Genomic DNA, 72,089 nt, shown 5'->3' with positions numbered 1-72,089 from the left:
TTAGGTATGAATCAACGATTGTGATTTACCCATATTTTTGCTTAATCCTTCCCTTTTTTTGATTGATTGCATGTACTACATATGGATTCTCAATAAAAATTCATCCTTATCATCTAGGATTGCAAAACAATCCTCAAGTCGGCTTCAAAATGGTTTACATAGTAGTTTGTGCCATTACAAAAAACTATGTCAAAACTATATTACTTGACACTTGAAGTCATAATTGACAAAATGGACTAAGGCAAGCTAGGGACCAGCTCTACCATTGTTCTTGAGATTAACAATTCTATATGTTGGCCTCTCTTCAATTTTAACTCACCTATGTACTTAGTTGGGATGGATGCAAAACCATTTCTTGACAATGTCATTTTGTAATATGAGACTTGGACTCCCTCTTTCTATGATATTTGTGATGAACACATTGAATTTTTATATAGAATAGTGGTATTTCAATAGATCATTGTGCATTCTCATCTACAATTTTGAGAAATGAACTACTCTTAGTTGGACTACTCTTAGTAAGCTAGTGATCCTTAGATATCTACTTACATAAATCAAGTCTCATATACTCTTTGATGTTGTTGATGCTAGACAATTTTCTTACAAAAAAAGGTGAGCATTAGTTAACCAATAGTATATATTCTTGCCTAAAAGAAACACATCATTTACCATTTTTCTACATAGATGGCAATTTTCTAGATGCTTTCCCACTAAAATAACAACTCATGAAATTAGGTGAGTGGAAATGGTAGCCAACAAATACATTTGAAGATCTCACCTATATTTAATTATCATGATTTATATTTTAATCTATAGTTTTAAAAGATATGAATAGATTTTAAGAAGATTATATTATATAAAAATTTATATTTATCTTAAATTTTTTTAAAGTTATTTCTGTTTGTCTAGTATTGTAGTGCCTATCCCTAGTTTTTACTTTTCAGATGTTATTGCCAAACTCTTTTAGGGTAGTTTTATGATTATGTTTGATGAATAGCAACATTTGTTTTCCAACTTGTTGGATATGGTTTTCTGTTGATTATATGATGAGTTACTTTGGTACTAATTATTTCATGTATGCATGATTATTCTTTGATGTTGATGATTGCATATACAATGATTCAAATTATTTCATGATGATAGTTAGATGGATTATTTATATGCATTTTCTATGGATACTTACCCCATACTTGCATGTATATGGTGTACCTATATGTTTTACTTTATGTATGATGTTTTTGATATCGTTGAGGAAGGGAGTCGTAGTCACTTGCTAGTCAAGATCTACACAATGTACCACTTCCTTGCCATTTAAATTAGAATATATGTGTATCCACATGTATGGATTTTATGCAGATTGTAGGTATCATGTATTGACTTCCCTGAATTTCTAGGATGAGTGTACCCTATCACAATATCTCAATGGTAAAAGAGGGGAGATAAACCTTGAGTTTGAATGCTATCCTTAAGCCAATGTCCTAAAAAGCAGGACAAGTATCTGGGTTGTTTACCCTTCCAAATTTGTTAAGTGACATGAATTTGTGATGTGACCCTTGAGTTTGATCCAGTATATTGTACTTTATTATAAGTTTTCATGTTTAATGTTGTGGGTCTGTGATGATTTTCTTTTATAATTAAATCAAATTGAAAGAGTATTTAATGAAAAACTTATAAAGAAATTTTGATATTTTATTATATTTAATTAATTTTTTTAAAAATGAATAAAATAATTAAAATTAAAGATATTGTTTAAGTTCTAGTTATGGCATAATGATATTTGTTTAATTTAATAATACATATTTAGGAGTCCATTTTTATAATAAACTCTAATTATTATTATTATTTAAATTAATAAATATTTTATTAAAAAAATCTCAAGAATTAATTAAAAAAAGAAAAAAATTGATTTAATAAAGATATTTTAATTAAATTGGAAAAAGGTTGCTCATGAAAATTAAAATATAATATAGTAATTAAGAAAAGGGGTTTTCGTGTGATTGCACAATCAAAGCCCTGAATTGGGGCTCAAAAACTCATTATTAGGAAATCCGATTTTATTTCTCCCTACTGGGATTTGAAGTAGCAATTTCCAAGAAGGGTTTTAAAAGAAGGGGGATTACTTGCATGCTCTATGCATTTGTCATTTTTAGGATCAAATCCAAGTAGTATCTTGTGGGTTTATTTGTACATTAGTTTTTTGTTCTTCAAAATTTTGTATTCTTCGCATTTCGATGATTTTGTTTTAGAATTTGAATTGGGTTGAAACCCTTGTTGTAAATTTATTGTTCTTCATTTTTTAGATTAGTTGTGTATGAATTGATAATTAGAAAACCCTTGTTGTAAAACTTTAGAGAACCATATTTTGATACGAATAAGGTTCCAAAAAGATATTAGGATTGTTTATTCAGATTTAGGGTATGTGCAGGATCATGGTGTACCAAACTATGGCCTTAAGTGGCAGTGAAAAATCAGCAAATCAGGTTTATGTAAACTTGACACATAATTTTGAAGTGGTTATGGACTTTATATCAAAAAGTTGTAAGAAAATAATCTATAAGAAATTGAATGTAGTTTCTAAACTACCAAGCCTTATCAAGAGAAAAAAATAATTAATTGGTCAAAAGTTTGAATTTAATGTAGTACTAAGAAAATTTTAGGGCGAAAATAAAAAGTAGGTGTATATCTGACCACCTTAATCAAAATCAAATCATAATATTTTTTTAATATAATTATAGATATGAAAAGTAGACTCATGCTCGGATGTGACGCATATATTTTGGTATTTTTATTCCAAATAAATAATTAACTATGAATTTTCTACCAAAAATTTTTCGAAAAAAAAGGTCCCGTGTTTGACCACCCTAACTAATAGAAAATTTTACCAAGTTAAATTTTTTTTTCTTATACTAGGCGAAGTATAGAATGTGATGCAACTTTTAGATTTAAAAAATGTTATACCATTTGAAAGTTATAGCTATTTTACAATCAGTATGTCAATCAATACTTTACAATTATCTTCATTGATAATTAACTAATAAATACTTATCGAACTCAGAATTTGACAAAAATTATATTTATGGAATCTAGAGATCGATATTAAAAAACCCTTTTCATTTTATTCAATTTCGATCAAAATAACATTGTCAGATGGCTACCCGAAGTTTGAGTATCACTAAAACCCTCTTCAAACACGTCTTTTGGGTTGACTGAGTAGGCTTGGTATTTACAAAGCCTAATCAAATATCCAATTTGAAATCAGATATCCGATATGTTGAGGTGGGCAAATTTAAAATCTTAACCCATTTTGGGGGGAAAATTGGGTTTAAACGTCACAACTTATTATTTCTAAATTATTTCACTTATATTACTATGTAAAGATGTATTTTAATATATATTATATATATATATATAATAACGTAATGTAAAGATATAAGATATAATCTAACAATATATACTAATATATTATGTTAATCTTATTACAATCTATAAATATAATTTATATTATTATTATTTTTACTAAATTTATATGTATGTTATTAATATATATAATAACATAATATTTTCATTAAATATAATAAAGTAATACATATATATATGTTATTAATCTATATATAATAACGTAATATTTTTATTAAATATAATAATGTAATATATATATATATTAATATGTATGTTATTAATAGATATGTATATTATTAATATATATGAGTCAAAAGGGGTCATAGGTCAACTATTGACCCCTTTTGATGCATTAAACGACAACATATGTCCTTAGGGGTCCTAAGAGCCCTAGGGACATATTACAATGGTTAATATGGGTCAAAGGGGGTCATAAGGTGACCTATGACCCCTTTTGATCGATTAAATGACGATATATGTCCCTACAGGTCCTAGGACCCCAAGGGACATATTTGAATCGTTCATATGGGTCAAAGGGCGTCATAGGGTGACCTATGACCCCCTTTGATCCAATAAATGATGACATATGTCTCTAGGGGTCCTAGGACCCCTAGAGACATATTCGAATGGGTAATATAGGTCAAAGGGGGTCATAGGTCCCTTTGACCCATTAAATGATGACATATGTCCCTAGGGGTTCTAGGACCCCTAGGGACATATTCGAATGGGTAATATGGGTCAAAGGGGGTCATAGGGTGACCTATGACTCGCTTTGACCAATTAAAAGACAACATATGTCTCTTAGGATCCTAGAACCCCTAGGGACATATTCGAATGGGTAATATGGGTCAAAGGGGGTCATAGGGTGACCTATGACCCTCTTTGACCCATTAAACGACAACATATGTCGGTAGGGGTACTCGAACCCCTAGAAAAATATTTGAATGGGTGATATGGGTCAAAGGGGGTTTTGACCCATATGAACGATTCAAATATGTCGCTAGGGGTCCTAGGACCCCTAGGGACATTTCTAATCGTTCATATGGGTCGGGGGGTCATAGGTGACCTATGACCCCCTTTGACCCATTAAATGATGACATATCTCTTTAGGGGTCCTAGTATCCCTAGGGACATATTCGAATTGTTCATATGGGTCAAGGGGGTCATAGGGTGACCTATGACTCCCTTTGACCCATTAAATGATGACATATGTCTCCAGGGGTCCTATAACCCCTAGGGACATATTCGAATCATTCATATGGGTCAAAGGGGGTCATAGGGTGACCTATGACACCCTTTGACCCATTAAATGATGACATGTCCCTAGGGGTCCTAAGACCCCTAGGGACATATTCAAATCGTTCATATGGGTCAAAGGGGGTCATAGGTCCCTTTGACCCATTAAATGATGACATACCCCCTTGACCCATATGAATGATTGGAATATGTCCCTAGGAGTCCTAAGAACTCTAGGTAAATATTCGAATCGTTCATATGGGTCAAAGGGGGTCATAGGGTGATGTATGACGCCCTTTGACCCATTAAATGATGAAATATGTCCTTAGGTGTCCTTGGACCCCTAAGGACATATTCAAATCGTTCATATGGGTCAAAGGGGGTCATAGGGTTCCCTATGACCCCCTTTGACTAATTAAACAATGACATATTTCCCTGAGGGTCCTAGGAACATATTCGAATGGGCCATATGGGTCATAAGGGGTCATAGGTCACCCTATGACCCCTTTTGACACATTAAATAATGACATATGTCCCTAGGGGTCCTAAGACACCTAGGGACATATTCGAATCCTTCATATGGATCAAAGGGGGTCACAGGGTGCCTTATGACACCCTTTGACCCATTAAATGATGACATATGTCCCTAGGTGTCCTAGGACCCATAAGGACATATTCGAGTCATTCATATGGGTCAAAGGGGGTCATAGGGTGACCTATGACCCCCTTTGACTCATTAGATGATGACATATGTCCCTAGTGGTTCTAGGACCCTTAGGGACATATTTGAACGGGTAATATGGGTCAAAGGGGGTCATAGGGTGACCTATGACTCTTTGTGACCCATTAAATGACAACATATGTCTCTAGGGGTCCTAGAACCTCTAGGAACATATTTGAATGGGTAATACGGGTCAAAGAGGGTCATAGGGTGACCTATGACTCTCTTTGATCCATTAAATGATAACATATGTTGCTAGGGGTGCTCGGACCCCTAGGAACATATTCAAATGAGTAATATGGGTCAAAGAGGGTCCCATTAAATGATGGCATATGTCTCTAGGGGTCCTAGAACCCCTAGGGACATATTCGAATTGTTCATATGGGTCAAAGGGGGTCATAGGGTGACCTATGACCCCCTTTGACCCATTAAACGATGACAAATGTTGCTAAAGGTCCTCAGAACCCTAGGAACATATTCGAATGGGTCATATGGGTCAAAGGGGGTCATAGGTCACCTTATAACCCTCTTTGACCCATTAAATGATGATATATGTCGCTAGGGGTCCTTAGACCCCTAGGAACATATTTGAATGGGTCATATGGGTCAAAGGGGGTCATAGGGTGACCTATGACCCCCTTTAACCCATTAAATGACAACATATGTCTCTACGAGTCCTAGAACCCCTAAGGACATATTCAAATTGTTCATATGAGTCAAAGGGGGTCATAGGGTGACCTATGACCCCTTTTGACCCATTAAATGATGACATTTGTCCCTAGGAGTTCTAAGACCCCTAGGGACATATTCGAATCATTCATATGGGTCAAAGGGGTTCATAGGGTGACCTATGACTCCCTTTGATCGATTAAATGATGACATATGTCCCTAGGGGTTCTAGTACCCCTAGGGACATATTCGAATGGGTAATATGGGTCAAAGGGGGTCATAGGGTGACCTATGACTCTCTTTGACCCATTAAATGATAACATATGTCTCTAAGGGTCCTAGAACCCCTAGGGACATATTCAATGGGTAATATGGGTCAAAGGGGGTCATAGGGTGACCTATGACCCTCTTTGACCCATTAAACGATGACATATGTTGCTAGGGGTCCTTGGACCCCTAAGAACATATTCGAATAGGTCATATGGGTCAAAGGGGGTCATACGGTGAGCTATGACCCCCTTTGACCCATTAAATGATGACATATGTCTCTAGGGGTCCTAGAACCCCTAGGGACATATTCGAATCATTCATATGGGTCAAAGGGGGTCATAGGGTGACATATGTCTCTAGGGGTCCTAGAATCCTTAGGGACATATTCGAATCATTCATATGGGTCAAAGGGCTTAATAGGGTGACTTATGACCCCCTTTGACTCATTAAATGACAACATACGTCTCTAGGGGTCCTATAACCGCTAGGGACATATTTAAATTGTTCATATGGGTCAAAAGGGGTCATAGGGTGACCTATGACACCCTTTGACCCATTAAATGATGACATATGTCCCTAAGGGTCCTATGACCCCTAAGGATATATTCAAATCATTCATATGGGTCAAAGGGGGTCATAGGGTGACGTATGACCCATTCGAATATGTTCCTAGGGGTCCGAGGACCTCTATCGACATATGTCATATTCAAATGGGTCATATGGGTCAAAGGGAGTCATAGGGTGACTTATGACCCCCTTTAACTCATTAAACGACGACATATGTCTCTAGGGGTCCTAGATCCCCTAGGGACATATTCGAATTGTTCATATGGGTCAAAGGGGTCATAGGGTGATGTATGACCCCCTTTGACCCATTAAACGATGACATATGTCTCTAGGGGTCCTATAACTCCTAGGGACATATTTGAATTGTTCATATGGGTCAAAGGGGGTCATAGGATGACCTATGACACCATTTGACCCATTAAACGATGACATATGTCCCTAGGGGTCTTAGGACCCCTACAAACATATTCGAATTGTTCATATGGGTAAAGGGGGTCATAGGGTGACCTATGACTCCCTTTGACTCATTAAACGATGACATATGTCTCTAGGGGTCCTATAACCCCTAGGGACATATTTGAATCATTCATATGGGTCAAAGGGGGTCATACGGTGACATATGACACCCTTTAACTCATTAAATGACAACATATGTCCTTAGGGGTCCTAGGACCCCTAAGGACATATTCGAATCATTCATATGAATCAAAGGGGGTCATAGGGTGCCTTATGACCCCCTTTGACACATTAAACGATGACATATGTCCCTAAGGGTCTTAGGGACATATTCGAATGGGCCATATGGGTCAAAGGGGGTCATAAAGTGGCCTACGACCCTTTTTGACCCATTAAACGACAACATATGTCCCTAGGGGTCCTAGGACCCCTACAGACATATTTAAATCGTTCGTATGTATATGGGTTAAAAAATGAAAGGATATATATATATATATATAGTATTTATACTATTTTATGATAATAATAATAATAATATAAATAAACATAAATATTAATATTATAATATCTATAGTAATAATATTAATACTATTATAGCTATAATAATAATATATATATTAATACTATATTGTAGCATAATAATAATAATAATATAAATAAACACTAAATATTTACACTATTATATCTATAGTAATAATATTAATACTATTATGGGTATAATAAGATTGATAATATAGCTATATTAATACTATATATTAATATTACTATATATTAATACTATTATATATTAATACTATTGATACTTTATATTAATACTATTATACTGTTAATACTATTATATATTAATACTACTATACTATTAGCTTAGTAATAAACCAATGTCAAAAAATTATAGCAAGTTTTCCCTCCAAAAATTCACTTTGCAATATCAGATATTCGATTTCAAATCGGATATCTGATTTAGGATTGGATATCCGATTTTACTAGCACCAATTTTTAATAATTCTCTGTCCCTGCAGACCCGACAACATCACTTTTCCACTTTTTTTTTCACGGGTTTTGAAAAAAGTTGCATTTTAGGGCCCAACTAACCAATTTTTTTTTGAAAATATAACCTTAGGTGTTTGAATTTGTCATCTGAATGGGGAGCAATAGTCATCAAAAAGATAAACAAAAAAGGAAGATATCCAATGAAGAGATTGCGACATATAGAGAAAGAGACAAAATGGAACACCAAAGAAAAAGACAAGGTATGCTAAATATCTGTCAAGTTGACGATGAATTAATCGAAGGTGAAATCATAGAATCAGATAATGAATATGTACAGTTGGGGAATGAAAATGTACCTATTGAAAATTATAATGCTGAAATTGAAAATTTGGAGAATAAAAATTTTGAAGAAGAAATGCCACCAAGTCATAATCCAAATTGCATAATTGACCATGTGCAAAGATGACAATGCACAGGAATCTAATGCACAAGAACCTTACATATCTCCTAATTATAATCAGTATGAAGGTTCTAAAATACCAAAATGGATAATTGAAATTGATAAAATGATTATTGCTAGTTTGGAAAGAAAAAAATCAGAAAGAACCATTCGGTTATGAGCTTCAAGACTATATCAGATGTTTTTTCGGCAACAAGACAGTGGTAGAGCAATGTCAGCTTTTCATGCACTTATTAAAGATGCAAAAGATGAGACCTATGCTTTCCAAATTGAAGATTCATGTCAATAAAAAGTTGGAAAGAAATGCCATTATCGTGAAGAATCTTTTTAGTGCTCTCAATAGCATTGGAAAAAATAGTAGAGAGAAGGATAATAGAGCTGCTTGAAGGGTCATTACAACCTCTTTGGCAATTCATCATTTGAGAAAGGGTAGATATATGAAACAAAATTGTATTGATTTGAATCTAAATCATACTACTTTGAGAAGAGCACTTAGTCGATGAGAGAAAATTGATGATCCTCTTCAAAATGAAACATGGGCATTTGGTGGGAGACTTCCACATTTTGATAAGAAGCTATTCGATGATGTGAAAGAAGAAATTACACAATTTTGGCACTCTAACTCATGAGTATCACCCAATGCTAAAGACATCTTAAAGTTGAGAATTGGCATCAGAGATCGCACGCCACATCCTAAACACCATTTAGAAGTAAGTCAAACTATGTTGTTCAAACAATTTAGAGAGAGTCATCCAAGTCTTCATATATCACAAAGAGCTTTTGAATCTTTGAAGCCATTTTATTGTGTGCCACTCAAAATTTGAAATACATGTTGTTGCAAATATGATGTTGAGTTTTCTATGCACCATGAACTATTACGCTCCATCCGTTCTACTTTGCATAGTAAAGAAATGTTGGAGGATTGTGGGGCTAATGGGCTTCCAAAATCATCAAGAGACTTGCTAGATCAACTCTTATTTCGTAGAGTTGATGGTTGTTCCTTTTATAGAAATGCTTGCTTAAATGAGAAGTGTTCAGAATGTGGTGGCTTATCCAAGTTTGACACATGTTTCATGAGGAGTGCGAACAAGATCTTGGAAAGACAATACTAAAAAAAAAGGTATATGAAATAGTGAAATACACATTGAAGAGTGGGAGTGAGAGCTCTAGATGTGAATTGGTTGGAAAAGGTATCAGTGTAGCTAATTTTATTTTAGATTTTAAGGCAAATTTTTTTTACAAGTATGCAAGACAAAGTCACAGGTCTCAGTGGTTGGATCAACAATTTAGAACATGTAAGGAGACTTTTCCCATTGGCACTGATATATCAATTGTTGATTTTGCTGAGAACTACACATTGCAACCTCAAAATGAGACACAATCTCAGTATTACAACTCCATTTAGATTGCAATTTTTGTTCACATAACATATAGACATGCCCCTGATAGTGTAGAAGATAATCGAAAGATTATTAGAGAGTATCATTTTTATATGAGTGATGATAGATCTCACTCTCACGAGTTTGTGCAACATTGTTTTGAGAATTTTTTTGATTTCTTACATGAGCATGCAATTGCTATGGGTAGACATATCATTTGGTCAGATAACTGTACAGGTCAATTCAAGAATGCTCGCATGTTTTATTGGTTGTGTAGGATGCACGTAGAGAGAGGGGTGCCTCATATTTGGAGTTTTTTTGAATCCGACCATGGAAAAGGGGAACATGATGGAGCAGGGGCATGTGTGAAGAGAGCTCTAGTTAAGGAGCAATTGAAGATTTCAACAATAGAGCTTCTTGATGCTCGTAGCATTGTTGATTGGTGTAGTTTAGCATTATCACAGAGGGGGGCTCTTGATTCAGTGGTACACAGGTTCTTTTGGTTGGTTGAGGAAGGGTCCATAGGTGATAGATCAGATTGTGCTACAGTGAGAGACTCATCAAAAATGCATTCAGTTCAGAGCTCTAATTCTAGTACATGGACCATTTGGACACGACAACTAGCTTGTTTTTGTTGTACTTGTTTTCAGTGTGATTGGGATCACTGTGAGTCAAGTGAGTGGGTGGACAAATGGCTCCACATTATCTTACTCCATTGTCTATCATACCCTTTATCAAAAATTATGACATGGAAAGTTCACTTAAGCATAACCATCTATCAGATCTACTTCAGCCAGGACATGTCTTTGCATTGGTTGCACCATAGGGGAATGATGAGAAATCTGATTATTGGTTAGCACATTGTGTAAGAGGCAAACAAAAACTTGCACAAAAGATCACAAATGATGATGGATTCACGTATCCTACTGGTTCAGTGGTTGTTCCCGGAACATGGCTGCGGACATACATGCTTAGAAGGAACATAATTCCTGCATTCGAAGACTATCAGAAGCACAAAGTAATTCTCATATATTCGCATCTTATTATAGCAACAAATGTAAAGTTATTGAAGCATCAAGGAAGACCAAAAGTAAAAGAACTTTTTACTATTGCTAATGCTGATCATGAAGCCCTGTTGGAGACCCTAAAACAGAGAGAGGACCCTATTGGAATACTCGACTACGTATATATACATCTTATGTTATTTTCTTCATAATGATTTAATGAATTGATGATTATCTTGTTTAATACAATATGTTACTAATTTTTTTATGATATTGGAATGTAGGTACATCATAAAGAGTTGGAGGGGGGTGGTATTGGGAAGAATTTCTAAAATTTATGATGTACTATGATGTAAAATGTGTAGTTTTTTGTATATGGTTTTTGTATTTTGGTAGGTTCTTTGTCAAGAATTATAAGAGGAAGATATTGAACAAGTTCTTCCAAATCATATTTGCATGTGATACAAGGCTATGATGACAATTTTAAGAGCATTTATAACTATATGAAAGATAATTGCATGCAGATATCTTATTACAAACTTGGTTTTTTCCTTGAGAACTACTTTGATCTTGAAGACATAGAGGCAGATAAGAAGGTAAAAGTAGCAACAAAAAGACTGAGAGGAACATCACTCACTTGGTGGACTAGTGTTCAAAATGAGAGAGAGGAAAGGTGGTGCAGGGCACCTAACCTATGTGGCAGGGGGGAACAAGTATCTATGTTGCTGGACACCTTGCCACTCCATGAAAGCGAGGATTCAAGTAGATTAGGAAGTTGGAATAAAGGTTTGGTCCATATTTTACAAGTTGGTCTATCCTTTGTAATAAAGGCACATGTAAGGCCCACAAGCATTTTGGTGTGGTTATAAACCAAGTGACTCCATGGGACCAAAAGGCCTCAGAATAGGGTATTTAGAGTCTAAACAGTATTAGCAAAAAGTAGTTTTTTGTTTGTTTTATGGTTGGGAAAACCTATATGGTTGTTCCAATGGTCATGTAGACCTTTATATATGTCATATGTGATCTCAGTTGAAAGGGGGAGATCAGAGTGTATGGTGGTTTGGAGAAAAAATAATAAAAACTTCAATTTTCTAGAAATTTACTGGTAATCACTTGGCTGTTACGCTGGTATAGGTCCATATGGAACTTTTATGATTGATAAGTGTATGAAATAGTTGCAAGGGTGAGTTAGGAAACTTTTGGTTTTGGTTTGACTCAAAAAGGAGTTGGGGTTTAAAAGTTATTTGCATTTTAGTAGAAGGTGGTATGAAAATCCTTGTTTCCTAGACCCTTCCACAAATGCATCCCTAACTTGCATTCCCACTAGTGGCACCCTCTAAAACTGAGGGATATGCAAATTAGGAGACTAGGCAACATAATACCAGAGGTTGGAGGCCTAGAGAGAAGGGCAACTATTTTTCCAAGTTGGCCCTAGGTAAAGCAAGCCCATGTGCTTGACCGATTTTTGCAAGGTAATTGGTGACAGTCATGGTTGCAAGCACTTCTGATTAGTTTGAGTGCTGGAGTTGGATGCATTGACTATGTTGGATATTTCCTTAAGTGTTTTGGGTCTTGGGAACCCACCTTTCCCATTCTTCCTTGAAGCCCTAGCCTAACTTGATCAACTAGGCCTAGGTACCAAGAAGCAGTTTGGAGGGTACTGGAGAAGATCAGCCCAAAAGCTTTTGGATTCTTAGTAGGTGCCAAGAAGGGTGTTTGGACCTATGGAGAAGTGTCTATGCTATTAAGGGATACTAGGAGAAAAGTGCAAAGAAGCTAATTGGAAGGCTACAAGGTTTGTAGGCCTAAAAGTGCAAAGGTGTGTTGGGAGTTTGGTGGAACCAAACAAATTGATGAGTTTGCATTGGAATAGTATGTCCATGATTGTCTCCATTTCTGGTGACAATTGGTGAAGCTTTTGAAGTGGGATTTCCTTGTTTGGCTTGGAGGTTGAGTATACCCGGAGTGGGTAAGAGGACTTGTGAGAAATCCTAGAATCCTAAGTTGGATTGTGACAGCCATTTATTGGCTTGTGGAAGGTAGTTGCTACAGACTCTGCATCAAAAGGGGATTGAATAAGATTTCAAATTAGGAGAGAATGAAGACCATGGTGAGAAATCAATTCTTTCCATCTGATTTAGCAATCCAAATTTAAAGATAAGAAGGAACAATTTGAAACAGAGGGATATGGATGTCATGTCCTATACTGAGAAATTCCATACCCTGAGTATTAGGGGAGGACTGGAATGTAGGACCCATTTGCCATTGCACCAAAAGCCATGACTGTTAGTTAACATGGAACACCACATAATTAACCACTTGTGGGCAGGGGAGCACGTCACATCACCCAACAATCTCCCCCTCGATGCACATGCTAGGTGCTTACGTGGGTCGGGAAGGCACCGGGGAGATTTGAACCCATGACCAAGCCAAAACCAGGCTCTGATACCACTTGTAGGGCCCATTTGTCATTGCACCAAAAGCCATGACTGTTAGTGAACATGGAACACCACATAATTAACCACCTGTGGGCAGGGGAGCACGTCGCATCACCCAACATGGAAGATGAAGATGAGAAGGTGGCTAGATACATTAATGGCCTCAAGTACAATATTCAAGATGAAATAGGATTGAATGTACCAAGGACACTTGGAGAATGTTTTTAGTTGGCAATCTAGGCAGAGGAGAAGTTGAAAAGAAAGAATGAGAGGCAAGCAAATCATAGAGGAGGTGGAACAATGAGAGGAAGAGATGTAAGAAATCAGTTTGACACTTCAAACAATCAAGACAAAGATAAAGGAAAAGAGATTACATATGAGACAAGAGGAAGTTTTAGGGGAGGAAGATTTGGAAGTGGAAGAGGTAATAGTGTTTTCATAGGTAAATGCTTCACATGTGGAGGAGTAGGCAATCAATCCTACAAGTGCTCTGAGAAAGCTATGGATTTCAGGAAGGAGGAGAGGAGAGTCACCTTGACCCAAGGAGAAGAGGAAGAAAAGAAGTACGATAATGTAGACCCTGAACTTGAAGGAGAATCTTTGATGGTGAGAAGAGGACCACAAATGTAGCAACAAAAGGAGACCAAACCATCCATTTTCAGGACAAATTGCATGAGCCATGGTAGGATTTGTAAGATGATAATAGACTCTAGTTCCTTTGATGATTTAGTGTCTTATGAAATGGTAAATAAACTAGGATTGAAGAAGAATCCTATTGATAGACCATATAGGGCATTTTGGGTCAGTGATGCACAAAATATTGTTGTAAGGGAGCAAGCAATAGTGGATTTCTCTATAGGAGAATATAAAAGATCAAGCTATATGTGATCACATTCTAATGACATGCTGCCATGTAATCCTTGGAAGGCCTTGGCAAGCCTCAAGGAACACTATTCATTTTGGCTCATCAAATGTTTATATAGTACACAAAGATGGTGTGAAGTTTAAGCTAAATCCTTTGACTAGTCATGATGAGGAAAGAGTTATTTGTTTTGGCAAGAAAGAGTTTGTGGACTTGCAGGAGTAGAGGGAGAGTAAACATGATATGACAGATCTATCACTAAAGCCATCTCTTTTGGTTATGAAGGATGAGATTGTTCAAGACAAAACTCAGAATTCTGCTTACAAGCAGACAGTGACAACAAAAGGAGTGATGATAGGAAAAGTATGGTGTCCTTTGGTGACGAGAGTGAAGAAAGAAGTGAACATATCCATGGAGGATAAGAGACAGGGTTAGCATGACCTCAGACAACAAGTTATTCAACCTTTGTCAAGGATAAAACATGACTGTTCACAATTAGCAGGCAGTAAGGTTACCATGACTAGTAACAAGGATCTAATGCTTTTTGTTTCTAATGATTTGTATGAAGGTGTGTAGGGTAATACATTACAGGTGCAAAGTTGCAAACATCCCTCTAGAAGGATGGGAGGAAAAAAGATAGTACCCCTTAACTCTTGGGACAAGAGTTTCTTTAAAGGTGGGGTGTTTGGTGCAGGGGCACCTATTAAATCATCTAAGAGAGCCTTGGTACCAGATGAAGATAGAGGATCAAAGACATCATTGATTGTTAATTGGGATATATTAAAACCAATAATAGAATTATGTAATAAACAATGTACTTTGAAAGACAAAAGTCATAAAAGTCCTAGTAAGGACCTAAGGGCAACATGATGTAAAATGGCCAAACGAGCCATATGGGGTAGTCTTAGGATAGTTTCATACTTAGTTGCATTTAATAAATCCATATGACCAATTTTGAATCAATGGAATAGTTTAGAAAGTTAGGGAATGCATAAAAACTATAGTTTGAAATTTGAATTTCAAATTCAAACGATCATATTAGTTTTGGAGGGAAAATAGTAATTTGATATTTGTTTGATTAAATAAACCTTTGTAACCAACTTGGTCGGTTGGACAAGTGCATATAAGCCTATTTAAGTTGTAATGAACATATGCAAGACATGAATCATTATTGGTATGGAAAAAATCATAGAAATTGTATAGAACAACAATCATACTTTCCTCTGCATCAATAAAAAAATAATAATAAATGATACTTATACATACAATGGGGCTCTCTGTGCGAATGAAAATCCCTGATGATCTAGGATGCCGAATCTGTACAGGCTCATCGCCAGTAGCCACGCCCTATATACAATAAATAATGTAATTGAATGAGATTGCCACAAACATTTTATAAGAATGCATCAATATTTAATCAATTAGAAAACATCTAATTACCTTTCCTTTGTCAATGCATGTTGGCTCACCCCCCGCACTTTGTCCCCCCGGGGCAGGTGGTATCTGCAAGATAAAAGAAAGATTAGCAACCATATATGCTACAATATCAAATAGAAAAAAAAATGTGAACACAACATAATGTACCGTAGATGTCTCAAGGCCAAATGAAATGGCCGAGAGTGTAGCATCATCTATCTATCTGAGCTCCTCCTCGGTCATCAACTAAACATGAATGAAGATCACATACATGTAAAAGTCAGTATGGCTTAAAAATTAAAATTACTCTATTATAAAAATTAACTTTAAATCACATATTTCATAACAAAAAAATGTATACATGTACCGACATCGAAGGAGTCCATGCCTTTGCATTCCCCTCCTCTCTCGCATTAGGGTCTGTAACCTCTGCACGTGCGTTTGGTGTATCCTCATCTAATACAAAATGATACTCAGGAAGATCACCTATGGGACCAAGGCAAATATTCTTGCATGTAATGCAAGTGTGAGGCACACAAACGTGTGATGAGCTAGCCAATGATGAACTGGCACCAACATCATCAACACAAGGAGGCAGGACTGACCTAGCCTGAGATATCATTAGGCTACTTAGCCTATGAATGGCTCTAATGGTCTGAGAGCTAGTTGCTGCCATAATATTTGGATGCTGCACTCGAGGAGGGGGGGAGATATCAGGGGGGGGGGGACAAAAGTGCCAAGTTTCTTGCATTGGGAAGAGGGTCTATCCTGAGGAGCTCCTAGTCCTAAGCCCATGTTGGGCTTCATGCCCCAATAGTTCACTTTAAGTTTCAACACAAATTCTGCATATAATTTTCTAAGGAAATAAAATGGTATGTCTAAATTTCCATGTGGAGGGATATCAAAGACCATCCACCAACGGTCCCAAAAATTTGCACGTATGGCGTCATTTGTGCACCATTTAATCGATAGTTTGGTTTTTTTTGGGTCAACTGGTATACCCATTTTTGGGTTAGCAAAAAGGCTAGCCAAATCATCTTTGGTTATGTTGAGGGCTGTGACCTCATCATAATCCAAACCATCATCAAACATTTGGTGCATTTCATCACGCCAACGAAGAGCAGCATTTTGTTGGTTTGTAAGGGTTTCAATGTTATCCACTATGGTGTTTAACGTGGATAACATAGGAGCCAGTGCAGGTACATTATTGTATGTTCTATGCAAACCTCTCAACTCAGTAAGATTTTCATTTATCAAATCCTCGATTCGAGGAGGGTTTTGAGGAGGTAGAGGATCATTTGGTGGATGATTTTGTGGGGATACTGGATCGTTTGGTGGAGGGTTACGAGGAATATTATTCCCTGCCTCAATGTCATCATTTTGATCAGCCATTCCTATTGAATTGCAAAACGTAATATATATTAAAAAAAATCTAAATTTTAACCATTTTTCTCAAAAAAACCCTAGATTCAACTAAAACAAACAAAATCATGTTAAAATCTATTAAATTTAGGTTAAAAATGAGTTGGCAGGGGGGGGGGGGGGGGAACATACCTGATATCTAATATCCGATCTGCTATGGCAACACTGACCCCAAATTCACGTAAAATGAGGGCTCGCGGGTCTGTGAATTTATTTAATGCAATGTACAGGTATCGGATATCCGATATAACATTGGATATCCGATATGGCACAATAACATAAAATGAATACAATATATATAATATAACATATAATATATAATATTTATTACATTTTATATATTTTTTTATATTTTTATATTTATTATATTAATTTACTATATATTATAATATAAAATATTATATTATATAATAATAATATTAATATATTATATTATTATAATTTATAATATATTATACTTTTTTATTATATATTATATTATAAGATATTACTTTTTATTATTATATTATATCTTTTATATATATATTATATTACATTACTATATATTATAATATATGAAATATTATATTATATTATAATATAATACATTATAATATTATTATTATAGTATAATATTATTCGATTATAATATAATAATAATATTATTATTATATTATTGTATAATAATTATTATAATAATATTATTATTATAATATAATAGTATGATATATTATTTAATATTATTATTATTTAATATGATATTATTATTATATCTTATTATTATTTAATAATAATATTATATTAAATAATAATAATATTATATTAAATAATAATAATATCATTAAGTAAATATTAATATTAAATAATATATCATACTATTATATAATTATAATTATTAGTCGGATATTTGATTTAAAATCAGCTTAACGTTCCAGGTTTGGTTCTTGGATAGGTAAAAAAAAGTCAGAGCGGATTTTGAAGCGCTTTTAGGCATCTTCAAACTCTCTTTTTTTCACATCGCCACTTTTTGGCACACCATGTTCTTGCACATACCCTTCAATTGTTTTCTTGTATTTCTCCTATCAGTTTATTTGAGAAAAATTCTTTATATATATGTGATAATTTCATCACATATTAATATATATATATATAATCAAAATTGAATGGGGGGGAGGGGGGAGGGTGATTTATTTGTTTTAATAACAATTAAAAAAAAAAAAAAAAAATTGTGAGTGGGAGGTGGGCCACCATAGCCCACCTCCCCTCCTTACCTTCTCCTCCACTAGCGGAGTTTGTTGTTGCATGTGCAGTAGACCCTAATGTGGCAATGTTAGGTTCTACTACTGATGCAACAATACACAATTGGTGTTGTAGGGGCCTTTTAAGGCACGCTGACGGGCCCTCAAAATCGCTTATTTTCTTATATTTTTAAATATAAGTTTTATTAAATATTAAATATTGTTTAGTAAATATTGTGAAATATAGTTTTTATTAATTAATTAAATTAAAATGTTATAAATTATATTTAATACACATCATTAAATATAATTTTTCTAATTAATTTAACTTATATTTAATTAATTAAATTAATATTAGATGATATTTAATAATTTTAAATAAACTTTTATTAGATTTTTAAGTAATGATTACGATTATTAATAATTTGGACTATTCATTTAATAATTGTTATTTGATAATTTCATAATTATTATTTAATTGGTTTTATATTTTTAATAAAGACATTGATTTTGTGTGTTTGAATTTAGAAGGGGAAAATGGGTTTTAGTTATATGGGAAATTTGTGAACTTTTTAAAGTTGAAAACTTACAATGAAATGTAAACTTCAACCTTACTATTAAATTAAACTGTATGTTGTCAAAACCAAACAAAACTATGAAACTACATTGCTAATTATATGATTTCTTTTGTGTTGGGTTTGGGGTTGACTTAGAGTGTTGACCAATTTTTGGGATGTGTACCAGAGGCTAAGAGTTATTTTTTTTGGGTGATGTCATGATATGTCATGGTTTGGTATATGTCTACTTGATTTTGGATTAGTCCTATTAGGATGATTATATTGGTGAAATATGTGATTTGTGATCAGTGATATTTCAATGCTTTCTAGTTGCTTGTTTAACAATTGATGTATATTTTATGGTCATATGAGACCTTTTGCTCTTATTGATCTTAGGGTAAATTATGTGTATGTCATGTTGGGAAGTGCCTTGCAATAGAGGCTAGAGCACTAAATGGGCTACCTGGGTAACCCATTGTAGGTTATTTTAACAATTGATAACATTTCATTGAATAAGAGTAAAACAAATTAATAAGAGTCATCATTTTTCCTCACCCATGCCTCAAGTACTCGTACAAGCTAGGATTGGAGAAGAGAGGATGCTTGGTTGTGACCTTGCTTCATTAGTATGCCCTATTTGTACGAAAGGATATTGGTGCCACATAGAAACACTAAGGGTGCAGAGTCTAGAGAGGCTACTAGGGTAATCTTAGAGTTTTCTCATGCGATGACACTTTCCCACTTACATAGTGGATTTCCTATGTGTCATTGTTGCCTTTGGTTTTAGATGTCATTTGTGTGTTGGTATCTTTGAGATAGATTTTTTTTCGATTTCCGTTGACCTAGATGTTGGATTTGACTTTATGGATTGATACCTCTATGGGACTTGAGATTATCTCCTCAGCATGGTTAGAGTGGGCCATTTAGATTACAACAAGGTCAAGTGGTAGTGCTTTTCACTTTTACCGTTGAGATCTGATAGTTCAATGGCATTGCTAAAGTTCCTTGTTTTGTATTACCTTTCTTTCTATTCTTGTGTACTATGATGGATGGTTATACTCTATTATATTAGATTTGATTTCATAGATATTATGAGATGATGTAATCTATTTTATGATAAATATTATTTCAACCTTTCATACCCTATGACTTGTACAATGGATGATTATGAATTCTGATTATTGTTAATTGGATTATTTAAATGGATTTGTACTTGTAGTTATTCTTGATACTGGATTTGATTATTGTATTGGTTTTAGTATTAATTAAACTTAAATGTGATTCAACATCATGGGACCCTTAACAGATGTAATCTATTTTATAGATTATTTTATGTATATGATTATTGCTTCCGCTATTTTGTATCAATCGTTGTTTATTATCTTCTTTTTTTTGGCAAACTTAGTGGAAGTTTAGGTTAATTTCTTTTGGGTTCCCTCATGGGGAATTACAACTATGGTATAAATTTTTACATATAATAACTTTTTTTATCTTGTAAATTTTAGAGGCATAATATACAATTTCAACAAAAAAAAGTAACAAAAGTTTAATGGAGCTAGAGTTTCTATCTTTGTTAAAAATCAAAGATAGATTGTTGATTGAAGTTTTTTTCTATGTTTAAAACATATGGAATAGAAATTTTCTTGTTGGTTTTTTCCATTATACTTTTTTTAATATATGATTATCTATTTAGAGATGATTTATAGCAATATGAGACTATCTTATATTCTTTGTCAGAGACATTTATTTTTGCTACAAATAAGTTGTTCTTAACTTCTTATAATATTTGAATTTGTGAACTCATTTCCAAGAACATGAGTTCTCCATCATTAGAACAACTCAAACTTTGATAAATTAAATATATTATAATTTTTTTATTTACATGAAAATAAATAAATATTTTTTTAAAAAATAAAATTATTTTTCTCATCATAATTGTTAATCATTTTCTATAGTCTAGGATCAAGTTAAAATTATGATTGTCCAATTAGATTCAAGAGAATTTCAAACTATTATTGTTGTCATCCTTCATATGATTTATAAGAAAGAAATGTATGCTTCCAATTTTAGATTAAAAAATGAAAATATTTTCTTGAAACAACATTTCACATTTACAAACACATATACAAACCTCTAGCATCTCACACCCTATCTTCTAATAGATACCAAATAAACCATCTTTTCCACCTCTAGTCTTCTCTTAGTCCTTGGCTTCATTAATTTGATGATTATAGACCTTAAGTTGGCTAATTTTGTATGATGCATTATTTACTACGACCTCATGCTTGATTTATAACTAAGTCATTTTAGAATTATCAACCTTTCATACATCCATTTTAGTGAGAGTAGAGTCTTAGGAATAATTTTTAACTTTTAGAGCTCATACATGTTGTCACAAAAGCTAGCACCATTGCCTAAAGTTTTTACCTAAAGGAAACCTTGTGAAACATGGAAACAATCTCCAAGCTATGGGACTTGAACTATGAGATTAAGTCTCCGGAGAAGGCCAAATTCCTTACTATCAAGGTGCACCTAACTACTCATTCAGAGGAAAAGGGAGAACGAATGCATGAAAGAAAACTACTTAATCAAATCTAAAGAGGTGATACACCAAAATAGTTTGTTTAGTCATATCTCTACATAACAATGCGTTTTTCATGAATATGATCTCAAAAGACACTAATTCAACCTTTATTTTGACTCAACAACCACATACAAATCAGAAACCAAGTTGATATTATGAGGAAGGAACTTCACTCCATAACATTCAAAGGGGCAATAATAGATACTTTTATGCAGTTTGAAGAATGAAAATGAATACATCAACAAAGGTAAGAAGGTTTTACACTTATATAAATGGGGAATGAGGCACAATAGAGATTACATTCATTCATAGACAAAAGGAAATTACCATAGTAGAGTATAGAATATTGTTGTTACATAATTAGAGAAAAAATGACTAACCCTAAGAAGGGTTACAAAATATGCTTTTATAGTGCAAGCATCACTCAAATAGCTTCTACCCCAAGGAAAAACTCAACAACTACATTTAAGGTGGCAGAGAATAATCACTACAAATCTAGGGAAGAATCTGATCATGTTACATGTCTAGATGCAGGAAAGTCATTCTATTTACCAAACATAACCTTGAGAAGACAAAAACAGTGGCCATTAACATTCTGATTGGGTAGATGGATAACTAGGCGGTGAAGGGAATGCCCTTTGCATTTATATGGTAAGGAGAATGATGAAAGTGGTTGTTAAAGGTAAAAAAAGTTTAGATTCATCATTAAAAGATTCTCTTTCTTTGTTATTATTGTGCCAAGTCAGCCATAACATTGGTCAATTGGAGTCAATCCTCAAGACTCGCTATGTGGACTAGTCACATTTTAACATCCTATCATCCAACCATTCAAACTTATGTTGACTCACATTTTAACCCTAGTCACAACTTGACCACATTTTTACCTTTATTAATTGTTTACCTTGAGAAACTGTAAACTCATACTAATTGCTATTGTTGCTTTGCAGCTTGAAATTGATGTAACAAAAAATTCTTGCGACCTTGCGAGAATGAAACTAACTACCACTACTTACCCCTCGCTTGGGCCCAATGAGACATATGTCCACTTGTTGTTATGTCACCATGGATAATAACCTCGCATCTTTGGTTAGTGATATAATGATGATGCTTGATATGTATTCAGTTTGGTGGTCCTAAAGATGTATTGACCCCTATTAGTACTTTGACCAATGAAAACCCTGGCCTATGCCAACTCATTTAACATTCTTTCTTTTACTTGCAGCCCAGAATGGAAATGGGTTCCACATGTCCACCTGTCACACCATCACTATCTTGTTATGCATTGGCATCATACATTTTCCCTAGTGATTTCCATAGTGACATGCATTGATCTTGGAAGATCGAAAGGCCATGACAAAGCCCTAGTTGACCATCCTTGTCAATGCCTCTAACCCATCAAGTACTACTACATCAAAAAATTTCCTTGACTCCTTTCTTACTGCGTAGCTTAAGCTTCAATCAACCCCACTTGTCCATGTGTGGGTCTATTGCTATCTCGCTATAAAAAATCCTTGTACATTTTTGCATAGCAACAAGGCGACAATCGTTGATCAATCTTCAATTTGACGGTAGACAAGGTACATCAAAAACTGGTCCACATCAAAAGGTAGTGAATATAATTTTAACACATGTCACTATTTTTTACATCCCCACCAACCATAAGGAAGAAAGGCCCATGAGGATGCATGACACATTGTCGCTATCTTGCTATGGAAAATAGTCATGTAACTTTTGATGGTGACAACATGATGACCATAGATTTCTTTATATCAGATGGTTGAGAAGATGTAGGCCTGCTAGAATCTTAATAACATGCAACCGATTTGAAGAATTATGAAATAAAACATAACCTAGAAGGTTTTAAAATGTATTTTTATAACATTCAACTATTTGAATATTTCAATACATATGACCATTGGGTATGTTTGACAAACAAAACTCAAATTTTGGGGGGAGGTTAAATATGGCTAACAATACATTAATCCTAAACCTTATTTTAGAAGTTGTAGGTTTGAGGTGTAGGCCTAAGTTTGACTATCATTGTCTTATCTCAAAACTTGTATTGGTGGGGGTGTCTATGTAGACTCTCTTTAACGTCAATGGGTACTTGATCTACTAGAAAATCTAATAGGTTCTTAAAAAGTCTACAAGATTCAAGCATTGCCAAGTGTAAGGCTCCATTAACATAAGGGATGAAACATGAGAAAGAATTTCATAAAAATAGATACTAGTCAGTCCTTGACTCATACATACCTCACTCTTCCATATCAAATAACTATAATAACTTTGAAATATATCTTAGGATTTAACTATTAGAGACACCATTTTGTTTATAGGGAAGATGGGGCCTTTGAGGAGAGAAAATGTGTCATTATCTCAATATTTTATAAAAATATAGCAAACGTAAAGTTGAATACTCCAAAATTCTAATTTTTTTACATAAAAACTTTCAATCAGATTATTTGACTATCATATGGTCATATTTAGGTCAGTAGAAAAATACAATTAAATTATAAGGAAGATATTAACTCACTGTAGTTATTTGATATAGGAGAATGAGCTAAGTGGGTGAACCCACAATAATGGGTTCCACTTTTGTGGGATGAAGGAAATCGATTTTTTTTTGCAAAATCCACAAATCAAATTTATTGTATGTTCACATGAACATACTAAATATATTTGTGTGAACATAAATAAAATACATGTTTGCACAAACATATTCTATATATATGAGAAATGTTTGGGTGAACATAACTCATTAATATGTTCGCCCGAATGTATTTTACAATAATTTTTCTTTGAAAAACCCATTTTCCAATTTTCTCATTCATTTTTATGGCGAGGTGAATTTGATCTGGACGTTGGAGCGAACATATTGGATTAGTAGGCGTGCCACATCATTTTCCATCATTCTCCTCCAGATTCTAGTTGTTGCACTATTTTGGGTATGTTTATGTGTTATTATTTGAATTTTTTAAAAATGTTTTCAAAGCATATTTTCATGTTTTATTAATACTTTTATTGTTTATTTATGTTAATTAATTTTATTAATTTAACGTTTATAATTTTTTTGTATATGTTAGTTATATATTACAAAAATATTAATTTAGCATTAGAAAAAAAATTTAGAAAAAAAAAATTATATCAGATAAATATTAGAAAATATTTGAAAAACAATAGATTAGAATATTAGAAAAATATTAGTATAATGTTAGGAAACAAATTTAGAAAAATATTAGTTTTATTAGAAAAACATTAAATTCATATTAGAAAATTTTTAAAAAAACATTAGTCTAAAAAATATTAGAAAAATATTACAATATATTAGAAAAATCTTACAAAATATTAAAATAATTGTACTAGTAACATAGAATATTAAAATTTTTTGAAAGAAAAATATTAGTTTTATTAGAAAAACATTAGAAAAAAAGATTACATTTAAATACTATAAAAATATTAGAAAATATGTTTAAAAATATTACTTTAGAAAATATTAGAAAAAAATAAGAAAATATTTAAAAAAATTATAAAATATTTTTAAAAATATTAATCTTGAAAATTAAAAAATATTAGAAAAACATTATAAAATATTTTTAAAAATACCAGTGTAGAATTATTAGAAAAACATTACTAAGTGAAATATTTAAAAAACATTAGTGTACTAGCAACATAGAATATTAGGAAAAAAAAATTAGAAAAAAATACTTATATTACAAAAACATTAGTTTAGTTAGAAACAAATTTAGAAAAATATTAGTTGTATTAGAAAAACATTAGTCTAGTTAAAAAAAAATTTAGAAAAATATTAGTTTTATTATAAAAATATTAGAAAAAATAAATTTAGGAACATATTATTTTTATTAAAAAACATTACATTTAAATATTAGAAAAACATTAGAAAATATATTTAAAAATATTAGTTTGGAAAATATTAGAAAGCTATGAGAAAATATTAGAAAAAAATTAGAAAATATTAGAAAAATATTTTAAAATATTAAAAAAAAATAGTGTAGAATTATTAGAAAAGCATTACTAAGTGAAATATTAAAAAGACGTCAATGTACAATATTACAAAAATAAATTAGTATTATAACATTAGGAAATATTAGTATTTAACATTGAAGAAAATAAATTAGTATATAACATTAGAAATATTAAAAAAAACATTTTATATTAAAGAAACATTATAAAATATTTGAAAAAAAATTACAAAATATTAGGAAAAACATTAAACATGAAATATTAGAAAAAAATTAGAAAAAACAAAGAAACAAATTAGCATAGAAAATTAGAAAATATTAGAATGAGCTATCTCCAACCCTTTAACACTAACCATAACCCTAACCATAACTCAAACTCTAATCCTAATTTCTAACCCTAGCTCAAACACTAACCCTAACTTGAAAACTCTTTAACCCTAATCTAACCGTAGAGTTCTTTAACTAAAATGGGCTAATGTAACCCTAGAATCGTAACCCTAAACTAATCCTAACTAAAAATTGAAACCCTTGGATCTAACTGAAACCCTAATCTAAATCAAACCCTAATCATGAACCCTAATCTAACTAAAAACCCTAATCTAATCATAAGTCTAGAAATCAAACTGTAACCAAAACCTAGAATCTAACTCAAACCCTTTAATCTTTAAATGAAGCCCTATCTAAATCAAACCTTAGAATCTAACTCAAACCCTAATCTAACCATAACCCTAGAAATCAAACCCTAACAAAACCTTAACTCAAACCGTAATCTAATCATAACTGAAAACTGAAACAAGCCTTTAATCTAATCCTAAATGAAAACTCAAACCCTAATCTAATTCAAACCCTAATCTAAATGAAATCCTAGAATCAAACCCTAATCTAACACAAACCCTTAAGTCTAATCACAACCCTATAAATCAAACCCTAACCAAATCCTAACTAAATCAAACCCTAATCATGTGTATGTCTAGTACCCTAATCTTAAATTCAAACCCTAATCTAGAAATCAAACCATAATCAAACCCTAATCTAATTTCCTAACTAAAAACAAAAACCCTAATATTTACTTAAACCCTAATTTATTTAAATCAAACCCTAGAATTATGAACCCTAATCTAATCGTAACCCTAGAAATCAAACCCTAACCAAACCCTAATCTAACTCAAACCTTAAGTAATGTAAAATCGTAACCCTAATAAAACCCTTTAATCTAGAACTCAAACCCTAATCTAAATCATTTAAACCCTAATCAAACCCTAATCTTTAACTCAAATCCTAATCTTAATCATGATGTCCTAATCTAACTAGATAACCCTAACCTAACCCTAACCATAACTAAAACCCTAATCTTTAAATCCTAACTCAAATTGAAACCCTAATCTAACTCAAGTTACTGTAACTCAAACCCTAATGAAATCCTAATCAAACCCTAATCTAACACAAAACCTAATCTAACCACGTAAGGTCCCTATAAATCAAACCCTAACAAAACCTTTAGATCTATTTATCAAACCCTCGAATCATGTGTAACCTAGTTCTTGAAAACCCTTTAATCTAAATTGTTTGAATCATAATCAAACCCTTTATCTAATCCTAACTGAAAACTCAAACCCTAATTATATAAAGTTCAAGTGAACCAAGTAATCTTTAAATCAAATCCTAATCATGAGCCCTAATCTACAATTGTAGTTCCCTATCTAAATCAAACCCTAACAAAACTAGGCAATCTAACTCAAACCCTAATCTAAATCAAACCCTAACTCAAACCTTAAGTAACCCTAACCAAAACCTTTAATCTGACACTCAAACCCTAATCTAAATAATTTGAACCTTAATCAAACCCTAATCTTTAACTCAAATCCTAATCTAGAATCGTAACCCTATTCATTTCTAACTAGATAACCCTAACCTAACCCTAGAACCATAACTAAAACCCTAATCTAACCCTTTAGAACTCAAATTGAAACCCTAACATATGTCAAACCCTAACTAGCAAACCCTAATATAATCCTAACTTCAAACTCAAACCCTTAGATCTAGAAATGAAACCATAACAGAACCCTTTAATCTAACTCAAACTCTAATGTAAGATTTCAGGTAACTGAAAACTCAACCACTAATCTTTAACTCAAACTCTAATGTAATCCTAACTAAAACTCAAATCCTAATCTAAATAAAACCCTAATCAAACCCTAATCTAACTATAATCCTAGAAATCTAACCCTAATCAAACCCTTTAATCTAAATGAAACCCAAATCAAACCCTAATCTAACTCAAGTGAACCCTAAGTCAAAAACCTAGGTAATCTTTAATCCTAAAGTTATGAAAACTCAAGTTGCCTAACTCTAACTCTAAGTTCTCTCATGTATGACCATATAAAGTTTATTAATACATGTTACGGATTATCTAGACATGATGTACGTGATTACATATCTTTTAATTTAAATAAAAAGTTGTGTACTAGACTAGACATGTACATATATTACAAATGTTATATGTGTAAATTTACAATTTATATATTAGCTCCATCATTGTATAGATATGACTTCACACGATCAGCTTGCTCATTGTCTTGAAGGCACTAATGAGACTCTTGTTGTGACTCCTCTTGTTGTGGCTCCTACTATGGTTCCTACTACAGCTCTTGATGTGGTACTTGCTGTGATACCTGATGCAGTTCCTACTATAGCTCCTCGTGTAGTTCATCGTGTTGCTCGCGGTGGGGTTTGTGTTGTGGCTTGTCATAGGGCTCATTGTGGGTCTCGTTTGTGACTAGTGTGGCTCCTAGTGTGGCTCTAAGTGGTGTAGGTCCTGGCGTGGCTCCTAGTGTGGCTCCCGTTGGAGGTCCTGCACTTGCAGCTCCTGTTGGCGGTCTTGTTGTGGCTCTTATTGTGCCATCTCCACTCATCGATATTGATGCATTATTTGCATTTGCAGAGCACAAGGTTGCTAGATTAGAGCAATCTATATTGTCCTCTGATGATGATCTATATAGAGACATATGTGCTACCATATGTAGGAGTTTATAGGATCTGACTACTAGATTTAAAGCTCATCATTCATTTACCCCTAATGTATTAGCTGCCATATCTAGGGAGCTTAGAGCTAAGATTTCAGAAGATGCATCTTTTGATGATGTCAAGAGGGTGGCCCCCAAAGACATAATCAAACAAGATCTCTTTCCATCATATGAGGGTACACAGGGTAGGGTGAGAGGCTATCGAGTGACATGATGTAGAGATCCTATTATTGCTAGTATGATCTATCCTCATTTTTTAGCCGCATATGGTCGTTATCCTAATAACAATCAAATACCTCTTTATTTTGCACAACAGTTGTACACTGAGTTCTGCATGGGGTTCAATGTCAACTACTTAGTCATTTCAAATTATTGCGACTAGGGGCATGGTCAGATCACAAATCATGACTAGTATTGCAGTGCACAATGTCTTCCACCTCCAGATGTGAGATAGTTTGTTGGACAAAGACTTCCTCTATTTATTCCAACACTAGTGCCTATAGTAGATAGACTTGTCATTACTTTCGAAAGGGCAACAATTGACAGTATTGGACACATTGCATCTACAACTACTAGTATCACATCTGATACTCTTGGTCATTATATTCACACTCGACAAAGTTGTCCGAGTCGACCATCTTCAAAGGCATCTAGTAGCACTTCAAGCATCTCCCCTAATGTGCCATATAGAGCTGCTGGACTACTAGTACCAGGCAATGTTCGTGCTCTTTCAAGACAACACAAACATTTGGATTTAGCATTGTATTTTTTGGAGGATTTGTTGCAGAGTATCAGTTATATTTCTGATACATAGGGGATGCCAGTTCACCTAGTGATGGACGCCATTAGACACTATCAGAGCTCCATAGTTCGATAGGCATAGACCACACCAATGATAGTCGCCACACAACAACACTTCCATCATACAATAATTCTTTCCTTTAATCATTGATAAGGACTGCATGAGAGTATTCCATCTGTGGCCATTTCATTGTCTAGCATATCATTACTCAGGTGCGATATTTACAAGGTCTGCAACTTCCCCTCTTTAATAGCGATAACATCCATTATGAGCTTAGGTGTGGTCCCCACATCTTGCTCCACATCCATTACTTCATTAGGAGTTTTAGTACCCTCATAAACGCAAGGGGTTCCATTGAAATGTGGAACCTCCTCACAACCAGCTAGTTAAATGTTAACCTCAGCAACCCTTTTAGCAACATTTTAGCTTTCGACCACCTCATACCTTAGTCTTGTGTTTCTCATCCTTCAGACACTCCACAAAGAGATGGCTAAAGCTGTTACATTTTTGACAGAAAGGAGCAATATTCTCATAGATAAGGGGTTGCATCCAGGTGCCCCATTTGGACATTAGGTCCACCATGGTAGGTAGAAGTTTTTTGAATGATTAAAGAGAGATAATTGGATATATCTTTGTGGAAAAAGATTAAGTCTAGATACTTAACTTGGATTTTTCCTTATGGTGGCTATTCTGAACATAATTGCTTTTTCCCTAAAGAGCATATATTAATAATTTATTATCAATAATCTATAGGTGCATGAAATGGTAGGTGCAATTTAATTTAAGACATACATTAATGCACTTTAAGGATCTGTGGGCGAACCTTAAACATCACACACTAAGGAAGAAATTAAGCTTGAAAAAGTAAGTCAAACTTTGACTATTTAACACTTTTGCACTAGGAATCAAGCCTTAGTGTGTGATGTTTAAGCCGTTCTATACAAGGCTACCTAGTCATTTAGATCCTCAAAGGCCATTTAGCGAATCTTAATTGTAGCAGCAAATACAACGGTAAGTGCAAAGTGTTGATGTCCTCACAAATCCATGATTTGATAACACGTAAGGCATGTGAGCCGTTTGTTGGAGTGTTTCTTAATCATTCCAACTATATCCATACGCAGGAATTGTTTGACAGAATGTTCGTTGAATATAATCAGAAAGTCTAGATACTTAAAAGAGATATAATGGGATATATAATTATTGAATTACTGTATGACAACATTTGAATTACTGCATGTCATTTCCGTTAAAACCTTGAAAAAGCAGAGTTTACAGAAGAAAAGGCTTTTCCCTGGTCTAACTTTACAAAAGAAAGGAAAAAGCCAAAAAAATCTATGAAGGCGTTGAAAGATTGTCAAGAGCCTACGGATTTTCTGCTATTCCACTCATTCTCTCCCCTGCTTTCGGATTCAACTACATTAATCTTAGAAAAGGAAGCCTAATTGAAAGGCAATGAAAGCTATACCGTGATCGAACTTTAAGAAAGGAAGCATTGTAAGATTTTCAAGAACCTGCGGATTTCCTACTATTCCACTCATTTTCTCTCCTGTTTTCGATTCAACTACATCACTCTTAGAAAAGGAAGCCTAATAGAAAGGCGGTTAAAGCTATTCCTTGGTCCAACTTTACGGAAAGGAAATAACAAAACATGCTGCAAAGGCGTTGTAAGATTTTCAAGAACCTACGGATTTCCTACTATTCCACTCAATCTCTCCCCTGCTTTCCGATTCGACTACATTAATCTTAGAAAATGAAGCTTAATCGAATTTCAAGGAAGGGAAAACCAAAAAATGCTGTAACGGCGTCGCAAGATTTTCAATAACCTGCTAATTTCCTACCATTCCACTCATTCTTACCCCTATTTTCTGATTCAACAGCATTGATCTCAAAAGACGAAGCGTAATTAAAAGGCGGTTTGTGCTTTCCGTTCAAAATTTCAGCAAACAGGAAAAACTTAAACGAGCTCTTCCATTTCCTACTATTCCACTCATCCCTGTGTTCCGATTCAATTTCAGTAACCTTAGAAAATGAAGCCTAATTGAATGACAGTTTGCAATTTCCGATCAAAATGTCAGCAATCAAGAAATCTTGGCTAGTCTTCTCTTAGGGCCCGTTTGGATCATGGATTAGAGCAGGAATTAGAATTCGGAATCCTCAAAATTTTCAAATCTACTGTTTGGGTCTACCAAATGAGAATGGGAATTAGAAAAAAGTAGAATCTGGTATCCTTATTTGCCCCCCAAAACCAGGATTCAATATTCCATCTAAATAGGTGGAATTGTCCAAATACTCATTTTAATTCCATTTGTCAAAAAATGAGCATTGCACATTATTGAAATAAAATTGTTTTTCACGTCCACTGTACTCATTTGAGCCCCTGAGACCAAAGATTTTGATTCTTTGATCTGAAGTGCAGGTGGCCATGCGCTTACCATAATAGTTGATTGCTGTGTTGTGAACCACATCTTGGTGCCCAATTTCGACCCGCTGACCTTCTGTTTCAACCACTGCTGAAGCCATTCCTCCCTCCCTCGATCCAAGGGGAAAAATTATACAATGAAGATTTTGTGAAGTCTGCTCTGCTCGTTTGAACTAAATATACAAGATATTTGCTTTAATGTACAAAATCTTAGTTCCAACTGACCCAATCAAATCATTCCATTGCTGCCTGAAAGTGTTACTCCATTGGAATCTCAAATGACCTAACATTTGTTCGTTACAGTTTTTTATAAAGCAATAACAGTATTATTACTATTATTTTATATAGTTGGTGCCAAGACATCTTTAGAATTAAAAAATCTAGAGTAAACAAAGAATCATGCATGCTGTTCTTGAATATGACAAGTTTATTTTAAGCTGGGAAAAATAACTAATCAATAAATAATGTTTACTCTGGTTGGTATTCTAATTCCATAATTTGTGACCAAACAAAAGAAATTTGTATTCTCATAATGAATTCTTGGTCAACCAAACGGTCCCAAATTGAATTCCCTAATCATAAGCTGGATTCTGAATTCTAGAATCCCAAACCCAACATTCTGAATGCCAATGCTTAATTTATATTCTAGCAACCAAACGGACCCTTAGTCCTCGGCTTCATTAATTTGATGATTATAGACCTTAAATTGGCTAATCTTGTATGTTGCATTATTTACCAAGACCTAGTGCTTGATTTATACCTAATTCATTTTAGAATTATCAACCTTTTATAGATCCATTCTAGCGAGGGTAGAGTCTTAGGATCACTTTTAACTTTTAAGCTCATACATTAATCCTAAACCTTATTATACAACATGTCTATTACTAGGTGATTAAATATCTAGTCTTCAATAAATTGGAAATATTTTAATATTTACAAAAAAATCAATAATAGATACTTCTAAATATTACATCTCAAATAAAAATAAAAATATTGAAATATCTTTTTATTCCTTCCAACATACTCCATTGTCCATGTTATAATAAAAATATATTACTCCTCCCTCTTTTTATTATGGAAAATATTTCTCCTTGTCATTGTGAATATTATACAAATTAAAAATAATGTGACTCTTTTTATAAATTTGTAATACTGTTATCTTTTTCAAATTTATATTTATAGTATTTTTTTTTCATTTAACAACAAATGGATGTAGATCATGAAGAGTTCTTTATTAAAAAGTTCTTGAAAACCTATTGCATTTAGACATTTTAGAAATTGTAGGTCTGGGGTGTAGCCTAAGTTTGACTATCATTATCTTATCTCAAAACTTGTCTTGGTGGGGGTGTCTATTTAGATTCCCTTTAATATCAATGGGTACTTGGTTTGCTAGTAAATTTGATAGGTTCTTAAAAATTCTACAAGATGAACAAGCATTACTAAGTGTAAGGATCCAACAATATAGGGGTGAGACATGAGGAAGAATTTCATAAAATAGATACTAGTTAGTCCTTGACTCACACTTACCTCACTCTTCCATATCAAATAACTACAATAACTTTGTAATATATATTCCTTAGAATTTAATTGTATTCTACAATTGACCTAAATATGTCCTTACAAATTCAATATTTTAGTGTTTTAATAGAGATTTTGGGAATTAGGATGGAGAGTGATAGTAAATAAGATGGTTATTTTTATAGGGACTAGGGCTTTCCCTGACCACTACATTCTACTTGGTTTTGAGTGTGTCAGGTTATGTGTTGATTCTGCATATTGGGTGTGATGCGAAGGGGATAAGGTCCCATTTAACATTCTTCTCTTGCATTTTTTTTGTGCTTTGTTAAGAGAGTTTGGAAGCTATTGTACAAGGGTTTTCTTTGTAGACCAATTGTTGTGGGTATTAAGTGATTTTTGGCTTGTTTATAGTTGTTCCCTATTTTATTCTTTATTTATTGTCATTCCATTCTGCATTCTAAAGAAAAAAAATGAGGTTCCCTATTATGCCCTTTTTTAAATTGGAGTAAGTATGATATGATCTATAAATTTCTCGGACTTTAAATTTCTTTATCAACATCGAAGATTTAGATTTTCTAGGAGATATGGAGATAATGCTCATTGGACACAACTATTTTATGGTTGTCTTTACTTGCATGTCTAAATGGAACCAAATTTTTGAAGAAGCCCCTTATATTTATAATCATGTGAGCTTATTTGTTAAATCATGGCGTGTGCACTTTAATTCAACAAGGACTTTCTCTCGAGGTTTGTAGTTTAGGTTTATCTATCGAGGATTCCTTAGAGTTGTAGGGGGGAAATGTGAACCAAGGATAGGACCCTAAGTTCATTACACAACCAAAAGACATATAATATAATAGAGTGACGTGAAAGTCAAGGATAAGAGTCCTTTCAATATCAATTCTAAATAATTAGGTCTAGAGAGATTAATGCTAACCAAAACAAGTAAGGGACAGTAATACAAATTAGGTTTAGGAAGAACAGGGGAAAGAATAATCATGTCCTTGAAAACCCTAGATGATGTGAGAAGCTAGAACTAGATATAAGTAAATATATTAAAAGAATAGAGAAGGTTGAAAGCACACCTTTAGAATCTTTCTTTTAACCTTGCTATGATGATCAAAATGAATGCAAATCATTGAATCTAGGCCTGAAATTATTCAACAAACAAAACCTATAAGTCACTCGATGATCTATCAAAGTCAAACTAGATGATCAGGGGAAAACCACAACCCTGATTGACTATGTATGACACTAATGAACTAATTTTGTAGTTTTGATGATAGCCAAAAAGGGTACTCACATTTGCAAAATGTTTGTCAATTCAAAACTTTGAACCTGCAATAAAAAAAGTTTTTGTTTTTGATGGGGGGTTTTCCTTGGCCTAACCCTAGTTTAGGATTTCACCTTGAATTAAAATAGCATGAATATAAAGTAAATGTACAAATAATCTTACAATAGATGGATTTCTATAATCAAATGCAATGTTCTTACTTTACCATTTCATTTGGGTCAAGAAGATGAAGATGATTGGATGTAGAAGATGCAACAAAGGATCTTAGATGGATTGAAGAAGAAGTTGAAGATAAGTTCTCATTTAATTTCTTGAATTCTTGATCCTTTACCTTGATCTTTAATGGAGGAATGCTTGAATGAATTCTTGACAACTTAAAGGAATCAAAATATGATTGCTAGAGTGCTTGTATATGAAGTTGATCATATAATGCTTATATGAGAAATGGATAAATTGTAAGGGTTTATATAGAGCTCTGACTTGACTAACTCTTGTAGGCTGGCCTACTTAAGAGTTAACACACCAAAGGTACCCAAATAGGAGACCAAAAATAGGTCCCAATCAAGGGTACACCATGAACCTAATTGGTCCATCGAGGTGTATTATGTCTCTAATTGGTCAAGGGTACATTGCACCCCTAACAACCAGTTCTTTAAACATCTTGGATCCCTTTGAGATCCTAAAAAAAATCCTAGATCTCTAGAGTTAGTTAAAAAATCCAAGATATAGTCATTATGATGTGAAGAACAAATTTCAAGTGGGTAGATGAAGGAAAGGGAGGACCTAGGAGGATAGATCCTAAATGGACCATCTTAAATTGAATGTACTCTAATTTAATAAAGGTTTAGCACCTAATTAATGCGAGGTTATCAATCTCCTTGCAGCTTCCCTTCTTTCTCCCCTTTTATGTCCTTTCTCCTAGGTGGAATTGGGATAGAACCTAATGTCACGTCAAGGTAGGATCTTAATGTCACCATCATAAGGAAATGTTGTATCACCTTTCAGGATGACTTATTAGAATGATTGAATTTGATCATTTCTATCTAAAAATCAATTTCAAACATATGGTCTAGATAAACTCATTCTAGCAAAGTTATATAAGTTGTCAAAATATTGGAAAATTTGTAAAGTCTATTAAATGCATGTTTTATAGTAGTTTGTGTCCAATTACTAAAGAAATGAAATTATTTCAGAAAAGTGGCATTTCAATAACTCTTACTCTATTTAATGATATTTATTAATAACACATAAACACCATTTTTTAGAGCTCAAAGTCAAGAATATTCTCATATACAGTACATATAGTTTTTAAATTATATATGGTATGTTGTAATTAAGAAATAAGTCACAAGTACGTAATTAGTTGAGTCATAGAAATCATGATGCTTTTCTTAGAAAATAAATTTTTTTTAGTAATAATATTAACCATAGAAGTAGGATCAACAAGACACCCATAAGAAGGATATCTAACAATCTGAGTAGCAATATAAAGAGGACCATCAAGAGCTTTGAACGTATAATCATTAGCAAATGAGATAACAATTATGACTCAATTTAGGTTGATCATTAGATATAGATGGAATTTATTTTTTAGGTGGAGGTGGAGGTTTAACTACATGTTCCATAGTGTTAATAGTATTATCATTGTCCCATTGCAAGGATCCATAAGAAGCATCCACTTTGAACAAGAGGAGAAGAAGAAGGATGTTGAAGAATGGTATTAATAGTATGTTGAGGCAAAGGATTAGTGTAGATTTGAAGAATCTAAGAATGAAAATTCTTAAATCTACCAATAAAATCAATCAATTTCTCCCTAGGACCTTATTTAGAATGCATCAAATTAGTCAAAGAGACAAAAGTACCAATATTATTCTGATACTATTTTATAAAGGCATTAGGAATTTTATAAAAGGAATCAATAGAATATGGTGAAAAAAAACAATACCATTACAAAGATTTATCATGGAAGGTGCAATAAATTAACCTAGTTAAGATTCTATGGTCATGAGAATAATCACTACATAGAATTTGGAGAGTCTTAATAAGTGCAACAAGATCACCTTTACTATTATATAAGTGAATGGCGAGCATGAAAAAATAGTTCAGGCATGCAAAATTGCGAAAAAGAAAACCCAATAAAATTGAAAACTATGAAAGAATTTTTTAGCCTCTCTAACAAAAGTTTTGGAATCAAGGATTTCACATGTTCTAATACAAGAATGTTGTCATTGAATTGAAGCTTTCTTGTTTACTGATAGTTCTAGGGAGGAGATGGGTTTTTTGGCACGTAGGGAATTGAGATATACACAAAGTATATAGTAGTATAATTTGAAAAATAATTCAAGGGTTCAAGATAGTCTCAATCTAAGTTTGTACATATACCCATCTTCTACAGATATCTTTCAATTGTTGATTTGGAAGATGACTTAGAAAAACTCTACCAACTATTTGGTAATTGTTAATACTAGCTTGTGTACTTAAATTCCAATTAACTTTGATTTATAAACACATGAAAAATCATAATTTGGAGTTATTATTTGATTTCTCGAAAAAATTATGTCATTTGACATGACAAATAAATGTTTGTAGTCCACAATGAAGGTTTCCATCAAATTAAGGGTTGTATGTTAGGTAATAGTTTTGGGGCAATACGGATGATGAAGGGGGAAATGAAATAGATGGAAAATGGATATAATTATGCCACATATTTTTAAAGTTTCCATCATTCATTCTCTAAATTTTGGTTAGTCTCAGAAAACATATTAATCATCACACTAGATTGAATAGTAAGTGAGGATATAATCCAAGTAACTTCTATATCAATAGATTTCATCTCTAACTTTAAAAATCAAGTCCACACCCTATTAATCATTTTACTAACCATTATGAATTGGTCTAGTATATGTATTTGTCTATTGATTTGTGGTTTTAGTTGTGGTAATAACTATGTTGAGTTTATCTAAGACTCATCAAAAGGAGCATACAAATATTTTGTGTTCTACAGTAGTGATTAAACCAATTTTTTAAATCCTAATTATCAAATCAAATATTATTTAACATTTTTAAAACCTTACTTATAACCTCATTAATTTATAATTCTAAATAAAAACATAAAATTAATTAAAAAAATTAAATATCTAATATATCCAATGGAAAAAAGTGCATCCAAATTTCTTAGAAATAAATTGACGAGAGAGGTTTTGAGCATACATTCAAAGTGTTAACTTGGAGGTCTCTAGAAAGTACTCAACTATCATTCATCTACACAAACTGAATCTACTCATGTCACTTAATCTCATTTAACTATTCATATTCTTGTGTGTGTTGATAGTCAAGTATGAACTTGATGTTCCTTTTGTTAATGAGACTTCCTAGCAATTTAATCCAAGCAGTGTGGGTGTGGGGTTGAGGTTCTAAATTCCAAACATGAATTATGTGAGCCATAGTGGGATCATGACTCAAAAGAGATGTATTAAGGAGAAATTTCATTTTAGAGTGACATCTCTAAGTTGTTTTCCGAAGAATAGTAAAGAGAATGAGATAGTGATCTAAAAAGTCACATCCTAGAGAGGAATGACAAGTAATTCTCTATCTTTGAATTAGGATTAAAAATATTATGTAGTAATCATGGAATGATCAAGCCTTTTAAAGATCATGTTAGGTGTAGCTCTAAAATTAGACAAAGCATGCCAAATCGAAAAGGCAAAATACGATTTTTTTTAGAAGCTAGGTCAACCATATTGAAGTCCCCACATACAACTTGAGTCATAGGTGGTAGATAATCTACCATCTAATAGATGTCAACTTTAATGCTCCAGGAATTTCTTATTTGAAGAGGAGAATCTATTTTCCCAAGATCAATGATTGTAAATGGATAAGAGAGATGGTAAACCATCCAAGACATCATGTTTTTCCACATGCCACCATTACACCACGTTCTTTCCATGTCATGTTGTACCAACAAAACATAAAACCTAATCTCAATAATAAGTTGTAGTTTCCTATTCAAAGGAATTGTACCCAACCTACTAAAAAATAGAAATGTCTATGGTGCATTCATTTAATTTGACTACCAAATCAAACAATCTCCAATCAAATGAAATTAAAATTTCAAAAATAAAGATGCTATTTTTGTTCCTAGAGATGCATGAAACCAACAGATCATAGTAATAGTGGACTAACTGACCATTTGATTTTTGTAGCATCTTTCATAGTCCTCTGGTGAGAATTTTTGAAATTAGAACTATAATGGTGACATATCTTACGTAATTTTTAGTTAATCTTCTATTATCTCCTTTAGCTTTGAGAACACCATGGACGAGATCTCCTTGATCAAAAATAACCTCCCTTCACTTTCATAAACAACTCGAATCAAAAGCTTATCATCATCATCATCATCATTCTCTTCAAAATAAATAGGGAAGGGATAGTGTTTGATGTCACCTTTAACACACGGATTAGAGAATCTCCATCAAATGCAATGCTTGGAATTAAAGCCATGTGTTATTAGAATTATTGGCAATTTGGAGTCTAGTAGCTTCTCCAACAACTTTAAATTTTGAGTGAAAGGAAGCCATGGATGGAGTAGTTATGTTGCACTGATCATTTGTAATGATATCCATACTATCATGCTAGTATGTGCACACATGCATAGAACAATACTTTGTTCCCATCAATTTTCTCTAGGTCACCCCACTCCCAGCTTGCCTCTACAACTTCACAATTTTTTTTTTCCCTCTCCTCGCCCTTTTCCTTTTGGAAATACAATAGGGAAAGTAAACTCTAAGAGGTGGGGGGGGGAGGGGAGGAGGTGGGGAGTAGAGGGGGTGAATCAACACATTCACATTATGGATGTATATGATTAATTTGGTATTTCAGTTTACATATATAGATTGTGAGATGGATGCATGGTGAATGATTTTAAGGTTGATTTTTTAAGTGTTGATTCGCCCCCTCTACTCCTCGCTGCCCCTCCCCCCCCACCTCCTAGAGAAACCCATCAATTTTCTCTAGGTCACCCGACTCCCAGCTTGCCTCTACAACTTCACAAATTATTTTTTTCCTCTCCTCGCCATTTTCTTTTTGGAAATACAATAGGGAAAGTAAACTCTAAGAGGGGGGGGGAGTAGAGGGGGTGAATCAACACTTAAAACATCAACCTTAAAATCATTCATCATGCATCCATCTCACAATCTATATATGTAAACTAAAATACCAAATTAATCATATACATCCATAATGTGAATGTAAATAAACATTCAACACATGTATGACACAAGATATTTGGTTACCCTTAAACCCTCCAAGGAGAAGGTAAAAATAGGGTGGGGATGATACCCACTAATCTTCACTACTACAGTAATAAAGTGTATCTAATAAGGGTGACAATGTTTTGATGATGAAACATGATCTACCTTGTGAAAGGTTTTCCCTTTTAAAGACTTTACAAGATTGTTAAATCTTACCTTTTTAAAGGATTTCAACACCCTATTAGAAGTGTGCCTAGTAAAAGGACTTTGACTTACAATAAACTAAGCACCTTGTTAAAGGATTTACAATAGCCTATTAAGACTACTTTGTTAAGGGATTTAATTGATTCACCTATTAGAGTGTCTCAACAATGATCCTTTGGTTAGCACTCTATTTCTTGATGATAGATCACCTCTTTCTTGATGTGTACTTGATCCTTCTTAATAAGATGTATATCTTTTGTCTTCTAATTCCTTACCTCTATTCTCCTCTATCTGATTCAACAATGCATCTCAATTCACAATTCCTTAGCCACCATGAATGCACTATTTTCTCATGCAAACTTCACTCTACACACAAAATTTTTAGGGTTTATCATCTTTAAGAAGACTTGGGTGTCATAGTGTTAGGTATGAATCAATTATTGTGATTCACCCATATTTCCACATAATCCTTCCCTTTTCCAATTGGTTGCATGTACTACATAGGGATTCTCAATAAAGATTCATCCTTACCCTCTAGCATTGCAAAACAATCCTCAAGTCAACCCCAAAATGGTTTACATAGTAGTTTGTGCCATTACAAAAAACTATGTCAAAAATTTATTACTTGACACTTGAAGTCCTAGTTGACAAAGTGGACTAAGGCAAGCTAGGGTCCAACTCTACCATTGTTCTTGAGATTAAAAATTCTATATGTTGGCCTCTCTTCAATTTTAACTCACCTATGTACTCAGTTGGGATGGACTCTAAACCATTTCTTGACAATGTCTCTACATGAATTGGCACCAGTTTGTAATATGAGACTTGGACTCCCTCTTTCTATGATATTTGTGATGAACACATTGAATTTTTATATAGAGTAGTGGTATTTCAATAGATTGTTGTGCATTCTCATCTACAATTTTGAGGAATTAACTACTCTTAGTTGGACTACTCTTAGTAAGCTAGTGATCCTAAAGATATCTTCTTACATAAATAATGTCTCCTATACTCTTTGATGTTGCTAATGCTACACAATTTTCTTACAAAACTAGGTGAGTGTTAGTGGTCAACTGATAGCATATATTCTTACCTAAAAGAAGCACTTGATTTACCGTTTATCCACATAGATGGAAATTTCCTGGATGCTTTCCCACTAAAATAAAAACTCATGAAATCAGGTGAGTGGAAATGGTAGCTAACAAATACATTTGAAGATCTCATTTATATTCAGTTATCATGATTTATATTTTAATCTATAGTTTTAAAAGATATGAATAGATTTTAAGAATATTATATTATATAAAAATTTATTTTTTATCTATAATTTTGAAAAAGTTATTTCTGTTTGTCTAGTATTATAGTGGCTATCCCTAGTTTTTACTTTTTAGATGTTATTGCTAAACTCTTTTAGGCTAGTTTTATGATTATGTTTAATTATTAGTGACATTTTTTTTCCAACTTGTTGGATATGGTTTTCTGTTGATTATATGATGAGTTACTTTGGTACTAGTTATTTCATGTATGCATGATTATTCTTTGATGTTGATGATTGCATATATAATATTTCAAATTATTTCATGATGATAGTTAGATGGATTATTTATATGCATTTTCTATGGATACTTACCCCATACTTTCATGTATATGGTGTACTTGTATGTTTTTCTTTATGTATGATGTTTTTGATATGGTTGAGGAAGGGAGTCATAGTCACCTGCTAGTTAGGGTCTGCCATTGCTTATTTAGATTAGAATATAAGTGTATCCACATGCATGGATTTTATGTAGATTGCAGGTATTGGGTATTGACTTTCCTAGATTGCCAGGATGAGTTTACCCTATCACAATATCTCAATAGTAAAAGAGGGGAGATAAACCTTGAGTTTGAATCCTATCCTTAAGCCAATTGTCCTAAAAAGCAGGACAAGTATCTGAGTTGTTTACCCTTCCAAATTTGTCAAGTGACATGAATTTGTGATGTAACCCTTGAGTTTGATGCAGTATGTTGTACTTTATTATGAGTTTTCATATTTAATGTTGTGGGTCTGTGATGATTTTTTGTTATAATTAAACCAAATTGAAAGAGTATTTAATGAAAAAGTTATAAAGAAATTTAGATATTTTATTATATTTAATTAATTTTTTTTAAAATGAATAAAATAATTAAAATTAAAGATATTTTTTAAGTTCTAGTTATGGCATAATCATATTTGTTTAATTTAATAGTACATATTTAGGAGTCCATTTTTATAATAAACGCTGAATATTATTATTTAAGTTAATAAATATTTTATGGGAAACATCTTGAGAATTAATTAGAAAAAGAAAGAAATTTGATTTAATAAAGATATTTTAATTAAATTGGAAAAGGGTTGCCCATGAAAATTAAATATAATAAAGTAATTAAGAAAAGGGATTTTTGTGTGATTGCACAATCGAAGCCCTGAATTGGGGTTGAAAAACTCTTTATTAGGAAATTAGATTTCATTTCTCCCTACCAGGATTTGGAGGAGCAATTTCTGAGGAGTTTTTCAGAAGAAGGGGGATTACTTGCATGCTTTATGCATTTGTCATTTTTAGCATCAAATCCATGTATGTATCTTGTGCGTTTATTTGTACTGTAGCTTTTCGTTCTTCAAATTTTTGTATTCTTCGCATCTGGATGATTTTGTTTCAGAATTTGAATTGGGTTGAAACCCTTGTTGTAAATTTATTGTTCTTCATTTTTGAGATTATCTGTGTGTGAAATGATAATTGGAAAACCCTCGTTGTAAAACTTTAGAGAACCATATTTTGATACGAATAGGGTTTCAAAAAGATATCGAGATTGTTTATATAGATTCAGTTGTTTTCTTATATTTCTCCTATTAGTTTATTTGAGTGAAATTTTATATATGGGTGTGTGTGTGTGTGTGTGTGTGTGTGTGTGTGTGATAATTTCATCACATTCTATATAAAAATATATATAAAATCAAAATTGAATTGTGGGGGGGGGGGGGGGCGGGGGTTTATTTATTTTAATAACATTTAAAAAAAAATATTGTGAGTGGGAGGCGGGCCACCACAACCCACCTCCCCTCCTTACCTTCTCCTCCACCAGTGGTGTTTGTTGTTGCACGTGTAGTAGACCCTGCTATGACAACATCAGGTGCTACTATTGATGTAACAATACACTATTGGGGTTGTAGAGGCCTTTTAAGGTAGGCTGACGGGCCTTCAAAATCACCTATTTTCTTATAATTTTTTTAAATTTTTATATAAGTTTTATTAAATATCAAATATTATTTAGTGAATGTTGTGAAATATAGTTTTTATTAATTAATTTAATTAATATATTTTAAATTATATTTAATCCATATCATTAAATATAATTTTGCTAATTAATTTAACTTATATTTAATTAATTAAATTAATATTAGATGATATTTAATAATTTTAAATAAACTTTTATTAGATTTTTAAGTAATGATTATGATTATTAATAATTTGCATTATTCATTTAATAATTGTTATTTGATAATTTAATAATTATTATTTAATTTGTTTTATATTTTTAATAAAGACATTGATTTTCTGTGTTTACATTTAGAAGGGGAAAATGGATTTTAGTTATATGGGAAATCTGTGAGCTTTTTAAAGTTGAAAACTTACAAAAAGATGTAAACTTCAACCTTACTATTAAATCAAACTATATGTTGTCAAAACCAAACAAAACTATGAAACTACATTGCTAGTTATATGATTTCTTTTGTGTTGGGTTTGGGGTTGACTAGTTTTTGGGATGTCTACTAGAGGCCAAGAGTTATTGTTTTTGGGTGATGCCATGTGATGTCATGGTTTGGTATATATCTACTTGATTTTGGATTAGTCCTATTAGGATGATCATATTGGTGAAATCTGTGATTTTTGATCAATCATATTTCAGTGCTTTCTATTTGCTTGTTTAAGAATTAATGTATATTTTATGGTCGTATGAGACCTTTTTCTTTTATTGAGCTTAAGGTAGATTATATGTATGTCATGTTTGGAAGTGGCTTGCAATGGAGGCTAAAGCACTAAATAGGCTACCTGGGTAACCCATTGTAGGTTATTGTAATAAGTGATAACATTTCATTGAATAAGAGTAAAATGAATTGATAAGAATCATCATTTTTCCTCACCCATGCCTCCAGTACTAGTACTAGCTAGGATGGGAGTAGAGAGGATGGTTGGTTGTCGCCTTGCTTCATTGGTATGCCTTGTCTTATGAAAGGATATTGGTGCTGCATAGAAGCACTAGGGGGGTATAGTCTAGAGAGGCTGCCTGGGTAATCTTAGAGTTTTCTCATGTGATGACACTTGCCCACTTACATAGTAGATTTCCTATGTGTCATTGTTGCCTTTGGGTTTAAATGTCATTTGTGTGTTGGTACCTTTGAGATAAATTTTTTTAAGGTTTTCCTTGACCTAGATGTTGGATTTGACTTTATCGATTGATACCTCTATTAGACTTGAGATTATCTCCTTAGCATGGTAAGAGTGGACCATTTAGGTTACCACTAGGTTGAGTAGTAGTGCTTTTTACTTTTACCATTGAGATCCAACAGTTCAATGCTGTTGCTAAAGTTCCTTGTTTTGTATTACCTTCCTTTTTGTTCTTGTGTACTATGATGGATGGTTATATTCTATTATATTATATTTGATTTGAGATGATGTAATCTATTTTATGATATATATTCTTTTAGCCTTTCATACCCTATGACTTGTATAATGGATGATTGTGAATTCTGATTATTGCTAATTGGCATCTTGTAATTGTATATTATTTAAATGGATTTGTACTTGTAGTTATTCTTAATGTTGGATTTGATTATTGTATTGGTTTTAGTATTAATTAAACTTGAATGTGATTCAATGTCATGGGATGCTTAAGGGATGTAATCTATTTTATGTATGTGATTATTGCTTCCGCTATTTTGTATCTATTGGTGTTTATTATCTTTTTTTTTTTGGCAAACTTAGTAGAAGTTTAGGTTAATTTTTTTGGGTTCCCTCATGGGGTGTTACAACTATGGTATAAATTTTTACATATAATGACATTTTTTATCTTGTAAATAATATAAAATTTCAACAAAAAAAGAAGTAACACAAGTTTAATGGAGTTGGAGTTTCTACCTTTGTTAAAAATTAAAGATAGATTGTTGATTGAAGTTTTGTTCTATGTTTAAAACATATTGAATAGAAATTTTCTTGTTGGCCTTTTCCATGATCAATTTTTTAATATTTGAATATCTATTTAGAGATGATTTATAGCAATATGAGACTATCTTATATTCTTTGTTGGAGACATTTATTGGTGCTACAAATAAGTTGTCCTTAACTTAGTTCTTATAATATTTGAATTTGTGAACTCATTTCAAAGAACATGAGTTCTCCATCATTAGAACAACCCAAACTCTGATAAATTAAATATATTATGATTTTTTCATTTACATGAAATTAAATACATATTTTTTTCAAAAAGAAAATTATTTTTCTGATCATAATTATTAATCATTTTCTTAAGTCTAGGATCAAGTTAAAATTAAGATTGTCCAATTAGATTCAAGAGAGTTTCAAACTATTATTGTTGTCATCCTTCATATGATTTATAAGATACAAATGTATCCTTCCAATTTTATATTAAAAAATGGAAATATTTTCTTAAAAAATTATTTCACATTTACAAACCTCTCACATCTCACACATTATCTTCTAATAGATACCCAACAAACCATCTTTTCCACCTCTAGTCTTTTCTTAGTCCTTGGCTTCATTAATTTGATGATTATAGATCTTAAATTGGCTAATTTTGTATGATGCAATATTTACCAGGACCTTGTGCTTGATTTATAACTAAATCATTTTAGAATTATCAAGCTTTCATACATCCATTCTAGCGAGAATAGAGTCTTAGGAATCATTTTAAACTTTTAGAGCTCACACATGTTGTCACAAAAGCTAGCACCCTTGCCTAAAATTTTTACCTAAAGGTAACATTGTGAAACATGGAAACAATCTCCAAGTTATGGGACTTGAATTGTGAGATTGAGTCTCTAGAGAATGCCAAATTCCTTACTATCAAGGTGCACCTAACTATTCCTTGAGAGGAAAATGAATAACCAAAGCATGAAAGTGAACTACCTAATCTAATCTAAAGGGGTGATACCCCAAAATAGTTTGTTTAGTCATATCTCTACCTAACAATGCACTATTCATGAATATGATCTCAAAAGACACTGATTCAACCTTTGCTTTGACGGAACATCCACATACAGATCATAAATCAAGTTGATATTATGAGGAAGGGACTTCACTCCATAACATTCAAAGGAGCAATAGTAGATACTTTTATGCAAATTGAAGACTGAAAATGAATATATCAATAAAGGTAAGAAGGTTTTACACTTATATTAATGAGGAATGAGGCACAATAGAGATTACATTCATTCATAGACAAAAGGAAATTACCATAGTAGAGTATTGAATATTGTTGTTACATAATCAGAGAAAAAATGACTGACCCTAAGAAGGGTTGCAAAATATGCTTTTATAGTGCAAGCATCACTCAGATAGCTTCTACCTTAAGGAAAAACTCAACAACTATATTTAAGGTGGCAGAGAATAATCATTGCAAATTTAGGGAAGAATCCAATCATGGTACATGTCTAGATGCAGGAAAGTTATTCTATTCACCAAACATAAATTTGAGTAGATAGAAACAATGGCCACTAACATTCCGATTGGGTAGATGGATAACTATGTGGTAAAGGGAATGCCTTTTACATTTATCAGGCATGGAGATGAAGAAAGTGGTTGTGAATGATAAAGAAGATCAAATTCACCATTAAAATACTCTTTCTTTGTTATTAGCATGTCAAGTTAGCCATATCATCGGTCAACTGGAGTCAATCCTCAAGAACTGCCACGCAGACTAGTCACATTTTAACATCCTTCCACCCAACCATTCAAACTTATGTTGACTCACATTTTAACCCTAGTCACAGCTTCACCACCTTTTTATTTTTATTAACTATTTACCTTGAGAAACTGTGAACTCATACTAACTACTAGCGCTACTTTGCAGTTTAAAACTAATGTAACAAAAAATGCCTGCGGCCTTGCGTGAATGAAACTAATTGCCACTGCTTACCCCCCACTCGGGCCCAATGAGACATGTGTCCACCTGTCATTATGTCACCATGGATAATGACCTCACATATTTGGTTAGCGATATAATGACTATTCTTGATCTATATTCAATTTGATGGTCCCAAAGATGTATTGACCCCTGTTAGTACTTTGACTAATGAAAACCCTACCCTATGCCAACTCATTTAACATTCTTTCTTTTTCTTGCAGCCCACAATGGAAATAGGTTTCACACATCCACGTGTCACATCATCACTATCTTGCTATGCATTTTCATCATATATTTTTCCTTAGTGACATAATGACATGCATTGATCTTGGAAGATTGGAAAGCCCTGCTTGTCCAGATTTAGGTCTATTGCTATCTTGCTATGAAAAATCCTCGTACATTTCTGCATAGTGACAAGATGACAACCGTTGATCAATCTTCAATCTGACGATGGACAAGGTATGTCAAAATTTGGCCCACATCAAAAGGTAATGAATATAATTTTAACACATGTCACTATTTTTTACATCCCCACTAGCCACAAGGAAGAAAGGCCCACTAGGATGTGTGACACATTGTCACTATCTTGCTATGGAAAATAGTCATGCAACTTTTGATGGTGAGAACATGATGGCCATAGATTTCTTTATATTAGATGGTTGAGAAGATGCAAACCTGTTAGGATCTTAATAACATGTGACCACTTTTAAGAATTATGAAATAAAACATAACCTAAGTTTTTAAAATGTATTTTTATAACATTCAACTATTTGAATATTTTAATTCATATGATCGCTGGGTATGTTTGACAAACAAAACTCAAATTTTGGCAAGAGGTTAAATATGACTAACAATACATTAATCCTAAACCTTATTTTAGAAGTGGTAGGTTTGGGGTGTAGGCCTAAGTTTGACTACCATTATCTTATCTCAAAACTTGTATTTGTGGGGGTGCCTATGTAGACTCTCTTTAACATCAATGGGTACTTGGTCTACTAGTAAATGTAATAGGTTCTTAAAAAATCTACAAGATTCAAGCATTGCCAAGTGTAAGGCTCCAACAACATAAGGGATGTGACATGAGGAAGAATTTCATAAAAATATATACTAGTCAATCCTTGACTCATACATACCTCAGTCTTCCATATCAAATAACTACAATAACTTTGTAATATATCTTAGAATTTAACTAGTAGAGACACCATTTTGTGTACAGGGAAGATAGGGCCTTTAAGGAGAGAAACTATGTGATTATCTCAATATTTTATAAAAATATAGTAAACATAAAGTTGAATACTCCAAAATTCTAATTTTCTACATAAAAACTTTCAGTCAGATTATTTGACTATCATATTATCATATTTAGGTCAATAGAAAAATATAATTAAAATATAAGGAAGATATTAAGTCATTGTAGTTATTTGATATAGGAGAATGAGCTAAGTGGGTTAACCCACAATAATGGGTTCCACTTTTGTGGGACGAAGGAAATCAAATTTTTTTTGCAAAGTCTAGAAATCAAATTTATTGTATGTTCACACAAACATACTAACTATGTTTGTGTGAACATAAATAAAATAGTGTTGGAATTTAGAAGTGGGGAGACTTACTTCCGAGAGGGGAGAGGGGGGGGGGGGGGTGAATCAGAAGTAACTAATTTTAACTTTTTGAAAACCTTTTTAACTAATATCATTCACATGCACCTAATTCATCTTATAAACATGAAAGTAAAGACATGCATGAAAATAGATAACACAAGATTTTGGTAACCCAAAAACCCTCCAAAATGAGAAGATAAAACTAATGTGGGGATGAAAATGACAAAGTATCACTATAGCAATATGTAATTGTTTAAGGCTACAAAGTTTGACCACTTCCAATGGTTTGCCCTATGAAAGGCCTAGCTTCTTAAAGAATTTCCACCCTATTAAAAATGACCTGGTTAAAGGATTACAAACATTTACTTGGAATGTTACCCTGTTAAAGGATTTACAATCCTATTAAAGATCTAAAAAATGGCTATTAAACCAATATAGCTGCTAAGCCAACCTATCAAAATAGGATTTTAATTCCTAACACAATTGCTAGAGAGTATTAGAAAGTCTTGACCAGATGACTTGCAATCCTTAATTGTTGATTCCAGATCGTCATCTTGCTTTATCTATTCTAATCCTTGATTGATCTGATATGTCTCTCTTCAAAACTCTGATACTCTATTCTCAATCAACTGAATTCTATAATGTTGTTTTGTTCTTTCTATGTCCTTACACCCTTCTAAACTTCATTATAATTCACCCATACACTTCTCACATACACTTACATGCTCATGCTCATGAACACACAATGGGGTTTCATCCTCCTTTTAAAGGCTTCGAAGACTTAGGTTTAGTTATGAATCTACGATCAAAATTCATTCTTCATTTTCCACTCAATTCATTCGCTTTTCCTAATGGTTGCATGTCTTCTCCATTTTTTTATTGGCTGCATGCTAATTACATAGGTAATGCAAAATATTCGTTCTTATCTTCAAGATCCTTCGAGATTAATCCTGAGTCAGCTCAAAAATGGTTCACATCTTAGTTTGTGAAGATACAAACTCTTATGCTAATTCTTTGTTACTCGACAGTTACTAGTTGCTAATGCTCGACACATATAGGAAGTTTGTCTCATTCAACTCCTATAGTAAATCTATTTCACTTGACATCTATACTTTTCTCAACACCTATAGTGACTCAACATCACTTATTACTCAGTACCTGAACTTCACTTAGCACCTAAAATTCACTCAATACCTATTGAATCTCTGGCTCAACATACACTATAGCTCGACATCTGTATTACACTTGGGATCAACTTGAGAATTTGGTTAAGTGTGTTGACACTCAATTGTCAAAACCAATCTTAGACCAACAATCTCCCCCTTTGACATGAGTGGAAAAGCACTTACCTAGGCATTATGAATCTAATATGTGCATACTACACATTATGTTCGGTATATGTACAAAACTTCAAAAACTTATTCAAAATTTTGTAGAAGACTATATATCTTCAAATCTTGTGACTCCCTCTGAGCTGATGTGCCATTTCTGTATCCAAAATTTCTTAAGCTAAATTTGTCTCATGCTGATGTGTCTAATACTCTTTGCCTTGTTTGTACTATGTATCTATTAGTATTTCCTTTTTGTTGGTGCTCCCTCTTTCACACATCTTCTTGTAGTTTTTACGTCTTTTGTTTTGGCTATGTCTCCTTATTACTTTTCAAAGTTGAATATCTCCCCCTTTGGGTATTCTTTATTACCTCCATCAAAGAATGTAGTATATCCCCCATTCTTATTATATGCATAATATTTATATCTATCTCTATATCAAAAATGTATATCTCCCCCATGCCTATATCTCCCCCTTTTTGACACTTATGTCAAAGGGTCTAAGAATGAATAGAGTACTTAGCCAAAAAAATTTAATTTACCTCCATTATCATCTTCAGAGAAGCATCCCAAGTTTGTAAGGAAATTTCCAATGATTTGTGCTGGATGGTTGCTTCTGCTACAAGATGTACAAAGCCTTCTAAAGTAGAAAGATTAAGATCTTTATTTAAAACATTTTCTGCATAGGCTTTTTCTTTATGTAGGACTTCTAGATGTGGAGTAATAGAAGATTGAATCTATATAAATTTGGCCTTAATATTGGCCTCTTCTACTATCAGTATAGCTAGCTCCTTCTGGATGTGAAGTGTTGTTGGAAAATGCTTCTCACTTTGAGCTAGATCTATAGGTAGCTATGTGCCAGATATCTTAAGATTTCTTTTCAAGCTCAATATTCTTTGGCTAGTTTCTTGTGTAAAATATGATGAGTCACACAATTTGGAGTAGAGTGAGAATACATTCTCAAGTACTATTTTCACCTTTTCTATCTTCTTAGCCAATTCTACTTGTGAAAGTGCTATTTCACTACATATTTTCTCATTAACTTCAGTTGAAACTTCTTTTCAGACCACTCTAATAATTTGACATTTGTTTCGAGGTCTTCATTTTGTACTTGGTCCACTATGTTGGACAATTACTTCATGATAGGCTTGGTTTCATTAGGCACTAGCAAGATGAAAGCATCAAGGAATATGTCTTTGATTTCCACCAATGCTTGCTTTTGTCTATACTCATTTCTAAGTATCTCCTATTTCTTCTTTCTCTCCAGTGTCTCTTGCACTTCATTTATCTAAGCTAGGTTCATTGTTTTGTAGTCATAAATAGGTATGACTATTTCTTCATCAAGTACAGGGTCTCCATAGTGAAGTACCCTTGCTACCTTAGTGGAGCTTGAGCTTGGTGCTGAAATTTGCAGTGGTACTACATCAGTGCTTAGCTATTTGGTAGGAGTCCCTGAGGTAGGCAAGTTCACCAATGTCTAAATTTTCTCTTGCTCTCTTTTCTTGGGGGTTTTCCCATCTTCCTTCTCTTCTTCTATACTACCTTTACCAATGATAATGATTTAAGGAGGCACCTTAGCTTTGTGATGTAGGAACATCTTATCTTGTTTTCTCCTTTGCTAGCTCCTTGATAGTAATTGTTGCTGTGACTGTATGATCAACCTTAGCAATTATGTATTATTCTGCTTGCTTTTTAGTTGATCTTCTATAGCTGTGGGAGGTTGTGAAGGTGGTTCTTGTGTGTTCACCTTCTCCCTAGTGATCTCTACTATAGCCTTTTGCAACTCTTCCATATTCACCAAAACAAGATTTGTGCACAGTTGTGATTGCAATGTGGTTTGGTGAAGGATCTTTTTGAGATCATCTATAGTTAATGGATTGATGTTCTAACCAGTGGTGTTAGGAACATCCTTGAAAATTACAATTTCAATGGGTGCTATATGTGGAGGACTTGGTGGTGGCAGTTGGGTGTCTTGGACACTCTGTTCTTACTGCTGCTCTTCAACAATTGCCTCTTCACCTTTTTGTGTCTTCTCCACTATTATCTCTCCTTTTTATTTCTCTCCTCCCTCATCCTTATCCTTTTCATTCTCTTCTTCTTCCTCATCATTTCTTCCCTCAAAGGGATCTTCCTTCCCTTCCTTGATAATAGTCAATCCATAAATCAATTTCCACATTTGTGTGGATTTCTGCACAACATCTTCAATTTGATTTTGCAGTATTTTGAAGGCTGTGTATTTGTGTGCAAATTTTCTCCCATGTTTCTTATTAGCCTTGCCTATTTGACTTGTTGTAAGGTCTAGCATCACTCAAGCCAATGTTGACTTCCTTATTTTCTTTTCCATATTAAGGTAGTAATGGCATTTATTCTCTATAATGGAGCTTAGCTACTTAGGCATAGAAATGTCTAGTTCAAGTGGGGTGGTCTTGAACTTGGCCATCATAGTGTAGATAGACTCTTCCACTATGTTTTGTTTCTTCCTTTGACAATTTATTAAAATCAATGCCTTTTAATCCATTTAAATTTGCTTTATCTCTAATGTTATTACAAACATTTTCCAACTTAGATTTGGTAGGATGTCTTACCAATATGTATTGATCATTGTTAGATTCTATCTTATCTTCATCTGACTCTGGGGGTGCAACATATTTTCTTCTTTTCTTTTCTTTTCTTTTGTAGGTCCTCCTTGCTCAGTGGCTTTTTGTTTCCTCTATTCCTTTGCCACTTGTGTTGTTGCCCTTGTGTCTGCCCTTGTAGTTGACTTGGCTAAGCTTGGCTTTGTTTCTTTCTTCTTTCCCTTTGGCTATGCAATTGGCTATTTTTGTGCCTTTCTTTTCTTTGGTTTAGCCTTAGGTGCTTCTTGCTCAACACATTCCTCTTCTTTAGCATCCTCTCCCATGCCTTGGGTTAAAGTAAGTGTTTCTTATCCTTGTTCCTCTTCATCATCCTCAACTTCTTCTTCTTCTCCTCCTTTTGTTGTGCCCTCACCAAATTTGGATTTTAAATTCTTTACAAGTTTATCTTTCTTCTTTAGTGTGGAGGAAGTCTTTAACTCCATGTCAACTTTTGACCTTACCACATCATAGGTTCCAAAATGTGGTGCACTTTTGTCCACTTCCTTAGCTAGTAGTGTAGTTATAGCTGTTGATGCCTCATCTATATTTATTTCATAGCCAAGAGGTCTTAACCATCTAACTCTTGGTATGACAGCTTGAATGTATGTATAGTCAATATCTACAATAAAACATACATCATTTACATGTTTCTCTACTAATTAAACTAGTATTCTTAGCCTTTGCTTCATGGTCTTCTTGAAGTCTTCAAAATAGCTAGTCATAAGGGTCTCAAAATTAGCTCCCATTTGTTCAATGTATTCATTAACTTGAGCTATGATAGACCTATTTTCTTTCTAGACTACTTTACCAAAAGATGGAAATTTATTCTATACATAGAAGAATATGCAAATCAAAATAGAACCAAACTTGCATTGGGCTCCCTTTGTTCTTCTTATTGCTACTAAATTCTCATTAATTTTTAGCAGTTGTAGTTCTACAAGATCATAAGTATGATCCTTTTTCCCCAATTTGTAACCCACGTCTACTGCAATGCAAGGCACACTATTAAGTCTGCTAGATTGGTAGAACTTATGTGCAATGACTCTAACTGCAAAGTCAACAAGAGGGTCTTGCATGGTGTCTATTGTCATTCCTCTCTTGTTCCACTTAGCACTAGTATTCCTTTCAATTACTTCCTTAGAATCACTCCTTAGGGTCTTTGACCAATCTAGGGTTGGGTACCTTGTCACTCTATGTAAAATTCTCTTTGTGATTTTTATCAGACCATCCTCTAACCATAAGCTTCCATCATGTATCTTGCTAAGCACTAGCCTAATCCATTCAGTCTCAAAAATTGTAGGGAATTCTAAGGCATGTGTTAAACCCTTCTTTTCTAAAATATGATACTCTTCTTTCAAAACTCCATTATCACATAGTCTCTCATAGGATTCCCTCATCTCCATGTCACCTAGGGCTCCAATTTTATAGTTATAACATCTTCTAACATCTTGAACCATAACTACCTTAGGAGGTATGACAGTTAGGGCTCTAGTTGGGTCATTTTTATATGCCACTTTAGGGATTGGTTAGAAATTAGATTGTTTTACTTCATTGGACACTAGCTAAATCTCAAACAACTCTTTCTCCTATGTTTTCCTAGAGCTAGAAGCCATTTGTGTGATCTAGGGTTTGAGCACGAAGAAAATATGAAATTGCATAGCTCGAAACAAATGGAAATACCTCAAATTTGATGGAATTGTGTTGAATCTATGTTGAAGTCTACTTAAACATTGGATTCTCTACTTTGTAGTCATTCTTCACTCTTTTTCATCTTTGCTCTTTGATTGTGATGAAGAAAAAAGATTCAAAACACAATAATATACCCTATTTTCATTGCATTTAATGCCTAGTGCATTTACAACTATCTTCTTGGCTTTTTAAGCATTTTTGCATTACTTAGCTTCCATTGCTTTTCCATCACTCAACATCCACAAAAGTATTACCCACTCAACTTCAACTAAAATTTCTCTCCACTAGACTTCCACTACCAAGTCAGCTGCAACTAATCATTCAACTTCTATTGTCTTTGGAAATCAACTCGACATGTATTAAAATTTTACTCAGCATCTGAGGGCAACTCTACAATACTTATGAAATCTTGAAATTTTAATATTGCATCTTTAATTATGCTGATCTCTTCTTTTCAGTACTTTCTTATTTAGGAATTGATGTATGATAAAGCTATGTAAATCAATTCCACATACCTTCTCTTTGCTTAGTTTGATGAAGTATGATCACTTGACATTTTACGTGAAGTGATCCCTTCATTTATTGTACTACTCCTATCTTTATTCTTCCATGTCTTATTCATTTCTTCTCTAATGTTTCAACATCTACCTTCTCTTTACCTTTGTTGTTCTTTGAGTTGGGTTCCTTTGACCTTGTTGAGTAATTCCTACTAATATGACAAGTCTTCAAGCAACTGAAACATGTGGTTTGGCTGAGCCATCTATTGTAGTTTCCTCTAAAATGTGTTCTTATGGAATTTTCAAGAATGTGTCGATATTATTAATAGTAATGATAGCTATACCTGGTGTTGCAGTCCCAATTGTAGTGATGTCCATGGTTATTTCCTCTTGTTGGCTAATTAAGTGTCCACATAGACTTTGATCTACACTCAAAAGCTTTATGTCCATACTTCTTGCAATTGTAGTAGTGACCTTCAAATCTTGGTGTTCTAATAGTCCTTGTTCTACAATCATGTGCTTGATGTCCTTGCTTGTTGTACTTATGACAATGACTCACATTCTTAGGTTTGTCGTGCTCATGGGTATTCTTGCTCCTGCATACATTAGAGGTATGTCCTTTTTTATCATAGAAATAACAAGTAGGTTTAGTGTTCTTACCTTTGTTACTCCTTTCTTCTGTAGTCTTGGATGACTCTCCTTGTTCAATGCATGTGTATCCTAGTCCTGAAGTATCATTGCTAGCCCTTGGCAATTTTAGTAGCTACTCAAAGTACTTGATGGCCTCATTGGGTTTGTTGAAGTTCTCTACAAACTCCTTCTCTCTTTTTAGGTTATTTTGCATCTTTAGTGTAGAGATCTCAATGTCCTTGACATTCAGTTCATAATGTGCATTCATCATCTAGCTTAGGGTGTCTAGTTGCATGTTTTAAATTCTTGCAAGTTCAATTGAATTTTCTTGTAGTATGTTGGCAAGACTCCTTTTGTCTTCTTCTAGAATATCCTTATCTTCAATGGCTCTTTTCTTCTATTCAATCACCTCACAAAGCATCATGGCTTGTGATTCTTGTTTGATTTTGAGTGTTCTAATTTCTTCTACTTGGGCTCTGTTCTTCTCCATTAGGTTTGCTATTGCTGCATCAAACTCTTTGGAATCTCCATTTGCAAACAATTTTAAGGTGTCAATCTCCTTGTATTGTGTATCATTTTCAGTTTAGGCAATCTCTCTTCTTCTCTTTAAGGATTTTCTCAGTTGCTCCCTGGCTTCTTCCAAAGTGTTTAGAGAAAGTTGTATATCAATTTCCTGATTCTCTATGATCTTCCCATATTTTTAGACTTCCATTTCCAGATCTTTTCTCCAAGTTGTAAGGCTTCTCCTTGTGAGAACTTGGCTCTAATACCAATTGTTAGAATTTACAAGTGGGAAGACTTACTTCTGGGGGGGGGGGGGGGGGGGGGTGAATCAAAAGTAACTAATTTAAACCTTTTCAAAATCTTTTTAACTAATATCATTCACATGCATCTAATTCATCTAATAAACATGAAAGTAAAGACATGCATGGAAACAAATAACATAAGATTTTGGTAACCCAGAAACCCTCCAAAATGAGAAGGTAAAACTGGTGTGGGGATGACACCCACAAAGTATCACTGCAACAATATCTAACTGTTTAAGGTTACAAAGTTTGACCACTTCCAATGGTCTCCCCTATGAAATGCCTCTCTTGTTAAAGACTTTACACCCTGTTAAAAGTGACCTAGTTAAAGGATTTACAATCCTATTAAGGATCTACAATATGGCTATTAAACCAATATAGCTACTAAGCCAACCTATCAACATAGGATTTTCATTCCTAATACAATTGGTAGAGAGTATTAGAAAGTCTTGACCTGATAACTTGTAATCCTTAATTGCTAATTCCAGATCCTCATTTTTCTCTTTCTATTCTGATCCTTGATTGGTCTGATATGTCTCTCTTCAAAACTTTGATACTTTGTTCTTAATCAAGTAAATTCTACAATGATTTTCTATTCTTTCTAAGTCCTTACACCCTTCTGCACTTCGCAATAATTCACCCATACACTCCTCACATACATTCACATGCTCATGCTTATGTGCACACAATGGGGTTTCGTCCTCCTTTTAAAGGCTTCAAATACTTAGGGTTAGGTATGAATCTATGATCAAAATTCATTCTTCATTTCCCACTCAACTCATTCACTTTTCCTATTGGTTGCATGACTTCTCCATTTTTCTTATTGTTTGCATGTTGATTACATAGGTAACACAAAATATTTGTTCTTATCTTCAAGATCCTTTGAGATTCATCTTGAGTCGACTCAAAAATGGTTTATATTTGAGTTTGTGAACATACAAACTCTTATGATGATTCTATGTTACTCGACACTTACTAGTTGCTGATGGTCGACACATATAGGAATTCTATCTCACTCGACTCCTATAATAACTCTATTTAACTTGTCATCTATACTTTTCTCAACACCTATAGTGACTCAACATCACTTATTACTTAGCACTTGAACTTTACTCGCACCTAAAGTTCACTCGACACCTATTAAATCTCTGGCTCGACACACACTATAGCTCGACATCTGTATTATACTTGGCATAAACTTGAGAATTTTGTTAAGTGTGTTGACACTCATTTGTCAAAACCAATCTAAGACCAACAAATACATGTTCACACAAACATATTCCATATATATGAGGTATGTTCAGGCAAACATAACTCATTAATATGTTTGCCCAAATGTATTTTACGATGATTTTGCTTTGAAAAACCCCATTTTCCCATTTTCCCATTCATTTTTATAGCGAGATGAATTCGATCTAGATGTTGAAGCGAATGTATTGGATTGCTAAGTGTGTCACTTTATTTTCTATCATTCTCCTCCAAATTCTCGTCGTTGCCCTATTTGGGGTATGTTTATATGTAATTATTTGAATGTTTTTTATGTTAATTTAATATTTTTATTGTTTATTTATGTTACTTAATTCTATTAATTTAACATTTATATTTTTTTTGTATATGTTAGTTATATATTAGAAAAATATTAATTTAGCATTAGAAAATAAATTTAGAAAAAAAAATATTAAATTAGGTAAATATTATTAAATATTAGAAAGACAATAGTTTAGAATATTAGAAAAACATTTGAAATATTAAAAAAATGTTAATCTGGAATATCAAAAAATATTAGTATAACATTACAAACTTTTTTTATAAAAATATTAGTTTTATTAGAAAAACATTAGAAAAAAAATTACATTTATATTAGAAAATATTAAAAAATATTTTTAAAAACATTAGTCTAGAAACTATTAGAAAAATATTACAATATATTAGAAAAATATTAAAAAATATTAAAAAACAATACTATACTAGTAACATAGAATATTAGAATTTATTAAAGAAAAATATTAGTTTTATTAGAAAAATTTAGTTTAATTAGAAACAAACTTAGAAAAATATTAGTTTTATTATAAAAATGTTAGAAAAAACAAATTTAGAAAAATATTAGATTTATTAGAAAAACATTAGAAAATACATTTAAAAATATTAGTTTGGAAAATATTAGAAAAATATTAGAAAACATTAGAAAATATTTTTAAAAATATTAGTCTTAAAAATTAGAAAATATTAGAAAAACATTATAAAATATTAAGAAAACACCAATGTAGAATTATTAGAAAAACATTACTAAGTGAAATATTAAAAAAAAATAGTGTACTAGTAACATAGAATATTAGGAATTTTTTAAAAAGAAAAATATTAGCTTTATTAGAAAAACATTAGTTTAGTTAGAAACAAATTGAGAAAAATATTTGTTTTATTATAAAAACATTTTAAAAAACAAATTTAGGAAAATATTAGTTTTATTAAAAGAACATTAGAAAAAACATTACATTTAAATATAAGAAAAACATTAGAAAATATATTTAAAAATATTAGTTTGAAAAATATTAGAAAAATATGAGAAAATATTAGAAAGACATTAGAAAATATTAGAAAATAATAGTGTAGAATTATTAAAACAAATTACTAAGTGAAATATTTAAAAAGTGTTAGTCTACAATATGAGAAAAATAAACTAGTATTATAATAGTAAGAAATATTAGTATTTAACATTAAAGAAAATAAATTAGTATATAACATTAGAAAATATTAGAAAAAATATTGAACTTGAAATATTACATTAGAGAAAACAAGAAAAACAAATTAGTGTAGAAAATTAGAAAATATTAGAATGAGCTATCTCCAACCCTTTAACACTAACCATAACTCTAACTATAACTCAAAATCTAACCCTAACTTGACAACTCTTTAACCCTAATCTAACCGTAGAGTTCCATAACTAAAACAGGCTAATGTAACTCTAGAACTATAACCCTAATCTAATCCTAACTAAAACCAAAACCGTTAGATCTAACTAAAACCCTAATCTGAATCAAACTCTAATCATGAACCCTAATCTAACTGAAACCCTAATCTAATCATAAGTCTAGAAATCAAACCGTAACCAAAACCTAGAATCTAACTCAAACCCTTTAATCTTTAAATAAAACCCTATCTAAATCAAACCCTAGAATTTAACTCAAACTCTAACCTAATCATAACCCTAGAAATCAAACCCTAACCAAACCTTAATTCAAACCATAATCTAATCATAACTGAAAACTGAAACGAGCCTTTAATCTAATCCTAAATGAAAACTCAAACCCTAATCTAATTCAAACCCTAATCTAAATAAAATCCTAGAATCAAACACAAATCTAACACAAATCCTAGAATCTATCTGTAACCCTATGAATCAAACCCTAATCATGTGTATGTCTAGTATCCTAATCTTTAACTCAAGCCCTAATCTAAAAATCAAACTATAATCAAACCCTAATCTAATTTCCTAGCTAAAAACTCAAACCCTAATATTTACACAAATCCTAATTTCTTTAAATAAAACCCTAACATGATGAGCCCTAATCTAATTGTAACCCTAGAAATCAAACGCTAACCAAACCCTAATCTAACTCAAACCCTTTAAATCATACCCTAATTCAAACCTTAAATAATGTACAACTGTAACCCTAATCAAACCCTTTAATCTAGAACTCAAACCCTAATCTAAATCATTTGAACCCTAATCAAACCCTAATCTTTAACTCAAATACTAATCTTAATCATAACCCTAATCTAACTAGATAACCCTAACCTAACCCTAACTATAACTGAAACCCTAATCTTTAAACCCCAAGTCAAATTGAAACCCTAATCTAACTCAAGTTACCCTAACTCAAAACCTAATGAAATCCTATTCAAACCCTATTCTAACACAAACCCTAATCTAACCATGTAAGTTCCCTATAAATCAAACCCTAACCAAACCCTTAGATCTATTTATCAAACCCTAGAATCATGTGTACCCTAATCTTTAGTTCTTGAAAACCCTTTAATCTAAATTGTTTGAATCATAATCAAACCCTTTATCTAATCCTAACTAAAAACTCAAACCCTAATTATATGAAGTTCAAGTGGGCCAGGTGATGTTTAAATTAAACCCTAATCATGAACGCTAATCTAGAATTGTAATTTCCTATCTAAATCAAACCTTAACCAAACTAGGTAATCTAACTCAAACCCTAGTCTAAATCAAACCCTTTAAATCAAACCCTAACTCAAACCTTAAGTAACCTTAACAAAACCCTTCAATCAAGAACTTAAACCCTAATCTAAATCATTTCAACCCTAATCAAACCCTAATCTTTAACTCAAATCCTAATCTAGAATCGTAACGCTATTAATTTCTTACTAGATAACCCTAACCTAACCCTAGAACCGTAACTAAAACCTTAATCTAACCTATTAGAACTCAAATTGAAACCTTAATCTAACTCAATACCTAATGAGAAAACCCTAATATAATCCTAACTTCAAACTCAAACCCCAATCTAAGTTCTCAAATAGAGATAATATAATGCTAACTGAAAACTCAAACCCTTTAATCTAACTCAAATTTTGATGTAAGATTTCAGGTTGTTGGATAATATTGTCCTTGATGTCACACAAATGTCATATCAGTCATTAGTCTCAAGTTCACCGAGCTCAAACAGTCCGCAATGCAATCTACAGTGCCAACCGAGCTCACTCGATTGTCGAAGGAAATGTGGAAGACAATGTTAATTGAGCTAACTCGATCAACAAAGGAAAGGTGAAAGATAGTGTTCACCAAGCTCACTCAGTCAATGAAGGAAATGTGGAAGTCAATGTTAACCGAGATCCACTCAGTCTCCAAAGGGTAGTTTCCACCGAGCTCACTCAGTCATCAAAGGAATCATGGAGAAGTTAGTGCTAACCGAGCTTCACTTGGTCTCCAAAGGGTAGCTTCTACCGAGCTCACTCAGTTATCTCAAGAAACTCAGTACTTACCGAGTTCTCCTGGCGATTGAAGGATTGTCATGAAGTTTGTTGTATTAACTAAGCTCAGTTGGTTAACACATGAATTATTTTATGAACAAAGTTCACCATGCAGGGTCGACCAGGATAGGGATTTGCTAATTAATTACTTCTAGCCGACTATTGTAATTGTTTGTTTAGTCAATGATTTGAGCCGACTAAGATAATATGAAAGGTATATATGGTCATTCAAGTTATGAATTAAAAGGTGTGGGTGATTGTGAAAAAGAAGTTATGAATGCGAATTATAGTATGAAATGAAAAGGAAAATGTTGAGCAAAGTCTGATGAAGGATTAGATGTGTTGAAGGAGCTATAAAGTTGTATTTGATCTGTAATCAACAAAGATAAGTTGCACATTATATTAGGTCACTTCATTGTTGCTTTCTAACCATTGTAACAGTGAATTCAAAATCTCTTAACAGAGTTGGTTTAACAGCCATTCAATAAATCCTCTAACAAGGTGACAGTTCAGTTGAATTGTTCTAAAGACCTCTAGCAAGGCCACTCCTAACAGGTTGATTAAATCCTTTAATAGGGTCACACCTAACAGTGTGTTTTTGTAACCTTTAACATGGTTGGTTCCTAATAGGGTTCACTTCAGAAGAGTGAAAAATAGTATCTAGTTACATTGGTGGTTTTTCCCATATTGGGTTTCCATGTTAAAACTGGTGTCTCTTGTGTTCTTAATTGTTGAATTGCTTTGTGCATGATAACATATCAATTCTTAATATTTATCATTTGCTGCATTATCAAGTTTCAGCATTTTATATTAATCAAATCAAGGGTATATTTAGACATCTTAGGGATTGTGGAAAGTTTTGTAGTAACTGATTCACCCCCTGCCCCTCTCAGTTACTCTATTCTCATTTCCAACACAGGTAACTGAAAACTCAACCCTTAATCTTTAACTCAAACTCTAATGTAATCCTCACTAAAACTCAAACCCTAATATAACTCATTGAACCCTAATCTAACTATAACCATAGAAATCAAACCCTTTAACCTAAATGAAATCCTAATCTAACTCAAGTAAACCCTAAGTCAAACCTAGGTGATCCTTAATCCTAAAGTTCTGAAAACTCATGTTGCCTAACTCTAACTCTATGTTCTCTCATGTATGATCATATAAATTTTATTGATATATGTTACAAATTATCTAGACATGATGTACGTGATTACATATCTTTTAATTTAAATAAAAAATTGTGTACTAGACTAGACATGTACATAAATTACAAATGTTATATGTGGAAATTTACATTTTATATATTAGCTCCATCATTGTACAGATATAACTTCACATGTTTAGCTTGCTCATCATCTTGAGGGCACTGATGAGGCTCCTATTGTGACTCCTATTGTAGCTCCTGCTACAGCTCCTCCTGTAGCTCCTAATGCGATACCTATTGTGGCACCTAATATAGTTCCTACTGTAGCTCCTTATGTAATTTTTTGTGTTTCTTGTGGTGGGGCTTCTATTGTGGCCCATTGTAGGGATTCTAGTGGGGCTCTTGTTGTAGCTAGTGTGGCTCCTGGTGTGGCTCCAAGTGGTGTAGATATTAGCATGGCTTTTGGTGTAGTTCCTGTTGGAGGTGTTGCACTTGCAGCTCCTACTATGGTTCCTATTGCTCCACCTCCATGCATCAATATTGATGCATTTTTTGCATTTGTAGAGTAGGAGGTTGTTAGATTAGAACAATATATATTGTTCTCTTCTGGTGGTCTATATAGAGACATATGTGCTACCATATGTAGGAGTATACAGGATCTGACTACTAGATCTAGAGCTCATCATTCATTTACCCCTAAAGTATTAGCTAGAAATCTAGGGAGCTTAGAGCAGAGACTTGTGGAGTTGCATCTTTTGATGACATCAAGAGGGTGGCCCCCAGAGATGTCATCAAGAAAGATCTCTTCCATCATATGAGGGTACACAGGGTAGGGTGAGAGGCTATCGAGTGACATGATGCAGAGATCCTATTATTGTTAGTATGATCTATCCTTGGTTTTTTTAGGTGCACATGGTCATTATCCTAATAATAATCAGATACCTCTTTATTTTGCACAATAGTTATATGATGAGTTTCACATGGGGTTGAATGTCAACTACTTAGACATTCCAAATTATTGCACAATGTCTACCACCTCTAGATGTAAGATAGTTCATTGGATAGACTTCCTCTAGTTACTCATGTTGGAAATATTCAAAACTAGCTAGATTACTGAGAGCAGAGGGGGTGAATTAGTAACCTCAAAACTTCTAACAATTTTAGAACTTAATAGCATAATCTAATTATGATTAATAGATCTAATCTACTACATGCATGAGAAACTAAAAGCATAAAACACTTTGAGCACAATGTTTGGTGACCTAGAAACCTTCCAAATAGAAAGTAAAATTGGGGTGGGGATGATACCCACAAAATGTCAATACTACAGTATAAAGTTGGCCTATTAAGGCTTACAATGATCACTTCTGATGTTTTTCCTTGTTAGAAGAAAATAGGACTGCTAGGTCCACCTTGTTAGAGATTTTACAAACATACAATGAAGTATGCATTCAGTAAAGATATTTAAAGTAAAGACTATTAAGTCTACCCTGTTAAAGGATTCAAAGCTGATTCACCTATTAGGATGAAATAGTAGATCTCTAACTTAGAATTGAATTTCTGATTAAGATCCTTGAAGTACTAATCACCTCTATACAATAGATGTAACTTGGTTGCTCCTGATGTGACCTTGAAATATACTTTGTCCTACTGTTGATTCACATTCACATGCTTTTCATTTCGTTCGCATTCTCCCATATCAAAAAAATTACACACTTGTGTATGATACAATACATTATATATATACCAATCCATTTTACATAAATACAAGGTTGACCAGTACACAAATTAACACCAATATAACAAAGTCAGCCCAAATGTAGATACCGAGGTTCCAAAAATTAACTTGGTGAATTTCTAATACTCGATGTCCACTATCACTACTCAGCATCATCATGCACTCAATAGAAGTAGAGGCTCAGTCCATACTAATCACTTCAACGTAGTTTCAAACTTGGTGTAGATTGATGACTCAGTATATACTGTGTCACTTGGTAGAAATTGAATTCCACATTTACCATGCCCGCACTTGGTAAACACTAATCATCTCACCACTCAATTAACACTAGCTTCGCTTCACAAGAACTGATGACTCGGTAGACACTACTAAGCTTGGTAACCACTAAACTACTTGGTAAGAACTATGAATCTTAGTAACCACTGAATTACATGGCAAACACTAAAGATTGATCAAAGAGCTCAGTAACCATACAAAATTTGAATAAGTGTTGTCACTAATAAGAAACTTGACTTCATGCCAAAAATCTCCCCCTTTGGCATTAGTGACAAAAACACTTATCAGCCAAAACTTATATAAAGTGTAGTGTGATACTGGCTTGATATGGCATGTTTATTTTTTTGAGATTTAAAAAAAAAAATTATATTTGTAACTCTATTAAATATATATTTCCTTTGCATATATCTCCCCCATACAATATACATATCATATTAGGCATAATGAAATACTGATTGTATCTCTTGGTATGGTATCTTTCTCTCATGATATATAAAAATATCTCTCCTCCTCCTTGATTATATACATGTCTCTCCCCCTTTTTGACAATAATTCCAAAGATTTATACACAATCTACTTATATAGAGACACCAAGATGTGAGAGAAATTTAGAATGTACCTTAGGAATAAGAGTTAAGGTATTATCCCCATTATCTTACAAAACTTTGCAAGTTTCAAGAGAAACGTGTACTTCTGTAGAAAGCTCAATCATGTGATCTGCAATTGAGAAATTATTGTGATGGATTAATGTTTTGGAATAAGCAATGTGCTTCTACATTGTAGCCATGATGGGAAGGATCATATTCTAAATGTCTATGAGTGTAGACCAGATCCTTTCTTCCTCTCTCAATAATTCTAACTGCATATCTAATAAGAATTTGATCTTCATATGATGTGCAGAGCTTGAACTAGGGTCAAGTTGCAACTTCTGTGTACTAGCCTTCAGATCTTCATCAATCTTATTCAATTTTATCTTTTTTTTCCTTAGTATACTTGGTAGTATTACATAACTTTGTGAAAAGAGATGTTACATTTGTGTAAGAAGTTTCAAGATTTGACAAAATTGAAGAAAGCTCTACTTGTTGGATAGCTATTTGTTGAGAAATGTTCTCAAGCACTTTGTTATCAAACTTCTTTTCTTCTTTCTCCATTAACTTATCTTGGCCATTGAAATCTTCATTGAATTTTTTGACTGCCTCTTCTAATTGCAAACAAATGTGTTGAGAAGTATCAACATCAACACTTATGGCTTCTATCAAAATATTCTTTCCATCCTCAATAATCCTATAGTCTATGTCTCTCTCTTCTCTTAATTGCTTCTACTTAGCTTTCTTTTGGAGGAGTTGACTAACTAATCTCATTTGATCTACAGTGGCATTGTCAAAATCCAATTTAAGAATTTTAATATCCTCATCTAGATCTATGTCTTCCTCTATTTCCTTTCCACTAATCAAGAGTCTTGGTTGAGTCTTTGGCTCAACTTTTGAAGTTAATGCTTTAGATTTTGGAATAGAAACAATAATGGAAACAATAGGGCTAGCAGTGAAAAATTGTACAGTGCCTACTGGTGGAATACATGCTAGAATATATACAGAATCCAAAACTGATGTATTTGCCAAACTTCCCAAAATTGAGGTATTCACAAGTGAAGAGCTGACAAAAGCATTTATAATTGAACCACTTACTAGAGTATGCACAACTGAAGTAGTCAAAATTGAAGAATCCACAACTGCACTTGCTACTAAGGAACTCAAAATTGTGGAACACTCTATATCCATTGCTGAGACTGACTCAATAACTAAAGGATTCTATAGCTCAGTGGATGAAGTGGTAAACACTTCTATCTGTGATGTGCTAAGTTGAGAGGTAGCAAGGAGTGATTGGACATTTGATGTATCAATGGTTGTCATAATCAAAGTTGTTGAAGCTATCTCCATTCTTGATGATGTTGCAATTTTTGAGAGTGAGGAAGGGAGGCTATGATAGCCATAGCTATCTTGACTAGGTCATTCTCTTCTTCTTCTTGCCTAGCTTCCTCTTTAGCTTCTTCCTCTTTTTCTTCTTCATCATCCTTCATCAACTCTTGATATTCTCTAGCATCAATGGTGACAAAAGGAGTGTTGTCTTCTTCATTTTTTTCATCCTTGTCACTATCATCATCCTCATGATCTTTGATTTCAACAAAATTTTCACTTGGTTTATGCAAGTGATAAATATTCTTCCACATAGTTATCACATCCTTGATTACATGCTCTATGTCTTTGACCAAAATTAAACAACTATGAAATCTAATAGTCATCTTGTCTTCATTTTTCTTCATAGATTCTTTTACCTCAGCATTGGTAAAGCTCAGTAATCAACTATCTCAATTTTTTTTCATATGTGTCTTTTTCTATTTGCATGGCTAAGTCCCATCTTGGCTTTAATCTTTCTAATTGCTCATTAGAAATATGAGGTTCTATCTAATCAGGGGAATACTTCCATTTTCCCATCTTGGTTAGTACCAATTCCTCAATCTACTTCTTCTCAGCCTCTGATTTGGTCTCATACTTTAATGATTTGAAATTGGTTATACCAGCACCTTCTTCCATTTGTTTCAATATTTCTTGGAAGGTGAGAGGAGGCTTACTAAACACAACTTTTCTACCACCTTTGCCTGCTTTCTTCTTGGATCTTCTTGTAAATACTGCTATGGATGGCTTGGGTGGCTTGGTGATAATCACCTTACCTTTCTACCTTGTAGGTTCTTCTTCCTTTTCAGATTCCTCTTCATTTTTAGATTCTTCCACATCTTCTCCTTTTCCTTCGATAAGCATAAGAGGGGTACTTGTCATTTTCAACTTTGATATCCTCCTCTTTCCTTTGTTCACCACCTATGGAAGCTTAATCTCAAGTTCAATTCTTGCTTTAACTTCATCATAGGTTCCAAAGAGAGGTGGGTTTGGATCTATAGGCTCATTTACTAGGGCTTCAATGATTTCCTTCACCTCATCAATGTTAACCTCATATCGAAGAGGTTTTACCCACACAACTTTGGGCCTTACTGCCTGGATGTATACTATATCACTATCAACCATAAAAAAAACATGTCCTTATAATCTTCAACCAACTTCTTTGGTATCTTGAATCTATTATTCATCTTTTCTTGGAAAGTTTCAAAATAATTATTCATGATATGGTCAAATTTTTTTCCCAGTTCATCTATATACTCATTGATTTGATATAAGACTAGTGTGCCTTTTCTCCATACAACTATGCCTTTATAGGGGAAAAATTTTTGAACATAGAAGAACAAACATGTCAACAATTAAACCAAATTTGCATGGGTTATTCTTTGATGTTCTAATGCTTTCCATATTTTTGTTTAGCTACTTTAACAACAAATCTGCTAGGTCATATGAAAAATTCTTCTTCATAACCTTATAAGCTAAGTCAACTGATTCACACGACACACTATTGAGTTATCTTGAACTATAAATCTTGTGTGCTATCAAATTGATGAAAAATTTAAGTTTTCTATTAGATACACTGCTATTTTTAATTCCTTTTCCATCCCACTCAGCTAGGGTTTTCTTTTGTAACTCATTCTGACCTAGGGTTTTAGTGGCTTTAGCTTTTTTAAGCATGAGAAGACCAGTAATGTGATGAATCATTTTCTTCATAATTAAAACTAGTTTCTCTACCCACAATTGACCATTATGAACTTAGCTTAAGATATATCTAATCCATTTAATCTGAAAGTTTTGAGGTAGGTGAGGAATATGGGTTAAACCTTTCTCTTCCAAATGTTTATGCTTAGGTTTTAGAATTCCATCCACATAGAGTTCACTTAGGGAATTATCCATTTCAAGGGTTCCTATCTCCTAAACTACACATTTAAAATAAGTTCAAATGTCATTGATAAGAAGTACCTTAGGTGGTATCTGTGACTGAGCTCCATTTGGGTCGAGGGTTTCCATGATCGTTGGCACCAGTTTGAAGTTAGGAGCTTTCCACTCAACACCTCGCACCAACATTTCATATCATTTCTTCACCTTGTTTCTATTGCTTAATGTCATGATAACTTAGTAAGCTAAGAAAACTCTTTGAAAAACTTTTGCTGCAAATTTTGCTCAAGATCATTGGGATGCTCAAATCGCTCTACTCTCAATATACTAATTCACAATGAGAATGAAGTCGATTTCCTACCTTTTGATAAAAACTTCCCATTAATACTTGGTATAATGAGAGCCATAATGACATAGTGCATGATAGCCTATCATCCACTATTTGTACAAATTGCTCAGTGAAAGCTCGTAACTCAACATACTATGTTACTCCCAACTTCACTCGGTAGAGTCGATGACCCAACCTTGCTCAGTAGAAAAGTCAATTTGGTGATAACTTGATCCTTCTATATCTTGAATATAAATATGAATCTTTACTTCCTTTCAATTAGAACTATTTAAGATGTGACCTTGAAAACATAGTTCTAGTTCTTCCTTAATAACTTAATTGGAAATGGTGGAGTCACCCACTTCTTGAGTGACATGACTATCATTGTTTGAACTAGCTTGTTCAAAAGATTTAGGAATCCACTGTTGTCTCATCTGCTTCCTAATGCTATCATCTTTTTCTTTCTTTTCATCTTCAACTCTACCTGTATTCATGCAATTCTTAGCTATATGACCAAGTTTAGTACATGTGTAACATCTTATGGTGGTATCCTTTCTTCTCATGTGATGTCTAACACAATTTAAGCCAATGTGTCCATATTATCCATAGTAATGACATCTACACCAAGTGTTGTAGTCCTAACCAAATATTGCCTTCAAAAATTGTTCAGCTAGATTGAATAACTTAGATTTGCATTTAGATGTCTTATGACCTTGTTTCTTGCATTTTTCACACTTGCCCTTAAACTTTGGTTTCTCCTTGCATTCATTAGCTTTATGACCATGCTAACTACAATTGTAGCATTTTCCATTGAATTTTTCCTTTCCATTACTCCAAAATTTATCTGATGTATGACCTATCTTACCATAGTAATTGCAAGTAGGTCTTGATTCCTTTGACCACCTTTTTTGTTGGATTCACCTTCTTTTTTTGTATCCAAGTCCTGCCTTACCCTTTTGCCTATAAAGATTTTTCTCACTTTGCTAAGTCAATTGATCCATATCTACTTGGAATTTCATTATTGTTTCATTGAGTTTCTTTTCTAAATTTAGATCAACCTTCAACCTTTCATTGATTTTCCTTTTAGAGTTTAATTCATTCCTTAATCTTTCATTTTCATATCTCAAACTCATGATTTCTTCATTTTCATTGGAGAGATAATTAATAAGATTTTCTTACTGAAGGAATTGATTTTGAATTTTATTGTTCCTTAACTCCAAGTCTTCTTTTGCCTTATTTCTCTATTCTAAAATTTCACACAATCTTATTGACTGAATTTCTTGTTCTCTTTTCAATTTTCTTACTTCTTCTTGTAGAGAGCCATTCTTTTCTAGGAGTTCTTTGATTGCATAATTTTCTTCATCTAAACTACTTGAGGGGAGAAAATCTTCAATCTTTTCTTCAACATACTGGTGGTCATTCATCTAATTTGCAAGTTCCTTCCTTCTTTTTAGGGATTGGGAAAGATTCTCTTTTGCTTCCTTGCATTGAGCTATGTTCATCTCTAGATCTAGCTTTTCATTATCAATAGCTTTGCCAAGTCTGAATATCTCCATTGTCCTTGATCTTTACTCAAGCTATCAAACTTTATCCTGACAACCACAATGTTTTGATACCAATTGTTGGAAATATTCAAGACTAACTAGGTTACTTAGAGGGGAGGGGATGAATCAATAACTTCAAATTTTTTAATAATTTTAGAACTTAATAGCATAATCCAATTACCATTAATAGATCTAATCTACTATATGCATGACAAACTAAAAGCATAAAACACTTTGAACATAATGTTTGGTAACTCATAAACCTTCCAAATAAAAATTAAAACTGGGGTGGGGATGATACCCACAAAAATTCAATACTGCAATATAAAGTTGGCCTATTAAAGCTTACAATTATCACTTCTGATGATTTTCCCTATTAGGAGCAATTTAGACTGCTAGGTCCACCTTGTTAGAGGTTTTGCAAACATACAATGAAGTATGCACTTGGTAACGAGATTTAAAGAAAAGACTAGTAAGTCTACCTTGTTAAAGGATTTGAAGCTGATTCACCTGTTAGGATGAAGCAATAGATCTTTGACTTACAACTGAATTGTTGATTAAGATCCTTGAAGTACTGATCATCTCTATGTGATAGATGTAACTTGGCTACTCTTGATATGACCTTGAAATACACTTTGTCCTATTGTTGATTCACATTAACATGCTTTTCATTTCATTCACATTCTCTCATATCAAAAAAATTACACACTTGGGTATGATACAATAAATTACATATATACCCATCCATTTCATAGAATTACAAGGTCAGCCAATGCACAAGTTAACACCAATATAGCAAAGTTGGCCCAAATGTAGATACTTGGGTTCTGAAACTGACTTGGTGAATTTTTGATACTCAATTTCCACTATCATTACTTGGCATCATCATGCACTTAATAGAAGTAGAGGCTTAGTCCATACTAATCACTTCAACATAGTTTTGAACTCGGTGTACATTAGTGACTAGGTAGATACTGTGTCACTTGATAGAAATTGAATTCCACATTTACCATGACTACACTTGGTTAAAACTAATCATCTAATTAATTGATAAACACTAGCTTCACTTCATAAGAACTGATGACTCGATAGACACTATGAAGCTTGATAACCATTAAACTGCTTGGTAAGAACTGTGAAGCTTGGTAACCATTGAATTACATGGCAAACACTAAAGATTGATCAAAGAGCTTGGTAACCATACATGATCTAAATAAATGTTGTCACTAATAATAAATTTGACTTAATGCCAACAACTCCAATACTGGCACCTATTGTGGATAGAGTTGTCATTGCTTCCCAAAGGGGAGAAATTGACAATATTAGACACATTGCATCTGTAGCTACTAGTATCACATCTGATTCTCTTGGTTGTTATATTCACACTTGATGGAGTTGTCTATGTTGACCATCTTTAGAAGCATCTAGTAGCACTTTAAGCATCTCCCCTAATGAGGCATATAGAGCTACTAGACTACTAGTACTAGGTGATGTTTGTGCTCCTTTAGGACAACACACATATGGATTTAGCATTGTATTTTTTGGAGGATCTATTATAGAGTATCAATTATATCTTTGATACATAGGGGATGCCAGTTCACTTAGTGATGGATGCTATTAGACACCATCAAAGCCCCATAGTTCCATAGGCATAGACCACACCAATGTTGCCACACAACATAGCTCACAACATTCTGTACTAGGCTCACAACAATCTACAGATGACTTGACCATACGAGTTGGAGATGTTAGGATTTTAGCTAAGGGCCT

This window comes from Cupressus sempervirens, chromosome 5, assembly GCF_028749045.1.
Source record: "Cupressus sempervirens isolate cs-2001-9-10 chromosome 5, ASM2874904v1, whole genome shotgun sequence".
Taxonomy (NCBI): domain Eukaryota; kingdom Viridiplantae; phylum Streptophyta; class Pinopsida; order Cupressales; family Cupressaceae; genus Cupressus; species Cupressus sempervirens.
This window is presented reverse-complemented; position numbering follows the sequence as displayed.